This window comes from Trichomycterus rosablanca, chromosome 10 (assembly GCF_030014385.1).
Source record: "Trichomycterus rosablanca isolate fTriRos1 chromosome 10, fTriRos1.hap1, whole genome shotgun sequence".
NCBI lineage: Eukaryota > Metazoa > Chordata > Actinopteri > Siluriformes > Trichomycteridae > Trichomycterus > Trichomycterus rosablanca.
The window spans coordinates 25497489-25548046 of record NC_085997.1 but is presented as its reverse complement, the minus strand read 5'-3'; the positions used below and the strand labels follow the sequence as shown (position 1 = coordinate 25548046).

Genomic DNA, 50558 nt, shown 5'->3' with positions numbered 1-50558 from the left:
TCTGAAACACAACAGCTCTACTCTGCTCTGTGTGCATCCTGGATACAAAGAGTTTCCATGCCAATAAATTATCCATGTCATTCATTGTATATTCCCATCCTCATTTTTTCTTACTCTCTTTACTTGCTCAGATTGTGTGTGTGTGTGTGTGTGTGTGTATGTGTATGTGTATGATGGGGGGGGGGGACTCACAGCAGTCATTCAGCTTCCCTTGTCTATAAATGTATCTCTTCAGCTCTTACTAGAGGCCTTTGGTTTAGTGAGTGAAATAGGTTGAGAGATATTATGGTCTATTCATGTAAATGAATGTGTGGATGTGTCAATGAGGCTATTTTCAGCTCCTGAAGAAAAGAAAAACATTAGACCATGATTCCCTAAATAATTACCCTCGTCATGCTACATTGCCTGGCAGTGCCACCATGGACACTGACAAAGCAGTGAATAGTGCTGGAAGAATGAGGGGGGTAGACCTCTCGCATTTTAAAAATACAACAGAAACCTGGATAAGATTCTGCTTTTTTATTTGTGTCAAACTAAATTTGTGTGTGCGTTTCCTTTTTCTTTCCAAAAATGTGCACAAGGTGGATTGGCTACACTTTATTGCCCTTATAAGTAAGTTAGTAAAAGGATAAGAGTGTAAAAATGGACCTCCTGCAACTCTGAACAGGATAAAGCAGTGGTAAATGAAAATGAAATTTTATACACCAGTAAGCAATGTGGTGGTGTCCGTATATTTTTGGCCATATAAAGTAAATTATAGTAGGAAGTAACGAACTGGTGTTTGTTTATTCCTTTTAGATTACTGGTTATTTTTGTACTTATTATTGTATTTTTTTTATTTCTCATAAGTAATGAATCACAAGTAATGAATCATACTTTGTAGATAGTTCTTGTATCCTCTGAAAACATTAGTGTGTGTGGGTGTGGATGGTAAGTTAAAGTAAAAACACCTCAAGATTTTATCAAACACAGTTGAAGACTGGTTTAGGTTTCCTAGAATTAAGATTTTTTTAGTTCTGCTTTGGTGAGCTGTGAGATAATGTTATGTACCCACAAGCTGGATCAACACCATCATAGACTGTAGCCCAGCTATTTTAAAGTGTAGTAAGAAAGGTTAATGTATTCTTTTTTTACTAGCTACTTTATTCTGGGCAGGGCTGCAGTGCGTCCTGGGAAAAACTGCAAAACTGAGAAAACACCCTGGACAGGGGCCAAGGCATTGCAGAGCAACACATACTAACCCATCCACTTACTCCTTCACACCACAGAGCAGTTTGGAGCAAGCAGCCAATTCTTTTTTTTCCTTTTTTTGAAACAAAACACAAGGGATCCAAGGAATAAACAGTATTCATATTCAGTTCCAATAATGTTTTAATAAGGGTGTATACAGTGTATCACAAAAGTGAGTACACCCCTCACATTTCTGCAGATATTTAAGTATATATTTTCATGGGACAACACTGACAAAATGACACTTTGACACAATGAAAAGTAGTCTGTGTGCAGCTTATATAACAGTGTAAATTTATTCTTCCCTCAAAATAACTCAATATACAGCCATTAATGTCTAAACCACCGGCAACAAAAGTGAGTACACCCCTAAGAGACTACACCCCTAAATGTCCAAATTGAGCACTGCTTGTCATTTTCCCTCCAAAATGTCATGTGATTTGTTAGTGTTACTAGGTCTCAGGTGTGCATAGGGAGCAGGTGTGTTTAATTTAGTAGTACAGCTCTCACACTCTCTCATACTGGTCACTGAAAGTTCCAACATGGCACCTCATGGCAAAGAACTCTCTGAGGATCTTAAAAGACGAATTGTTGCGCTACATGAAGATGGCCAAGGCTACAAGAAGATTGCCAACACCCTGAAACTGAGCTGCAGCACAGTGGCCAAGATCATTCAGCGTTTTAAAAGAGCAGGGTCCACTCAGAACAGACCTCGCGTTGGTCGTCCAAAGAAGCTGAGTGCACGTGCTCAGCGTCACATCCAACTGCTGTCTTTGAAAGATAGGCGCAGGAGTGCTGTCAGCATTGCTGCAGAGATTGAAAAGGTGGGGGGTCAGCCTGTCAGTGCTCAGACCATACGCCGCACACTACATCAAATTGGTCTGCATGGCTGTCACCCCAGAAGGAAGCCTCTTCTGAAGTCTCTACACAAGAAAGCCCGCAAACAGATAAGTGTGTCATGCCTACAGTCAAGCATGGTGGTGGGAATGCCATGGTCTGGGGCTGCATGAGTGCAGCAGGTGTTGGGGAGTTACATTTCATTGAGGGACACATGAACTCCAATATGTACTGTGAAATACTGAAGCAGAGCATGATCCCCTTCCTCCGGAAACTGGGTCGCAGGGCAGTGTTCCAGCATGATAATGACCCCAAACACACCTCTAAGACGACCACTGCTTTATTGAAGAGGCTGAGGGTAAAGGTGATGGACTGGCCAAGCATGTCTCCAGACCTAAACCCAATAGAACATCTTTGGGGCATCCTCAAGCGGAAGGTGGAGGAGCGCAAAGTCTCGAATATCCGCCAGCTCCTTGATGTCGTCATGGAGGAGTGGAAAAGCATTCCAGTGGCAACCTGTGAAGCTCTGGTAAACTCCATGCCCAGGAGAGTTAAGGCAGTTCTGGGAAATAATGGTGGCCACACAAAATATTGACACTTCAGGGTGTACTCACTTTTGTTGCCGGTGGTTTAGACATTAATGGCTGTATATTGAGTTATTTTGAGGGAAGAATAAATTTACACTGTTATATAAGCTGCACACAGACTACTTTTCATTGTGTCAAAGTGTCATTTTGTCAGTGTTGTCCCATGAAAATATATACTTAAATATCTGCAGAAATGTGAGGGGTGTACTCACTTTTGTGATACACTGTATATAGTTACAGGTATAGTTTGTGGCAGAACACTTTTTGAATACTATATGTTTAAAATATGTTTTAACAATATAAAACAAAAGTGCATGTTGCATGTAATTACTTATTCACCGTTTATTTTTTTCCTATTTACAATAATATTCATGCATGTTGGAGCTCATCTCTCTTATACTTAACTAAACTAAACCTTTTACCAAACCCACTAATGATGGATTGGTGATGTTGTTACTGGCTAAAATAATGTCAAAAAATTGAGCAGACAGAAATTTCACAGTGTTGTTTTTTAAAGCGCTCAAGATAGGGTTGCCAGATGCACAGGTTTCCTTCTAAACCTGGCTACTTTAGAAATACTGCGACTGATGATAGTTTATGTTGTATTTATTAGATTACATTACAGAATTTTACAGGTATTTTACAGAAACTGCGAAAAACAGAGAGAGTACTTAGTTTTTAGACAGATTTTAAAAAGGTTTTTGCCCAATCTTACCACTATTCTCCTCAGAATTATTATATTATTTACTGGTTATATAAAATATATTGATACACTGTATGTATGCAGACATCTGACTATGAGCTTGATGCGCATCCCACATGCCATTTTAAAACCATAGGTAATAATATGAAGTTGGCTCTACCATTGCAGCCATAACAGCCTCCACTCTTCTGGGAAAGCCTTACACAAGATTTTGTGGAAAATTGTGCATGTTCAGTCAAAATAACCTTTATAAGGTCTGGCACAGATGTTGGATGCCAGGCTTGCAATCGATGTTTATTTGCATCCCAGTATGGTTACGTGCAGTCCACTGTTCCTCCACATCAAACTCATTAAACCATATCATAATCAACCTCACTTTGTGCACATAGGCACAGTCATGTTGTTACAGAAAAGAGCCGTCCCCAAACTTTTGCCACAAAGTTGGAAGCATATGATTTATCCCATGTGATTTTTACACCTGTAAACAATGGGTGTGTTTGGTAATTAGTAGAAAAGTCTGCAAATATTGATCCCTAACTTCATAAATGTACATTATGACATAATCTCAAAATTACCATTACATCACGTGATTATTCTGTGTTTCCCTGTTTCTGGGTGGAGATGGAGAAAACCTTGGGAGTTTGATCATCCCCTGAACAGCAGCAACTGTAATTCAATCCTCTACCCTCCCCCTACCCTCTTAGGACCTAGTGAGCTGTCACACACACCTGCCAGCCACTCTGGGTTTTGCCTCTGTTCCCTGTCTCACTCCTACAGTATTCAGAAATCTGTGCATTTTTCTCCTCCTGTCTCAGTTACACACTGAGAAATAAAAAATATATATATACATTTTACTGACTGCTTTTGAAAAAATATTAAACCATGGAGCTTTTGGTTTGGTCATATAATCGTGTTGCTTTTTTATATCTTAATATTTTATATCTTAATATTTTATATATTTATATATAAGTGGGCAGTTTGAGTCCAGATTGTGTTACCTCATTAGGCAGGAAAAGTAATTGCTTCACTGGTTTGTCTCTCCCTCCTTTATGAAGTCTGATAGGTGGAGACATGTGGAATGTAGGGTTTGGCAGAGCCAGAGGCAGCTGTAAAATCTGTAAAATCTAAGGGTGGTTCAGTTCACACAGCAGCTGCAGAACAGCTGCATAATTCCCAGTGCAAAGATATTGTAAATAAAAAGGTTACACAGAAACCTAGAACCTAACATGTAGAACTGGCATATAGCCTATCATGTTCCTTTGGCTTTCACCCCACTTTTTGGCTCCTAGGGTCCTGGGTTTGATCCTATCACTAGAACACTATGGAGTTTTGCATGTTCCCCTTATGTGCACAGTCATAAAATACATAAAAGAAGCTGCTCAGGTGGTGCAGTGGTAAAGTACGCTAGCGCACCAGAGTTGGGGTTTCGAATACATCGTAGCATGAACAACGATTGACTGTTGTTCAGGGTTAGAGAGTAAGAAAGTCGGATCATAGGTCCTCATAAATGGTGCAACTGCGGCCCCTGCTGGCTGACTGATGGCGTCTGCACAGGGCTGAGGAATAATGCTGATGGGGGTGTGGCCCTCCATACACAATGCCCGTCAAGTGTATGAACTCGACTCGTGCAGGTGAAAAAATCTGTACTGACTGAACATGCCGGAGGGGACGTATGTCAGTTGAGAGGCTTCCTCAGTCAGCGGTGAAGGGTCGAATCAGTATAGAGGACTAAAAAAAACTTAAAAGAGCCTTCTACAAATGATAGCAACAAAGTGAAATATATAATTTAATATACTGTAATTTTATTACATCTGTTATCACTAGGTGTGGCTGAAATACCTGAATTCAACAGTAAGATGAGGTGTCCACATACTTCTGATTATACTCTGAAGAATATAACATATTACATTAAAGAAGTTTGTGCAGATGTTGGGATTATCCTTTGAGAGAGTTTGCTGGCTGTGTGATACAGAAGACAGCAGGCAGAGCTCAGTGTGGGTGTTGGGCCTTTTGTGTCTGGTTGAGGTACATAATTATGTCTCCTCCACTGCACCCCTCTGACAGGCAGCATCCTAATGGCAGTCAATAATGGAGGTGTGAGTGCCTAAAGTAAAGCCAGGATACGCATCAATTAATGTAATGCAAATTGTATTTGCCGTCAGTTGCAACAATAAAGAAAGTCATTGATCATTCACCATGATTCAATACATTTAAGATCAGGACTTAAAATGAGTCCTGTCTCTGATGATGTACATACTACAGCAATATAAAAACTCACCAAATAATTTTTGAAGAAGATAATTAATCTAATTCTGGCATATATACATATTCCCCATGGTATTGAGTTTGTATAATATGAGTAATCAGAGATAAAAGCGAGAGTTACTTTTTCTGTATATAAATAGAGGTTTGCTAAAAAAAAAATTGAATGGCTTCTTTTTTTTTTTTTTGAATTCTCAAAAGCACAGCCAGGTGCAGCTGAGTTTCCATGGTTACAAAGTGTAAATGATGCGTATCGAAGTATAAATGTGTACTATACATACATATTCAGTATTAATGCAAATCCCATTTTAAATTCAAATTGTAGCTCACTGATTGTATATAAAGCATGACTTTCACATTTAAACCAATTGAACTATTTAACATTTGGCAATGTAATTAAAATGACGAATTTTATTTACAGGTATTTATATAGACATAAATTAGCTTATGAACATCTAAATACTACACTACAGGTACCCCACTGAGAGTTACAATGAAATAACTAATATGTGGATGAAAATGTAAAAGATTATCTCTACGTATACAAGATTTATATAAATGTTGTTTTATATATTATATATCAATATCTATCTATCTATCTATATATCTATCTATCTATATATATATATATATATATATATATATATATATATATACAGTGTATCACAAAAGTGAGTACACCCCTCACATTTCTGCAGATATTTAAGTATATCTTTTCATGGGACAACACTGACAAAAGGACACTTTGACACAATGAAAAGTAGTCTGTGTGCAGCTTATATAACAGTGTAAATTTGTTCTTCCCTCAAAATAACTCAATATACAGCCATTAATGTCTAAACCACCGGCAACAAAAGTGAGTACACCCCTTAGTGAAAGTTCCTGAAGTGTCAATATTTTGTGTGGCCACCATTATTTCCCAGAACTGCTTTAACTCTCCTGGGCATGGAGTTTACCAGAGCTTCACAGGTTGCCACTGGAATGCTTTTCCACTCCTCCATGACGACATCACGGAGCTGGCGGATATTCGAGACTTTGCGCTCCTCCACCTTCCGCTTGAGGATGCCCCAAAGATGTTCTATTGGGTTTAGGTCTGGAGACATGCTTGGCCAGTCCATCACCTTTACCCTCAGCCTCTTCAATAAAGCAGTGGTCGTCTTAGAGGTGTGTTTGGGGTCATTATCATGCTGAAACACTGCCCTGCGACCCAGTTTCCGGAGGGAGGGGATCATGCTCTGCTTCAGTATTTCACAGTACATATTGGAGTTCATGTGTCCCTCAATGAAATGTAACTCCCCAACACCTGCTGCACTCATGCAGCCCCAGACCATGGCATTCCCACCACCATGCTTGACTGTAGGCATGACACACTTATCTTTGTACTCCTGACCTGATTGCCGCCACACATGCTTGAGACCATCTGAACCAAACAAATTAATCTTGGTCTCATCAGACCATAGGACATGGTTCCAGTAATCCATGTCCTTTGTTGACATGTCTTCAGCAAACTGTTTGCGGGCTTTCTTGTGTAGAGACTTCAGAAGAGGCTTCCTTCTGGGGTGACAGCCATGCAGACCAATTTGATGTAGTGTGCGGCGTATGGTCTGAGCACTGACAGGCTGACCCCCCACCTTTTCAATCTCTGCAGCAATGCTGACAGCACTCCTGCGCTTATCTTTCAAAGACAGCAGTTGGATGTGACGCTGAGCACGTGCACTCAGCTTCTTTGGACGACCAACGCGAGGTCTGTTCTGAGTGGACCCTGCTCTTTTAAAACGCTGGATGATCTTGGCCACTGTGCTGCAGCTCAGTTTCAGGGTGTTGGCAATCTTCTTGTAGACTTGGCCATCTTCATGTAGCGCAACAATTCGTCTTTTAAGATCCTCAGAGAGTTCTTTGCCATGAGGTGCCATGTTGGAACTTTCAGTGACCAGTATGAGAGAGTGTGAGAGCTGTACTACTAAATTGAACACACCTGCTCCCTATGCACACCTGAGACCTAGTAACACTAACAAATCACATGACATTTTGGAGGGAAAATGACAAGCAGTGCTCAATTTGGACATTTAGGGGTGTAGTCTCTTAGGGGTGTACTCACTTTTGTTGCCGGTGGTTTAGACATTAATGGCTGTATTTTGAGTTATTTTGAGGGAAGAATAAATTTACACTGTTATATAAGCTGCACACAGACTACTTTTCATTGTGTCAAAGTGTCATTTTGTCAGTGTTGTCCCATGAAAAGATATACTTAAATATCTGCAGAAATGTGAGGGGTGTACTCACTTTTGTGATACACTGTATATATATTATATATTTTATAAAACAATAAGAATAGGCATTGTGTTTATATCAAACAATGCAATATAGACATTTTTAAAATGATATTTTAAAAACAATGTTACTTTACAGATAGTAATTCTATGCTTTATGCGAATCCCATAGAGCAAAAATGTCTTGTATATACAAATGTAATAGAATTTTAATTAAAAAAATTACAATATTTTGAAATATTACAAATGCACTTTGAACGCAGTTATGAAATACATAAAATTGTCCATTTGATATTAAAAACTTGTGAACTGATTAACCTTGAGTAATGAGTAACTACCGTTACTGTCATGAATGTAACCAAAGTGTGTAAAACATGACTTTAAAACCCTAATAAATAAATAAATTATTAAAAGGAGTTTGGGTATTCTGCTTTTTAAATTGGCACCTACCATGCATTAAAACTCAGTGTAATTACTTAAAGCTTCATTACTTTAATTTTGAAAATCGAAGTAATCATTCAATTTTGTAGAGCATGCCTGGGGCCAAAAAAGGTGCTAGCAATCCCAAATGAAAGGAATGAAGACCTTGCAGTTGTTACACTGATTACAATAGGGTCTTTTGTTCTATAAGCAGAATATAAAGAAGACCAGTATTCTGTTAAGACTTTTCATTCTGATGTATATGGATGGCAGATTAAGAAAAAAAGAGAAAAAAAATGTGGGCAGTAGTAGTTCAGTGGTTAAGGTGCTGGACTAGTAATCCAAAAGTTCCCAGTTGAAGCTCCACTGCTGCCAAGTTGCCACTGTTGGGCCCCTAAGCAAAACCCTTAGCCCTCAATTGCTCAAACTGTATTCAGTCATAATTGCAAGTCGCTTTGGATAAAAGCCTCTGCTAAATGCTACAGATGTAAATGTAAAAAGACTGAATATAAGAGCTCTGGATATGGGCATGCTTACTAGTGAAGCTGCAGAGAGATGTAGGACGGTCTATTTAATTACCTATCTCAGAGAGAATGACACTGAAAGGATTTATTTAGGCTTAATAAAGCCACAGCGTCTCATGCAAAGAGTACATGTGTCAGCTTAAGAGTGTCACTCAAAAAGCTCAGGTGTGTGGGTGGGATGAGCACACTGGATAGGTTTGTTTACATTTAAGCATGCAATTTAGATACATTTGTAGCCCCATTACCAGAATGTAGCATATAATGGGCCTGGTTTGGGCTTTAAAAAAAACAGCCTTATTCACTTACATTTAACTGAAATACCTGATATTTATAGTCTGTTCGGGTGGTTATAATGTTTAGACTTTGTGTTAAAAACAAAAATGCACCTGCTTTTCCCCAATTAAGTACATGTGAGTTTTATGACTACAAACTCATTTCCAAAACAGTTTGCACTCACCTGCACTTTTTTTAACTGTAATACATGATGAAGATTTACAATTGAGCTAAACAAACCCCACAACCCTATGTACAGGGATTTAAATACATCAATTAGGATAAAACACAGGGGACATGCACCAATGCATGTTTACTTTATAGAGGTTTTCAATGGTAGTTCTGGAAAAAAAAAAATGAATACAAACAGAGACCAACTTCATCACCTAATGCTGATTTTATACACCTATAAGCAATAGTGTGTGTGTGTGTGTGTGTGTGTACCATAGTTAGTGTTAAACAAGAGTACATTAGAAGCAGATACAGTGTAGGTAAGAGGTGTTGCAGTATATAGTAAAGCACCTGAGTTTTCAGCGCCATCTGTTTCAGAGCTTAATGGGGGATGGTAATGCAAGCAGAGAGAAACATACGACCTCTGGGAGAGCAACATAGAACAAAGTAAACCATGAATAAAAACAATATAAAATGTGCAAGAACAAAATTTATATTTAATAGATACAAAATGAGCTCACACAATATTACCAGGCTTTTTCATTTTAGTCCCTTTAGTTACACATACAACAGCAATCAATTCAGATATAACATGGAAACATTTGACATTTTTTATAGATAATTCAGATACTTAGATTTCATAAAAATGAAATGCACTATGTAAATGTGGCTGTATAGTTGTAATGTTTTATCATACTTTTTGAAAAATAATTATAGTAATTGTATTTATTTATTAGTATTTTAATGTCATGTTTTACACACTTTGGTTACATTCATGACAGAATCGATAGATACTCGTTACACAAAATTCATCAGTTCACAAGTTTAATGTCAAACACAATCATGGACAATTTTGTATCTCCAATTTACCTCACTTGCATGTTTTTGGACTGTGGGGAGAAACTGGAGCTCCCGGAGGAAACCCACGCAGACAGAGAGATGCAAACATCTCCACACAGAAAGGACCCGGACTGCTCCACCTGGGTTAGATCCTTTCTTGCTGTGAGGCGACAGTGCTACCCACTGAGCCACCGTGCCACCTAGTAGTTATAAATAACCTAGTAAGTTTTTGCAAAACACACTACAATAAAGCATTCTACAGTTTCCATAATTGTTACAAAAAGAACAATACAGTAAAAAAAAACTACATAAAAGATGTAGTGACAAAAATGGTCATCTTGGTCATCAAATCAAGCTACTATAAAGCAATAACTGTAAATAAATCTGTCACAGTATCAGATTTGGACAAGTACAGCAAAATCACAGGTGACTTCTGCTTTTCAAAAATATACTATATAATAATGTTGCTCTAAAGTGTCAAACATGATTTAAGGTGTGAAATGTAAGTATTTTATATAACACATTGATAAATACATTATCAACAAATTGTAAGCCATAATAAGACAAGTATTTAGGTAAAATTTATTCTGGAAGCTGAGAGTATAAAATGACCCTGGTGTCTTTGTGTGTATTTTCTTTCAACACAGCAGATGTTGAGGGATAAGCAAATGAAAAATATATATTCTGTTTCAGAGAGATTTCTTTCATCCTTTTAAGCTTTTCAATGCTGTACATAAGTATATTTTATACATTCAAAGTACACACTGGTCTTCCCAAAGGAAATGCATCAGGAATAAGCAGGTCTACTTCCTTTTTGCATTCACACTCTTACACACCCAGTTCATGCCATCCTGTAACACAAAGGAATCATTTTATTAATACAGGGTGTGGTTTTATCATTGAGCATAACCTGTACTAGTTTGCATAAACACAACCTAATGGTACTTTTGAACAAATTCAGTAACTTGCGAGTTTTTCCGTTTGGGGCCGTTTTAAGCGTCCAATAGAAAAACAACTTCGGAAAAACATGTTGCAGCATCCTCATAATTACCTGGACCCCCTCTCCAGTGAGAGCTGAACAGGCCTGGATCTGCCATACTCTATCCCGAATGGTGTGCAAGTTTAGTCCTTCAGCAATTTCAGAAGCAGGTGCTGCAGTGAGTAGGTCCTGTTTATTAGCAAAGATAAGGACTGGAACACCACTAAGCTTCTCCTCATCTAGTAACTCGGCCAGCTCCTATGAACAGAAGCTCAAAATATAACTTATGTAAAAAAATTACATTATATATACACAACATAAAAGCTAGCAGTGGCATTAGCAATACCTGGCCTGTTTCTTCAAATCGTTTGCGATCTGCACTATCAATTACATAGATCTGAAAAACAAAGAAACAAAAACTATATAATTTCAAAAGACAACTTAAAAGGTGAACTGCATTTATAGATAATAATGTATTTACTGATGACTGTAAAACGTACTAGAAGATCTGTATTTTCAAAATAGTTCCTCCAGTAGGGTCTGATCTTTCTTTGCCCACCAATATCCCAGACATTCAGTTTAAATCCCTGAGACTGCACACTCTTGATGTTGAAACCCTAGAACCATTTCATAACAGATTTTATGAATCCTAAAAGAACTGCAATTAAAAAAAAGCAAGAGCACAATAAACTGTGCTTGTATATCATACAGTGGTCATTTATTCTTACTCAGTAGATAAGAGTGGTAAAAAAATTTGAAGGTTAGACTGTAACTGACCTGTGTTGGTGTAATATGGCTGATATCTTCTGAGGCCAGCTGTTTGAGCAGAGTGGTCTTGCCTCCATTGTCCAACCCAAGAAGCAAAATGCGGACTTCCTGGTCAGGGGAACTTTTCAGTTTTCGCAAAATCGATAGCAAACCCTGAAACAAGGACATTATTGAAACTGTTTACATTTATGTCACTTTCTTTTTGAGGTACTGCAGACCTTCTTTTAGCAAGAAGGGAATGTGCAGTAAGTGAATCATTTACATTTATAACATTTAGCAGATGCTCTTAATCGGAGCGACTTACAAAAGTGCTTACTTAATATACATTACCTAGTTTAAGAAACTATAGGTAGAAAACAAAATGTTTTTTCAATAAATGAGATGTTGTTGTTAAGTGCAAGGTAAGTTTTTAGTGTTTAGTCTTGATGCCTATCTTTCTTAAGATCTGAGTTCTTCCTTGAGGGATGAATCAAGATGGGTCAGATTTGTGGCTCTAAGGGTACAGAACAAGGTTTAATAAGTGCACCATATCAAAGTAGGATGGGGCTGGTAAATATTTGGTTTTGTAGTCAAGCATCAATGTTTTAAACCGACCCAGCCAGTAAAGAGAGTACATGGCAGTCTGTGAATTTTAATTATTTCAGCAAATGTTCTTTTGTCAGTAACCGAATTATTGGAACATATACACTTTGTGCAAAAAGCTTTCAAGAATCTAGGTTATTTTATTAGTCTTTTGTTAACTGTCATCCTTTTTGGACAAAATATACAAACAGCAACATGTTTTAATATATATGTAACTTCACTTTTTTGTCATGACCTTCTAGGTCAATGTTAGTGATTATGACTGACTATAGCTGGTAACCCTATACTAAAAGTAAATTTGTCTTATGATATATATAATCCAAAGGGCAGCTAAATATATCAACTGATAAGGAAACTCGTCTGTCATTAATTAGAACCTGCTAGAATATGGTTGACATTTTTTACAGCCAAACAAGCTTTACGTCGCCATGGGATAAGACACCTAGGTTCATGTAAGGCAGAGCAATGTAAGGCTTTTGATTTAAACTGAACATGCTTTTATGCTACTTTTATTAAAATTTGTTGCATACGGGCGCGGTACAGTAGCTCAGTGGGTGGCACTGTCGCCTCACAGCAAGAAGGTCCTGGGTTCGATCCCCAGGTGGGGAGTTTGCATGTTCTCCCTTTGTCTGGATGGGTTTCCTTCCACAGTCCAAAGACATGCAAGTGAGGTGAACTGGAGATACAAAGTTGTCCATGACTGTGTTTGGCATTAAATTTGTTAACTGATAAATCTTGTGTAATGAGTAACTACCGTTTCTGTCATGACTGTAACCAAAGTGTAAAACATGACGTTAAAAAATCCTAATAAATAAATAAATGAATTGTTGCATACGTGTTTTAACAACAAAATTAAATTAAATGTTTTGATGTGTCTATTATTTTTAAAATAATCATATTTAGTCTGATGTTCTTGCCTTATATTCTACTAAGATAAACATGAGTTCAGGCATAAAGCTGATCAACTGCATCCATCCTTCGTTATTCTCTTGTATCCTATGATCTTGCACACATTATGCGATTACTTTATCCCATATTTTTGACATAATACGATATAAAACCGGTAATGTAACACGTAGTAGTAAGAATACAGCTGGATCAGTGAATACAGTGCTCGATCTGGCGTTAGGTAACGGTTAGGTAATTAATCTTAATAGAGATTTAACTAGAAGCGCTGCTCATGCTTATTCGTATTCTTAGATATTGTCAGAGCTACACATGTACAGATGTAAATATTGCTGGATTAAACGGCTGAAGCGGAGTATGATGTGATACTGCGGTGTGTAGAGTGTTTCATGTATATTATGAAAGATACGCTGTATAATAAGGATTTAACTCACCATGTTGTGATTGCTTCTCCTCGAGACGCCACTGCGCTGTTACTATGGGCCGTTGATGACGTAGTACACACAACACACGTAGAGCACAGATGACGGATTTCACTAGCACAGAGAGTCAGGACTCAGGACTCAGGAGTCTCTTGTTTTATTTATTTACAGTGCAACAACTTTTAAACTGGGATTACAATTATTTACATTTTTTACATTTACATTTACGTTTTTACATAACGCTTTATACTAGTCAAGACCACGGGAGTACTAACACCTAATGAAACACTGCCTCAAAGCAGTAACAGATAAGGCCATCACGCAAATTCACTGACTTACACACAGAGGCATTTTAGAGCAAATATACATTTTGTATGTTTTTGGGAGGTGGGAGGTAACCGGAGTTCGAAGGGGAGTTCGAAGGAAGCACAAACAATTTAAACAACTTTTTTAATTATTGCCTTCCTTCTGCATCAGTTTTCTCTTCTTGGACATTTTGGAATTATTTGTAGATATTTCTCAACATCACTTGTTTTGAAAACCGCCTTAGTTAAGCACTGATGTGGAAATACTGTCCTCTAGTGGCGGGATGCGGTCACTTTGCAGGTCACAAAATCGTCATGCATTGTGTGAAATGTAGTTTATGTACGATTTTACAATGGATTTCAAGACAATCGTACGCCTTTTAACCTCTCGCGGGCCACTTAAAATGATGTGGAGGGCCGGATTCGACCAGCTGGCCTTGAGTTTGACACATGTGTTTTAGAAGGCCACTTCAGGATAATACAGGGAGCAGAAGAAAGATGTCCTCACATCATCACTGACACACCTCCATGCTTGACTGTGGTGGTAGTATTCTTCTGGTCTTGAGCTTAACCTTTCTTGTGCCAGACAAAACACTAATCCATATCCAAGCCAACTTTCTACACTGGTGAGCCAGAACATAAGGACCACCCACCTTATATGCTTTTATAAGAGCTCTGACCCACAGAGACTTCACAAGACATCTGAAGGAATCTTGTGATATCTTGTACCAGGATGTTACAAGCAGGTCCTTCAACTTGTGTATATTGTGAGGTGGGTTGTCATACAATGCATTTGTTCTGTGAATAAACAATGCATATGAACCCTTCTGTCTATGTGATCTTGAAAGAAACAGGATTCGTCAGACCAGTTGACCTTCTTCTATTGGTTAGATGTCCAGTTTTGATGCCTGTTTCCATATGCACATTCTAACAAAAAATACCAAGATGTACCTGGTATCACCAGTATCAAAATTATACAAAACTGCCCAAATCTGCTGCATATAACACTTGTACTGTGAATAAATGTCATCATTAGGACATTTAATCTACCCCTGACCATGACCTTTTGTTATAAAATTGCCATACACATTTCTGGGATGTGATCCTAATATTTTGGCTGATCTGTGTAAATACGTATATTGTGAATTTATGCACAAATGTATGTACAAAGTTACAATACGCGTGCATGTAAATTTAAATTTGAAATTTAAATCCAATAAGACAATTAAATAAACACATAAGTAGTTTAATTCTTGTTTCCCCAACAATCTTTCAGTATGTCAACACTATCAATGTAACTCTGGGGCTGCGCATACTTCCATACTCAATAGTACGCGAAATGAGTACGCGAGAGCGGTTAGTATGTCCGAATACATATTATACACAAAGAGGTACGCGAGAAGTACCCGGATGACCTACTTATTGGGCAGCCATGTTTGAGTATGCAAGCGATGCACACTTGCGGTCCGTTAATGTATCCCATAATGCAACTGGAGCTGCGTAGGCGTTCGAAGCGTAATAAGAAACAAGAAAGATAGCGGTCCTCTGTTTACAAGTGTAAGTAAGATAAATAAAATAAAACATTTTAAAGACGAATTAATAACAAAAACACGATAAATATCCAAAGGTTTGGCGAGTGGGGTTTGTAATGAGTCTGTAACCATGGTGATATTACGTCATCACGTCCCACGTCATCACTTGACGTTGGAAAGATGGCGGATGTAGTGCTTAGCAGCGTTGTGTGCATACTGCATACTTCTGTAATAATAATAATAATAATAATACATTTTATTTATATAGCGCTTTTCAAGATACTCAAAGACGCTTTACATAAGACAAATAATCAAAACAAATACGTACATACACCATACAAATCATAGTACAAAATCAAAATAGTACATCAACATCAAGAATAATTAAGATAAAAACAAAGAGAGCAGCATAAGACAGTTCATTAAAAATTAGCTAAATTATGAGAGAGAACAACAAATATAGAACAATTTCTTAAAATTAGACAGAAACAGGACAGATTTACATGCAATCAGGAAACTGAAAACTTTACAAGTTTTAGGATCTAGGACTTCACATTTCTGTCGTGATCTAAGTATAAAAACTATTAAAAAGAATAGCAAAAATAAAAGCATTTATTTTGTGTTGTTACAAGTTAAATGCCACTCTGAATAGATGAGTTTTGAGAAGTGACTTGAATTTGGACAGGTCAGGACAATCTCGTAGGTGTTTGGGGAGAGCATTCCATAAAGATGGAGCAGCTATGGAAAAGGCCCTGTCACCCCAGGTCCGGTGCTTGGTCCTAGAGGGTATGGACAGTAGGTTAGCCTCAGAAGAGCGAAGGCTACGGGAGGGAATGTGCTGATGGAGCAGGTCGGTGAGGTAGGATGGGGCCTGATTATGGAGAGCTTTGTGAGTGAATAGAAGAATTTTGAATTGAATGCGTTGAGCAACGGGAAGCCAATGGAGTTTTTGTAGAACAGGTGTAATATGATCACGGGAGCGAGTATGAGTAAGGAGGCGAGCAGCTGAATTCTGGATATACTGAAGTTTTTTTAGGATTTTGTTAGATGTACCATAAAGGATACTATTGCAATAATCAATTCTGGATGTAATAAAAGCATGAATCAAGGTTTCGGCGGCAGAAAAGGAGAGTGATGGACGTAGACGTGCTATGTTTTTTAGATGAAAGAAAGCAGTTTTGGTGATGTGATTTACATGGCGGTCAAAAGAGAGGTTGCTATCAAAAATTACACCAAGATTTCGGATGTTAGAAGACGGAGACAAAGTGTCATTATCAATGGTAATTTGAAAATTTTTTGTGGTTTTTGCCAGGGTTGTAGGACCTACGATGATCATATCTGATTTTTCACAGTTTAATTTGAGGAAATTAGCTTTCATCCACAATTTCATTTCAGTGATGCAATTTGTACTGGAAGTATGTACTTTTTTACCTGCAGAGTAGTGCATACTTCCTCCAATCTAGTACATACTCTCTAAGTATGCGATTCCGGACGCAGCCCGGGTCTCTAGTCTCCGCCTGCCCGGTTTCCGCCCGGTTCTGTGATTGGTCGGGACGACGCCAAGTGCTTCCGCAAAACTTTAGCAGCGTCACGTGATTAGCTCTAGCACGCACAACCCGGCCACGCTTTATTTCTACACTCACTCACTCATTCATCCAGCCTGCAGTCCCAGACTATCCTGGTTCCTCCTTACTGTAAGTGCGCTTCAATTCTGCATTAGCGGTTAGTATCAGTGAGGTGTCGTTTCATTTGTGTGACATGAAGTGGGAGAAGTGTGTATGCAGAATCAGTACAGTCTTAACTGACACTGTCAACATTAACTTCCAGAAGCGCCGCCACATCTGCGCTCAGCTTTCCTGCTAGTGCTTACAGTGCAACTTTACCTTACTGTTATGTTTACCATTCATGATCCGTACTACTGGTATATTTATTTAAAAACCTATGTGTTTTATATAATCAATATGTATTTTTTGCTTTTTACATATGCATTGCATACCAAATTAAAATGAAACGTGGCAGCTTCAGTATTAAACTTAACTCATACAGCAGTTTTGGTTGATCAGAATTAGATATAAGAAAAATCTACCAATTTCTACATACAAATGCGAGTTAGATCTGACATAGTTCTGACATTATCATACAAGTGCCACTAACGATTTGACTCTCTAGTTGTCTTCATGCCACACTTAAGTTGATTCAATAATGTAAATACACTTTATCAAGAACATTTATCAACATGAACAGACTTTGTTCTATCGTACTTTCATTTCTTATTACTGTTCCACAACTACACAGTAAAAATAGTATATTGATTATTAAATACAGACTTTTTTGTTTTTGTGGTTTTGGATTAAATGTGACCATCTGTGTTTCTTTCTGACCTTAGAAAGAGACCACTGTTTCATATAGTTTGTAATAAAGTCAGAGAAATCATCTGCTGTAGTTCATCAAAATCACTAACACAAAAGTGGAAGTCCATGCCACAACGCTAAATGACATTAAAGAATGTTTTACACAGCTAAATTATTTATTTATCTGTGAAATGGCTGTATACACATGCATGGCATCACTGTCAGTTAATTAAAGTGCTGCAAACCACAAAGCACTTTAGCTTTTTATCCAATCTTTGTTGACAACAGACAATGCTTTAGTGTTGGTTTAGATCTCAAAGAACTGTGTTTCCTCTATTCCTTCTATATTCATTCCACTAACCATCTGTCCATCTTTACCTCAGTGACTGGCCAGCCATTCACACTGTATAGACTCGAACGCATCATCTTTAAATGTTGCCCAAAATAACATCACCACAAGTAAATACCAAAAACAATATTTAGAATTACAGTGGGGCCAAAAAGTATTTAGTCAGCCACTGATTCTCCTACTTAGAAAGATGAGAGAGGTCTGTAATTTTCATCATAGGTACACTTCAACTATGAGAGACAAAATGAGGAAAACAAATCCAGGAAATCACATTGTAGGATTTTTAAAGAATTTATTTGTAAATTATGGTGGAAAATAAGTATTTGGTCAATAACAAAAGTTCAACTCAATACTTTGTAATATAACCTTTGTTGGCAATGACAGAGGTCAAACGTTTCCTGTAAGTCTTCACCAGGTTTGCACACACTGTAGCTGGTATTTTGGCCCATTCCTCCATGCAGATCTCCTCTAGAGCAGTGATGTTTTGGGGCTGTCGCTGGGCAACACGGACTCCACAAATTTTCTATGGGGTTGAGGTCTGGAGACTGGCTAGGCCACTCCAGGACCTTGAAATGCTTTTTACGGAGCCACTCCTTCGTTGCCCGAGCGGTGTGTTTGGGATCTTTGTCATGCTGGAAGACCCAGCCACGTTCCGTCTTCAATGCTCTCACTGATGGAAGGAGGTTTTGGCTTAAAATCTCACGATACATGGCCCCGTTCATTCTTCCCTTAACACGGATCAGTCGTCCTGTCCCCTTTGCAGAAAAACAGCCCCAAAGCATGATGTTTCCACCCCCATGCTTCACAGTAGGTATGGTGTTCTTGGGTTCTTCTTCTTCCTCCAAACACGACGAGTTGAGTTTTTACCAAAAAGTTCCATTTTGGTTTCATCTGACCACATGATATTCTCCCAATCCTCTTCTGGATCATCCATATGCTCTCTGGCAAACTTCAGACGGGCCTGGACATGTACTGGCTTAAGCAGGGGGACACGCCTGACACTGCAGGATTTGAGTCCCTCTCGACGTAGTGTGTTACTGATGGTAGCCTTTGTTACTTTGGTCCCAGCTCTCTGCAGGTCATTCATCAGGTCCCTCCGTGTAGTTCTGGGATTTTTGCTCACCGTTCTCATGATCATTTTGACCCCACGGGATGAGATCTTGCGTGGGGCCCCAGATCGAGGGAGATTATCAATGGTCTTGTATGTCTTCCATTTTCTTACAATTGCTCCCACAGTTGATTTATTCACACCAACCTGCTTGCCTATTGTAGATTCACTCTTCCTAGCCTGGTGCAGGTCTACAATTTTCTTCCTGGTGTCCTTCGACAGCTCTTTGGTCTTGGCCATGGTCGAGTTTGGAGTCTGACTGTTTGAGGCTGTGGACAGGTGTCTTTTATACAGATAACGAGGTCAAACAGGTGCCATTAATACAGGTAACGAGTGGAGGACAGAAGAGCTTCTTAAAGAAGAAGTTACAGGTCTGTAAGGGTCAGAAATCTTGCTTGTTTGTGGGTGACCAAATACTTATTTTCCACCATAATTTACAAATAAATTCTTTAAATATCCTACAATGTGATTTCCTGGATTTTTTTTCTCATTTTGTCTCTCATAGTTGAAGTGTACCTATGATGAAAATTACAGACCTCTCTCATCTTTCTAAGTAGGAGAACCTGCACAATCAGTGGCTGACTAAATACTTTTTGGCCCCACTGTATATCCACATTTCTTACCTTAACTGGACAATGTATGGACTATGTTTGTGCCCAAGTTTGCTTTTTTTAATGATTGTTCCTAGTTCTACCAAACATAATGACGGAGAGGCTTCAGGTGCTGTCAGTTTTCTTTAAGGTTAAACAAACCTGGTAAACTGAAATTCGTGATATGAAGGTAGTTACCCAAGTGTGTGGAAAAAAATTTCTGCTTACTTAAACAATTTACGATTTTGTCAGAACTCCAACTGTATAAAATGTCTGAACATAGGTTATAAATTATCAATACATTTGTATACATTGTTTTACTTATTATTTAACAGGAATTTGTCCAACCACATGGAGCTTTTGCTTATGCCTGTCATGTTTTTTTTCTTGATTTTATACTTTAAATGTGGATAATGTCATAAGAAAATGTCTGTTTGTCTGCTAATCTTTATAATGCACCTAAATTGGTTTTGATTAAACGAGCCCTTGCTAATAAGCATAATGAGTGAGACAAATAAATCAAACAGTACCAGAACTTGGATCTAAGTGTTTCAGGATTCAGATATTGAATTGGTGTACATGCTACTGCTAAATACATTTAAAGTAAGAGCATTTGAAGTAAGAGTAATGCTGACTAACTCTGGTACACCTCCGACACTTGAAAAAAACCGATTCCCATGTTTAAGGAGAATGACACAAAGATAAACACAGTGCTTTGCAAATGTAACTAGTTTAAACTGGTCATACTCTTTCAGTCTGTCTGCATGTGTTATATACACTCTGTTACATAATGCTGATCAAGGTTCAGCTTTGTTCTGCTCATTTGACCAAATAAACCTGTAATTCTAAAGTCACCATTAACTTTTCTTGGATGGCTTATCTTGTCTTTACAGGGTGTTTTTTGTTTCGAATAATTATCACAGAACAGAATTTTAGATTTTTACATTTAGTAACTATTTTGTTTGATAGTTAGAAATAAATGTCTGCCGGTAGTGATCTGGTCTTACTTTTAGCAATTTAGATGGTAAAGAAGAGATGTCTAACTAAAAAGCTGCTTTGTCTTCCATGTAAATATGGCTTAGTCTTAAACACTCTTTAGTAACTATTTTGTTTGATAGTTAGAAATAAATGTCTGCCGGTAGTGATCTGGTCTTACTTTTAGCAATTTAGATGGTAAAGAAGAGATGTCTAACTAAAAAGCTGCTTTGTCTTCCATGTAAATATGGCTTAGTCTTAAACACTCTTAACACTGAGCAGAAAAGTACAAAATAATCAAACTTTTTAACTGTTCAGCCTATTAAAAAAGTTCTAAATAGTAGTACAATGTAACCCATCCAGGCTTGAAAACTGCACTCACACGCATGAGCACAGAGCTCGAAAACATATGGATGTGTATTTTTTAGTTGTGGACAAAATACGCCCTAAAATGAAGTATTAAAGTATCTGGTTATGAAGTTTCATACTTACGTTTCATGCCCTAAAATCAAGTGTTAAAATATCTGCTTATGATGTTTCATACCAAACCATTACATTCTGCTGTTGATGTAAATAAATGTTTCCATCACGTTTGACAAGTTCACAACTTGCGATAAGAAAGTTCACTGACTAGTTCATTAGACTGCATACCGGTTTACATTATGCTTGGTTACTGACAGGGTTAGTAATAGCGGTGTTGACTTCATAGCTGTTTACTTTATAAAACAGAACAGAACAAGGGGATTTGTGTTCATTTACTGTTTACATAGTCTATACATTAACAAGAACAAATATTTTACTGGGCTGTAGTGTTCAGAGGTCAATGGAGTTTATAAAACGGATAGTTCCGGTCCTAAAATCTGATTGGCTGAGCCGCGTTCGAAGCCGTTGTAAAATCCCCGATAAACGCACACCTAGGACCACCTCACATCATTCCATATTAATACGCCACTGAATAGAGAAAGTTAATGTTATTTTCGCCCTCACGTTGCCTAGCAACACTGTTAATCGGATTACCTTGCGTCGCGGAAGAATGCTTTATTGTAAGTTTATACACAATAAATACATTTATGATTAAACATTGTTGTATTTATTATATTTTATGTTGACCGCCGTTTTATAAAAGCAATAAGCCACTCGAGACCGTACGTTACTGTTACGATTTTAGCACGGGGAAAGAAGTTTTAGGCACTCCGCTTCGCGTCGTGCCAAAAACGTCATCCCCGTGCTAAAATCACAGTAACATACGGCCTCTCGTGGCTTATTGCTTTAAAAGCGGTGTGTTCAGTAGTTTTGCTGTACTGTGTTGGTTTAGAGACGGAGGACAGGAGAGCGCAACATGGAGGTTCCGAGTGACTTCGACATTGATGCTCCCCGCTGGGATCAGTCTACGTTCATGGGGCGCCTTAAACACTTCTTTAACATTACAGATTGTCGTACTGCCCTGCTGCCTAACAATAAACTTGATGAAGCAAAAGCCTTAGTGGAAAGTTGCAGGTAAGCACATTTGAGTAATTATGTGTAATTTGTGGCTAGGGGTCCAAGAGCACATAACCGGTGCTCTCTGGGCTGAAGGGATGTAGGCTTGGGAAATACAAATTTAACAGTAATTTGTTCGCTTGTGACACTCTTTGCTTGACTAATAAATTCTCTGGGTCTGTCCTTCAAACATGTTACATCAAATGTGTATTATATGACCATTTCCCTTTCAGTCCAGTAGGTGGCAATGTGCACCAGTAAATAGTCAACAGTAAATAGTCCTTTCCAGTGCAGATTTGATTTTTTTTTTCCTAATTTGATGTCGCGTCAAGCAACTTTTGAATTTCCTCCAAAACCATAAAAAAAAGCTCTTAGTTTACATGAGTGTATAGTGCTGTGAAAAAATATTTGCTTCCTTGTCAATTCTATTTTGCATATTTACCACACTCGTGTTTCAGAACATTAAACTACTGCTAATATTAGACTAAGAAAAATCAAGTTAATTCCAATGAATTCATTGATTAAAGGTTAAACGCTGTTCAGCCCTGTGTGAAAAAGTTTACTCTCCCAGCTACTAAACCAACCAGTAAACCAATTGGCTTCAGTTTTACTTGCCACAGCCAGGCATAATTACTGCCAGACCTGTTGAATCCAAACATCATTTGAATAGGACCTGTCTGGTAATGTGAAACAGGCTAGTAGTTCTTAAAGAGCAGCACATGATGACATGTTCTAAAGACATTCAAATACAGATCAAAAACCCGTCTGGAAAGGGTTATAAAGTCATTGCAAAGGCTCTGGGACTCCAAATAGAGAAAACTTGCAAATCTCACCAAGAATGCATTGATTACTCATCCAGGAGGTCACAAAAGAACCAAGACGAACGTTTAAAGAATTTAGCTTCATGGCAGAGGTACAACAAACAACTGCTAATCAAAAGAACACAAAGGTTTTTTTTGCACTTGCCAAAAAGATCTAGATGACTTCTGGTAGACTCAAAGGATGAACTTTTTGGAAGACATGGGTCCCATTACATGTGGCGTAAAAATAAAGCTACATTCCTCTATACCATCATCATACAGTCATACATGATGTAGTGTAGTAGTGGGATGGTCTGGGGCTGCTTCGCTTCTGCAGATTGTGGACAGCTTAAATATGAATTCTGCTCCATCATGAAATCCTGAAGGAGTTTATACGTTCATTACTTGTGTTTATTTGTGCAGCAGGACAATGATCCACAGCACACAAGCAAGTCCACCTCTGAATGGCGCTGTACATACTTAAATAGATAAAAAAATCATTCATTAATAAATAAAGATTTATAAATAAAGATTAATTAAATTAGTTTGTCAAAATTTTTTTTATTTACCTGTTTTGACATTGCTTGTAAAAACAACTTATCAACATCTACACTGTGTATCACCATTCATTCTCACTTTGGTTTTCCCTCTGCTTATTTATCTGTCTTTCTCTTCTTTCTGTGTCTCTTCAGAGCAGGCTCAATTCCTCCAGGAACCACTAAGGAACAGTTGCTCTATGCCAAAAAGCTTTATGACTCAGCATTTCACCCCGACACTGGTGACAGGATGAACCTAATCGGCAGAATGTCTTTCCAAGTACCAGGGGGCATGGCCATCACTGGCTTCATGCTGCAGTTTTACAGGTCACTGCTTTTGCACAAACAAGACTGAAAACACTTCATATTATTAAGATTTACAATTATTCATAAAGCATGCTGATGGGGAGTATTATTTAGGGGGGTGAGGATGACCATCGCCAGAGCTTTCTTGTTATAACCTAAAATACATATTACACAAAATGGCATGTGAGTAAACTACCAAATCTGTCATATTATTGTCAATATTGTGTATTGTTTTCAATCTTGCTGCTAAGTAGCACAGTCTGCAGAAAGGTTTTGCCACATATCATGTGAAAGGCTTTAACATAGCTGGAGTGGTAGTAAGGTGCCCAGCCTCACAATGAACATGAAGTTATGATGTTACATGAAAAACTGCCTAAAAAAAAAAGTAAAACGCATTTTCTCTGCCATTTTGCTAAGTTATCATTTCTCTACCTGTATTCACATTCTCAACTCCAGAACTGTGCCGGCTGTGGTGTTTTGGCAGTGGGTAAATCAGTCCTTCAATGCGCTGGTAAACTACACTAACCGCAATGCTGCCTCCCCCATCACTACAAAGTAAGACTCTGCACCGTTATGTAGTTTCTGCTTATCATTAAGATGATTTGATGATAATTATAGGAATGTCATAAGAATGGAAGCTGTTTTGATGGGCTGTGTATGTGTTCTCTCATGCTTGTCTCTGCCTCCTCCAGACAGATTGGGGTGGCTTATGCAACTGCAACAAGCACTGCATTGGCAACAGCTGTGGGTCTGAACCTCTATACAAAGGTATTTTTTAATATGTAAATGCACATAAATTATTTATTATATCCTTACTCAGGCTGAGATTTATAAATATTTGACAACTGACAGTTAAAAGAAGATGAAGGCTAGATGTACTAAGCTCTTGGAATTGTTGCACTCCAACGCACATTCCATATAAATTAGACTATTTACATTTAATATACTGGCAAATCTACGCATCATTTACATGTGTAGGTTCTGCTTCAACCCTATCAAAAAATAGTGAACTGCTAGTGAACTAGTGAAATCAGTGAAAATAAACCTAGAAACTCAGTTGCAACACATTTACTAATAAACATACCCTAGAGGATAAATACTAAATTACTTTAGATATGCTGACCTGCGCACTACGTATTGTGTAGAAGCCATTATTTTTATACCCTTTGTAGACCATTTGGGTTTTGGACCACCCTTCTGAACATTTTCATCAACTAAAATGCATTTTTATTATAACAATAATGATTTTAGTCGGAGTAATACTGAAGACAGTCAATATAAATTAAGTATGTTTTAACCAAAAGATTAAAACTGTGATGATAAAACTATAACGGTAATTGTTCTATCTTGTTCCAGAAAGCTCCACCCCTGGTGGCTCGCTGGGTGCCTTTTGCAGCAGTAGCTGCAGCTAACTGTGTAAATATTCCCATGATGAGACAACAGTGAGTCCTACGCTTTTATGTTTTGCTTTATTTTTTTAATTCTACTGTACATTAGTCTCACTTCATTTAATTTTGTCAAATTGATGCAGCATTTTCTATTTATGTGCAGGGAGATTCTGAATGGCATTGCAGTTACGGATGAAAATGGAAATAAACTTGGCCACTCAAAAGTGAGTATCGGTGATTCCTGTAGAGGAAGTTTACTAGTAGGAAGTAAAGCAAAACAAATCTTCTATAGAGCACTGGAGGCAATGAGTATTCTTTTACCTAGTGTCAGTTGTTCTGGCAAACAAGGGCCAATACCGGCACAGTTAAAAGTTTTGATATGCTTGTTAAGGACTTGGGATTTGAATTATGTCTGTAACTGTTAATTTTGTGTCAATTAGTGAGACCCTTTTTTTAAGATCTGTTTTGCCAGTCTACTGCTGGGGACCCCAACGGTGTCCAAGGAGAGGGTGTCTTGACTGACACACACTCCCTCCGATGTGTGTGCAGTTTTACTGATCCCTTCTTATTTACCCACACTTTAGTGAATTTGCGTGTGAGGTCGGCTTCACGCACAGAGAGCCACGCCCCGACCTCTGCGCTCCTCCACTTCTGTGGGTCCTTACACAGCCCCACCCCTCTTTTAATCTGGTCATTTCAGCAGACTGGAGGCCAATTTTGTCTGCTGCAGGTATTAGCCAATTATGCCTGCTAGAGGGCACCCAGTCAACTGGTAGCAGAGTCGAGATTCGAACCTGGAAATCCTAGCGGATTATCCCGCTGTGCCACCTGAGCACCTGGGTGAGACCCTTTTTTGTCCAAAAAAATTTTTTCATTAATTTAGGTCCTTTGTTTTAAGTTTTTCTTTAAGAAGTTTTTAAAGTTTTCATAGAAAGTACAAAAAGCTATCTTAAAATAAAACACACCGATTCAATAAATTATTAATTTTATGTGGACAGTTATAAAGTTTCACTTTGTACTGAGGCCATATCATTGGTACAGTCAAACTAGCCCTGATTATAAGGGCACAAGGACAGCTACAGTCAACATAAAGGGAACAGTAGTCTTTCCATGGTCAGCAGAAAAGTCCAAATCTTCATCTTATGTTAAGAGAAAATTTGTCATGATGGTCAGATGCAAGTTAGGATCTACCAAAACAGACATAAGGCTGCTGGAACATGACTGACAATCACAGTCAAGTAAGCTTAACATCACTGTGGGCTTGGATGCTGCCACCTGGCAAGAGTCAACTGTTCCATGTACTCTGTAATAGGTGCAGCTAAACTCCCTCTATGTGTGTTGGCTTTTTTTGTTTCTAAGCAGGCTTTTCATATCTGTTGTAAAACAAAAAAGAGAGCACTTTTTCATGTTCTTTATGTGCAGAAAGCAGCAGCAAAGGGCATCACGCAGGTTGTCATTTCACGAATCACCATGGCTGCACCAGGCATGAGTAAGTACAGCAGTCTACAGATAAAAAAAGGCTGGTGCTTTTGGCAAATGCCAAACAGTTCCACCCACAATGCTAATTACCTATTTGCTAGCTACAGCTTGTTTTTCTAGCTATAATGTCAAAGCTTTAAAGCTGCAAATCTCAAAATAGCTATAATTTCTGAATCTTTGTATTTGAAGATCATGATTAGTTACAAGGTGCTTGGTTTATAGAGTTATCTTTTTCAGCAAAAATGTCCTGTCTGCTTTCTCTTTCTCCAGTTATCCTTCCTATTATAATGCAGAGACTAGAGAAATACAGATTTATGCAGGTAAGTCTGGCAGTGTTTACACATTATGAAAAGGTGAACTTCTTTTTTTCATAAAGATTTGAACTTTATTCAGACTATTTCATTGTTGATTTAATGTTGTTAATGCAGCAGCTATACATATTTATTCTGACAGAAAATTACATATCTACATGCACCGTTACAAGTAATGATGGTTGGAGTATTGTGAGTGATTTTTATTTATATCATAGTTGTACAAATAGCACCTCTCATGATTTTGGCCACATTGTCAATTATCACCCTTTTAAATTAGTCATCTTGAAGTTACTGGAAAAACGAGTCTTTCATTGCCTTTACTGTTTGATTTACAGCCTGATCTTCATGGTGCCGGCAGCCTGTTCACTGTTCCCACAGCAATGGTAAATGAGAAATCTTGATCTAACCAGTAACAATAAGCTGGGTAATATAACATGTTAATTGATGTTATTTAGATGCAGTGTACGAATGTGTTCAATCTAATATGATCTCAATTTGCTGTGTTCAAGCTCTTTGGCTGTGTCTAAGCTGGAGCCAGAGCTCAGGGAATCCATCATCTCACAGTACGGTGACCACGTGAGATATGTCTACTTCAACAAGGGCTTGTGATGTTAATACCCTAATTCTCTCAGGTTACAGGAACATTGTCTTTCTAGCCAGGACCTGAAAGTGGCTTATACAGATATTTAGGACATCTTGATCTTTTTTCTTTTATTTCTATTGCAACAATAGAGGCCTTGTATTACAATGTATTACAAAGTATCGGGATCTTGTTTTTGTTCTCTTTTAACCCCACAGATAGGCCAGCTAATCAGAAGAATTCTAATTATCTGGCTCCGGTGAGATGTTATCTGGTATTTAATTAAAACTAGATAGTGGGTTTAAATAATACTGATTTCATGTGGATTGGGTTTCCCCTCAAGGTCCAATAGTAAGTACTGACATTTTGAGATTGGATTTTAAGTGTCCAAATATCCATGCGCCTATTACATTGCACTACCACCTCACCAGTACAAGCAGACATGCACCTGTTAGATTAATCTTCAAAATGTGTAATTATTGAGTGACAATTTAAACAATTTAAATCTGATCAAATGAGTTAAAAATAATTTAGTCATCCTTGACTAGTATTAAGTGGATTGTTCCTTAGCTTACCAATCTCTCAGGAATCTTTTATTTGAAGATTAAGCTTTAATGCTCATCCTGGTGCAAAAACGGTTGATTACAAGGTACTTCCAGGCCATTCAGTTGGTATAAGTGTTACAGTAAATGTTTACGGTTAAATATATGAATAAGCATATAGCCATAATAACCAAATAGCATGCCAGAGCCATGAATGGTTACTTATCTTATTAAAAAAAAAGTTTGTGAAAAATGTATGCTCACTTTGTAATGTACAATACATTGTTGTAAATTATAAATGAGCAAATAAATGCAGTTTTACACAAAAGTATAGTACTACTGTCTTTCACATGGTGTTAAGTATAATTTACTTGGTATAAAGTGCTTTTTGGGAATCTGTACTGAGTGAAAATGTTTCTTCAGACTTCAGGGCAAAAGTTGAAAGTGAAAAGGTTATAGAGTATTCAAGTTACACCACTGTAACCTCCCCCAAGAAGCAGATGAACTGGTAACAGGTGAGGGTTTTTTTAATGGAATAAAAGGAGGATCAACCAAATGTTCAGTCTCTGCAAGCAAAGATGGGTCATTGCTCACCACTCTGTGCTAAACTTTGAGAGAGAATTGTCAAATGATAAAAATAAATAATTGCAAAGTGCAGTTTTAATTGCAAAGTGCAGTTGATCATAATTTAGGTCTTTCACTATTTACCAAAATAATATTGTGAAAACATTCAGGGTATCCAAAGAAATCCCAGTTGAGGTAGGGGAAGGCCAAAAACCACTTGAATGTGTGCGCAATTTTCAAACCCTAGACACCGATTTAGAAATCAACATGTGTTTGGGAGTTCTTTGAAAAAAGTGTTGTCACTTAACACGGTCTGCAGCTGCATTAAAAAAATTCAACTTCTTGTTGCACAAAGGGAAAGCTTTTATACAGAAATGCTTCTGTTTGGGCCCAGATGATTTCAGATATACCAAAAGGCTGTAGAAATGTGCTGTGGTCATACATATAAACACATGATTCAGCTGTTTTTAGGGAAAAGGGATGTCAAGTTCTCTGTGACAAAGACCAGTCTCTCGAATTGGCTGGCTGTACATCTACACAGACGATTGTCCATGTCTGGGGAAAGGGGGAGAAGGGAAGCCCTGAGATGGGTTGATGCCTTGATGCCAATTATATTTGTGTATTTTTCCCAGCAGAACCAGGCCTGCCACAATCTGATTGGTGACCTATTCAGGGTATTTCTGCCTTGTGCCTGGTGTTTCCAAGTGGTACCGGGCCTGCAGCAACCCTGACCAGGATAAGGGCGGTTAATGAAAGGGAAATGAAAAAAAACAACAACATACAATTAAGCTGGTCAGTGATTTTTAAAAACCTACATCTGTATCTAGCAATAAAACCACTTTTATCAAACACCCGGCCTTCACTGAATGTCCAACATGGTTACTGAACTTTATATAAAGTCGCTCTGGACACAGGAACTGGAAGTATCTTCAACATTTACCAACATCCACATTAAATATTTAAATAAATTTTTTTATGAAAAATTAATCTTTTGTTCATCTGTTGTTTTATTTGACCAAACTTTATGCTAGCAAGTAGCACATTCTGCTAGCTAGCAAATGCTAGTAGATGTTATGTGGTCAACAAGGTAGCTAATATACATTTTACACATCATTTTTAATAAACTTGGTGCTTTTTCCTGGCAAAAGAAATTCAAAATTTCTCAAATTAAAATAAAAAAATTGGACTGGGAGTTTACTATTATAAATTTGAATTACAAGTTCATCTATTGTATTCTTTCGACAGATAAGTACATCTGAGAATATCGAAAGAGGTAAGTGTATATCTGCTTTTTAAAAATCATATTATGCCACAAAAAGTGTTCGAATCGTTTGGTAACAAAATTATTTAAAAGCTAATGTATTTTAAAGCGTCTGCAATTTCACACTTTCTCCACAAGAGGGAAGTGGCTCATATCTAATGATTTAAACTCTTAGTAATATGTTTTCGTGTGTTGTTGGGAATACTGGTCCAAAAAACTAATATTCATTCATCTTGTCTGCTAGAACGCCTTTATTATAGTTAGAGTCGCGGTGGGCATAAGTGATTCAGGTTAACGCTGAACACAAGGTGGTCAAATACTGTGGTCACCAGGCATCAGTCCATGGAATAGCTAAAGTCTAGTGGAAACAGACAAAACCATTTTTGTTTGTTTGTGGAATCTGGGTGTTTGTGACTGGTAACAACTGGTCCCAGCAATCAACCAGGATGGTGAAAATGAGATGTGTTATTGTGTTGCTGAAGATAAGTTGAACACAATGTGCTTCTCTGGTCTGTTTACTGCCAGTAATAAATCCAACATACAGGTATTAAAGAAACGCTTAACTGAACAGTCTGTACAGCAAAAAAAACCTTTTAAATCTGAATTTTTAATAAACAGGCCTCTCACAGACATCCTAATAATCTTTAACATTTTTATTTGATAATACTGTATATTAGGTAAACATCCACTTTGGAAATTACACATAGCATCAAAAACATGCATAGTCCGGTTCTTATCATACCACTTCTCTCTCATGTGCTATCTTCAACAAAAGACAAAGACTTGGAAAAAAAATAACACTATATAGAATAATGACACAGCAAAAATGTAGACTTGTACACTTGAATGTACACTTAAATTATGCCATTAATATCCCATTACATTTAATACAAAGCCATTACACAGATATAGCATAATGCATAATAAACATTGTCAATGGTATCCAGGAATTAGATTGACTTAAGTATACATAACTGGCCAAGCTTGTTAATGGCAAAATAGAAAAAGGTATAAAGGCAAGGAATTAGTAATAAAAGGGTTAGATTAAAGCACAGATCTTCTATAAAACTGTAGGCTGTTTCTTCAACACTGTTAGTCGTAAAAAATATTATTTAGGTTAAAATAAAATATGGATCAATTTAAGTATTATTAATGCTACTTCTGTTTGGCACACTATTGTTGTTTTAATGTCATACAGCATTAAAAAGAACAAATACACAAATGACAATAATGAAAGTAAAAGAAACCGTGATATCCCCGTTATTAAACATCCTAACCCACCAAAAACTAAATGATTGTATTCTTCCATTCCACAGTTGTACACTCTTCCTTCCCTCCCTCCTTCTCACAATCTGACTGCATTGTGGCAAATGGTTCACCCTGTCAAAATGCCTAGCAACTCACACCTTGTTCTGCCTGTCACATGCTTCAGCAGTGCCCAATAAGAAAACAGCTGCGAAAACATAATTCAGTCTTTCTCTCCAGAATGCTGATAAATGGTGTTTATTGATAAAACAGAAAAAAGAATCCTGCCTTTGTTCTCTGCACTGTTTCCAGTGCAAAATAATTTGTATGCTGTAGAAATGTGTTTGTGTGTTCTTAATAATCAGTCCATCACCATGGCAACAAAAGTCTTGCACAGGCCCATCACTTGTGGTGAGTCCCATGAAAAGTGTGCTAGTGGCACATCAACAACTAAACAATACGCAGAACAGGTGATGCCATACTACAGCAAAAATACCTTAGAAAATTCCTGTCAAACCTCAGCTATCCTAACCTTTACAGCAATGTCACAAACCATTGCAAAATTAGGACAAAAAGCATTAAACAATGTTACGGCAAAATAGGGAAGTCCAAATGGTAGACATTCCCACAAAAGTGCAATAAAAGTTCAATAATAATTGAAAAATATTTAGCGAAAATACTTTAAAGGCAAACGTCTAACATTAAATACAGAACACAAATGCATACATTTTTAGGAAGAACATGGCTTAAAATGGATAAAGGTATGAAAAGACTAGGTTATAACAAGTGCTTAATACATACATGAGCTCACCCCTGTATATAACACAATAAAATACACCAAGTCAGGAAGGAACTAAAATTAAAACTATTAAGCAATGTTGAATTATTTTTAAAAATGTAGCTGTATTATTCATTTTTACCTAACAAGGGCTTAAAGTTCACCCTGATGTACAGATTAAAAGCAAAGAGGATCTAATTTAGTGGAATGAAAAAACCTTTGCACATTTTGGAATTTGGTAAGCAGTTAAACTTCTTTTTTTTTAAACCCATTGATCTGCCTGTTTTAATACTTTTCAAGTTGATCTCAGTCGATGTTTGAACTTTTTGGGAAGTCCTGCCTCACCATTTTTTTGACTTGACCAAAAAAGGAAAAAAAAAGGGCAGTTTTTATAAAGGGTATAACAAAATACAGAATATATGAGAAAACATAAAATGATCTTAGATTCATTGTCTGTAATTTCAGGAACAAAAAATAATGAAGTGCGTTTGGGGCAAAAAATCTCATAAATTATGATTGTCCATCATATAATGGTGATGTACAGAGTGCAAACCTAAGAGGAGTACCTACAACATAAGCAGTTTCACTGACCTAAGTTCTAATATCTAATAAAGACTGTAAACTAATCTATAGGTAAACACTTCAATTTGGTATAGTTTTGTTTTTCTGATCTATGTAGGATTTAATTAAATGGCATTTTAATGAACTTCAGATCAGATTGTTCAGGGACTTGATTATGGGTCCTCATTGTCCAGGAACTCTTTCTTGGGTGGAGCACTTCCGCGATACCAGGCACAAGAACCATCTCCTCTCTTGATGCAGGCATAGTGGTCAGACTGGCGTCCATGGATAAGCTTCTCTGTCACCCAGTCTGTCCACAAGCACTCTTCTAGACTGCCAACCTCGCATGGCAGGGCTGCACAGCGGGTAATCTGATCACAACAAAACAACATTAAACAAATAGTATAAAACAATAACTAGAACAATATACATGTGTGTGAGATCTGGGTAACAAACTATTCTGTTTTTGGCTATTTTAGGTTTAAACTTTAAACCTGGTAATTTTTGTACAATGCTTTTTTTATATATTAAACAATACGTAACTATAAACCCTAGAATTAGACTAATTATGAGGCAAATTCATGTAAAATCTGTAGTCTGAGTTATTTTTGAAGCACACTGTAGAAGAAACAGATTTTTTCCATGTATCAAACGGAGCACCTTGCAGTCGCAGCCCATCTGGTAACGCTGGCTCAGGCTCTTTTTCTGGGTGGCACTCATGGATTCCCAAGGCATGATGAGATCACACAGGGTCACGTGCATTTTCCCATTGCCATCTGCCTTACCTGGAGAAGTGTCAGACAAAACAATATTATATAGCAGACATATCAGTATGCTAAACTATGAATCAAACACCTTAAGATATAATGAGATATAATCAGTATATAAAAAGAAAGCAAACAATCTTGTCAGCATCAAACTGTTGTCTACTTTTCCCCTCACAAGTCTTTGTGGAGCATTGATGACTATTATAATTTTCATTTTCTAAAACTCATTCATCTGCCTGCTTTTATTTATTGATATATCTTACAAAAACAATAGCACAAAATAATAAACTAAACTATGTCCAAGGAGGAATTGGACAGATCAAAAGTAGGGCAGCTATTGTCCAGGTGTACCATCCTCCACCCAAGTATGAGTGTCCTAATCTCCACCTATGTTTAGACCACCACTGGTCTTGTGTGGCCAAACCTTTTCTTTCATGTGATAGTCTGGAAGGGGAAGGGGGGGGTAATAGGTATCCTAATCAACCCAGCAGTATAGTACCTGTCAAGTATTGCTAATGATTTATCAAAACAATCTGCTTATTGATGGGTTCTCATGACTGTATAATCTGCTTGTCTTATTGCTTACAGTGCTTTTACTGTGGTTGTGTGCTTTCTATTATTACTTGCGTTGCTGCCAGACAGGCTTTATGGGTGTGCTGTATGTGTGTCCTGACCACTGACAGAACTATTTTGTAAGAGTGTCACATAACCAAAATAATGTCTTGCTAAGTTTCTGACAGTAGAGCCAATATATACTGCCATATTACCCAACCCTACTGCCAACTATTTTGTGTCCAAAACGCCACCTACAGATAAACTAAATGTTAAAATATCAAGCAAATCATTAGAATTAAAAGCTTAAAAACACTAAAAGCTTCATCTTTGATGGCTCAAAAGATGAATCATAAGCACTCTTCTTTCTGTCCAGTGTGTGAAATGGAATGTGCACTTTGAAATCACAACCTCAGCAGATACTGCATGCTACAAGCCCAGTCTTTCCTCATTATGTTAGACCCCCTCTTTTCTTCAAACTTTGGTTTTAAAAGGCAATTGCTACCTTGTGTGGCCCTCTGCCTCATTTACTCTATAATTTGGGTTATGCTGAATCAATATGAGATTGAGAAACCAGAAGATGTCTGTTTAGATCTTTTCTCTAATGTTTGATCAGCAACTCTTAGTTCACAGATCAGATCAGTCAAGTCTAAATATGGATTTATGGAATAATTCAGGTTTGGGAAAAAAGACACAGCTGAAACTGAAAATTAACTGCCTATTTATATTTGTATTTACCCATCATTCCCTTCTCCCTCCCTTGATGAATCCTTGCTGCTTGCCCTACAACAAGGCCACAGCAAGCAATAACTTTAATCATGCTAGATGCTTGCATTATAATGCTAACTTCATGTCCATACCTGCTTTAAGTCCTTCAAAACATAGTCCACATAGTAGAATGCTCCACCAGGATTTTAAACAACAAAAGCAACACTCAAATCAAGCTCCAACAGAAGAAATCAATCAATTTGCTGCAGTTTTCTTGCTTTTAGTTGTAAATGGTGGAAATGTGAGTAAACAACGATACTATGGTGACACTCGGACCCCCGCCTATCGGCTGCTTGCATCACAACGTTGTTGATTCCAGACCAGCATGGTTATGGGGCCAGAACTACAACAGTTTTACTGGCCAAATACCAGTGATTTTGCAGTGGAAAAGCACTGTTTGGGATTTTAGTACCAGTAACAGCACCATGCCAGTGAAAAAGTGCTACCTGAGTTCCAGCCAAACATTCTCAGAGTTCCATTCTTTTCTCCTACAGTCTCATAATCACTCTTCATTTACCACAGTTAAAGGCATGGTCTGCACTACTAAAATAAAGTTGTTGACCTTTTAACCACCACAACAAATTTGGGCCATCCCACAGTGCTGTGCAGCTACTTAGAACTAATAGCACACTGTGGTTTGTTGATGTTGGTTAAACATCCTGTAATTACATACAAGCCTTTACAAAACAAAAGTTTAGCTTGTGAAAACCACAGATTTCACCTACTGTACCTGAGATAAGGTACTCCTTCTTTCCATTGGTGTCCATGGTGACTCCACATACAGCTGAAGAAGGTGCAGTAAAGATCATGTCAATGTGATGGTCTGGTCCTTTAAACATCTGAAAAATTGTTAAATAATATTAGCTTTTTTTTCTTGCTTATGTGTCAAAACAGTGAATACAAAAACATTTTCCCTCCTGACCTTGATCTGCTTGATGTCATACTGAATCCTTTTGATGGGGTTGCCATAAATATCATTCCCAGAATCCACCTCCCTTCCTCCTACCACCTTTGCTCTGATCACTGTGAATGAAAAAGACAGAAGGAAAATATATTCCAGGGTCAATTACTCATTGCCAAAAAGAACAACCAAATGCAACAATTTTGTCCACATTGTCACTGTAGGTCAAGCATGTAATTATATGACACTTTACTAGTCTTATGACTTAAAGTAGGGGATTTATCACAGTAACTGGTTTCTCTTACTAAACCAGAGTCATGCCTCCATCCTAAATCCAGTTTCCTGCAACAACCAGAATGTGATACAGAAGCCTGTACACGAGAAGCTGACACATGGCAACCACCTTAATTCTCAGTTTTATTTTCACCCTTATGTTTTTTTACAGTGTATTACAGTTTTAGAAAGCCTCAACTTTTTTAATAATACAATACTGTATATTACCGTATCAACTGAGAAACTAAAGCTTTTCAGTCTCATCCTCTTCAACATCAACACAGCTTGTGTTAGAAAACCTAAAAGCCACAATGATTATAGGATTGCACTCGTGCTAAAACAAATAATGATGTAACCTCTATATATACACATCTTGTCACAGCTAGACCAAATGTAATAAATATATATATGCTAACAACTGATTTTAAAACCTTTAAATAGGGTAAGGTGACTCGTTTGAGACGTGGTCAAGCAGCAACAGTCTCTTTTGAAAAATTATGACCAAACTTAACACAACCAAAATACAGAACTAAAATTAGGTTAATGCAGTTAAAAAGGTTGACTGTCCAGCATGCTTTCTTTTTACTATCCATGATGTTTTACTATCCTGATTTTGGTTGGTCCCACCTTTCATGTAGACCAGGGGTGTCAAACTCACGGCCCGCAATCAATTTAACGACTGTACGATTGTTGTGATGGTTCGAGTCGTTACAGAGACGCGCTTATTATAATTTAACGGGACTCCTGCGCCTTTAAGAGACAACCGTGACATCGTAGTCATGGCAACTAACTTTAACCTTCGCTAAGAAGCCATGTGACTTTTACGGCAAAGAGAACGTGAAGTAGCGTAGTCAGTAATGTAAACAATAATAAATAAATACAAATAATTATCTTTCAGTATAATACCAAAGCATCGTCTGTAAGTCGTGGCGTTTATATTCTCAGTTGTTAGTAAATGTTTAGTGAGTATATCACAGCGTTTTAGTTACAAATTTACCATAATTAAATACAATTGTTACCGTTACTATAGCAATTAGTATCTTTACATAAAATTTTAACTCGTTAGCGTTATTTTATGTTTGGTTAAATCTCTTCAGCTGACTACAGCTGTGTGCCTTTACTGTATTAAGTTCTTTATTGTTTTTATTGTTTGTATTTTTACTTCATTTTGATGCACAGTGTATCACACAGCTGGCGAGCAAATAAACCGACTGTATTCTGAAGGGAGCTGTCTGTCTGTCTGTCTGTCTGTCTAGCTGGGAAAGGGGGATAAACTATTAGTGAGGGCAGAATGATTGTCTTAAAAATACACTGTAAAATCCTAAACAAACTGCATCTTTCAAAACGCAGGCTGATTTTGTGACCTGCAAAGTGACACAGCCCGCCAGTAGATGATGTCACACATATTTACACATGATCCTAAAATGTACAAGAAGATAAGTTAGAAAATTAAGCATAAGGAGGAAATTTAATGAAAGTGAAAACAAGTTTGTGCTTCAGGAAGAGAAACCGGTGCGTCTCTTGTGTTATGAGGCTGTGTCTGTGGTAAAGTAGGACAATATAAATGCAGAATTCGGCCTCCAAGAAAAACAACAGACTGCAATCATGGCCCTTTGAGGGCCACCATAATGCAGATGTGGCCCTCTGTGACACCCCTGATCTAGACCATAAATAGCTAGGGCATCACCTGGGGACTTGTGATATACTAATGACAAGCAAAAATGCAGCAAACACCATGTGAAAAAGGACTTGTCTCTAAGGTTGTAGTAAACTGGTTATTAAATAACATGCATTACCCAGAAAAAGAGGTCTAGCATTTAGAAATTTCATATATGAGACATCTAAGCAACATAAGGCAGAAAACAGATTTTCAAAATGACTAAATAGTAGGTGTCAGCATTTCGAAGGCAAAACCACAAAAACTGGAAAATTACATGCTACTTCAAAAGAAACGATGTCAAACATAGATAAGTTGCATCAGAGAGGAACAGTGCTTTCAAGTCAAGGCTTATTGACAGAGATAAACATACGTAGATGTATGCTTTGCAGGATGGTTGCTAAATGCCTCAAAAATACCCTGGAAAAGCACCTTTATGACTGACATAGGCTTTACAAAGGTGGAATTAACAGCAGGGTTTTAATTCAGAAATTTAAATGCAGATCCAAAATAGTGACAAAAGTAATTTTGTCTGATGAGTCAACTTTTATCATGATTTATAAACCTGGACTGACTAAAGTGTATTGAAGTAAAATGACATGTTATTTTGTACTGTGGTGTGCAGTTTGAAACGTAGCTTATTTTGATCACTAATAATATGGGTTTCTGTTCCTTCGTCTAGCTTCTACATATTAAACAGTTTAAATTTCCTTCTCAATACAAAATAATAGTACATATGAAGGGGGAGGGGGGGGTGCCCCACACCCCACACCCCACACCCCACACCCCACATGGTTTACTGCTTTTGATTTTCACTGCTGGGATTTAAAGCAAATCAAAAACTTTTCAAATCAAAAAGAATTTCAGGCCTTAGTAATTACGGCTCATCCAAATGACAGACTTTTACACAGTATCTTGACTATTAATCATGAATCAGCAAAACCAGACCAAGATGTGCAGATGTCTCCAAAGTAATAAGACATCATCTAAACCACTGAACCAGCTTCTGTTAGAATTGTGGTGTCGCCGCCTCCTGAGCCAGCTGCAAAGTCCTGCCATGTGTTTTGGCAGAACAGCTTGTTGTAATAAAGTGACATTTGGGAACAATTTGTGTTGAACTACTGAAGTAAACAATAAGAAAGAAGTAGAAGGGTGTGCAAAGGCGAATGAATATTAAATAGCAGGACAATCAGTTTAACCAACAAAGTACATTGAGAATGGTGATTTAAAAACACAAGCACAGAGGGAGTAAAATAATAAAGTGTAAAGAAAGGGAGAATGACTTCTTGGTGTGAAACAGCTGCTGTTTAAAATTGTAGCTGCTCACCGTGGAAAATATGAGGCCACAATTAATTCACAGTGTGAAAAAGACACCAATATAAATGGTTCACAGCATTTAAGTCCACTTCAAGTTAAAATTGGGTGGCACAGTGGTACAAACACCTGATTGGCTGTGTGTCTGTAGGTAGAGGGACAATGGTTGAAACACGGTTCCTTGTTGGTGGTGCGATTATGACCTCTGTTGACTGTTTTAGGGCCTGCAAAGGGGGGTAGGTGGTTGTGGTGGGCTGCTGATCAGGGATGGCAGTGCATGGCTCTTTGCAGCGATAAAAAAACGTCAGGGGGCTGTGATTGAGTTTGGGGGTGTTGGCAGCAACAAGAAAGATAAACTCCAATTGGACATAACTAGATTGGATAAAAATTGTGGGTAACAAATAAATTTAAAAAATATATACAATGACTAAACAAATTTCTGTACCACAGAGTAGGAAAACAATTCTTTTTACTAGTATTAAGTTTATATTGTTATTATTATTATATTTCAATTAAATGTAATAAATATTTTCAATAAGAGATGCTCAGTGGCAAGTTTGTAAAGAAGCAGTGCCACTCTATCCAAAGAAAGACCTGGGAACATTAAATGCATTTGGCTGCCATCAATAACAATAAACATAGCAGTACATTCAGAAGCATTTACATTTGTTTAAATCACTTTTAATGAAAATACTTCAAAGCATGTACAAACTTTTGGCACTAACTTAATTATTCATGGGCATCAAATACACAATTGAATTTTCTCCATAGTTCAATGAAATGTTAGCTGTGGGAACACACTGTTCTTACTAATCTCAAGTGTTTCACTTATGTCCATTTATTTTTTTCTGGGAGTGTTTGTAAAGTTTTGAATAACAGCTGTGTGTAGCAAAGCAAAAAGACTTTAATGCTTTATGATACTAATTAGCTAGGTATTAATGAACATGCTAGTATTTAGGTTATGCTAGTGCAGTGCACCCTGGAAGGAGGCTGACGTGTGTGTAGAATAGATAGCATGGCATCATCTGATCTTTCCATAAGCTCTTTACTGCATTATACAACTTTTTTTTTTACTATTGAAAATAGCCAAATGTGACAGTTACTCTTTATGAACTGTCAATATGATTTGCATTGTTACTCTTTACTATTTTACATATTCCCATTTTATTATATCTAAGTTTGCACTGATGGCACAAACACCCTCTTTAATGTAGCAAACCTCAAAAGTAAATGTTATTTGCACTGTTTTAGTCTTTTGTGACTAACCCAAATTCTTGCTCTCTAATAATCATGTCTAACCCACAGTGCCTGCTTTTTCAGGAGATTACTTACTGTTTTTTATACATATGCACATATCATAATCAGTGTCAAAGTTTCCATGAAGACACGGCCACCATGAGGACGAGCCAAACTCTGAGGTTCTGTTCCACTGCACAGCTTTCAGCAATCATGACCAATTCTGATCTACTACCACCTTTTCAATAGACACTTTTCTTAACTTAATAAATACTGAAAATGTGTGTAATGTGTGTGCCAGTTCAGCTTTATACTAGTTAATATGCAATTTTTTACAATGACAGCTGGTCAAAATAAAAAAGGATGCAGTGTGGCTGCATGGCATGGAGCATTGTCCTGCTAGAAAACAACAATCCTCCATAGTTTTCTTTTAGGATGAACTTGTACATGATTCAATTTATGCATCAATTATCCATCTTTAAAATTTTACAGCTAGAAGACCTGAAGTTCTGTATCATCCTGCAAGTAAAATGAGAATCCAACTCTGTCCATTCTTGTCATGGTCCATAGGCAATTATTTATTCTGTTCTTCATTAAGTAGATTGAAGTGTCCCTGTGTTGGAATTCAATTCTGATCTACTACCATCTTTTCTATAGGCACTGTTCTTAACTTAATGAATACTGAAAACGTGCAGATGGTGAGTAATGTGTGTGCCAGTTTAGCTCTATGCTAGTTCATATGTAGCTACATTATCCAAAGGTATACCAACATCCAGTGGAGGCTTGCATTTTGCTCCTTAAGTTTACTAAAAACATACAGCATACCCCAGTATGACCAAGTAAATGTACACCAAAGCCTTTCGCAAACTATTCTGCTGAATGTCACTTCCTGCTATTGCGACAAGATTTCTCTTTAATTAAAACAGGAACTACACAGCATTACACCTACTTCACCAAACAATGCAATACACCTCTAGGCAAGCAGTGTATTATTGGCATATGCCAAATCCAGATATATTGGTTAGGTGACTAAATGGGAAAGTGAGAATTATTACTCCAGAGAATGCTATGTTCACTTTTTCAGTGTCCACTGGTGCACTTTACACCATTCGAGTCAAAGTTTACCACAGCACATTGGCAACTTAGGCTTGTCTGCAACTGCTTAGTAACAGTGTTAATCTCCCACCTACAGTTGATTAGGGCAGTTGTATGATTTCAGAAATCTGGGCATCATATTATGATGTACCATTCAAAGTCACTGTGTCACTTTCACAAAGTCACAGTATTTCAGTATTACCCAGTATATTTCCACTGATTGGCTGTGTCCGAAATTGCATACTTCCATACTGAACAGTATGCGAGAGCGGATAATGTGTCCGCCGTCGTGGTATTCATTAAACAGTACACAAAAAGTACCCAGATGACCTACTGCATAGACAGCCATTTTTGAGAATGCAAACAGTGCACACTTGCGGTCCGATAATCTATCCCATAATTCAACTGGTGCTGCAAAGGCGTTCGTAGCGAAGAAGAAAGATAGCGGAAAGTGGAGTAAGACAAAAATGTAAAATGTTATGATTAAGTACAACCTTGAGTTACGTTATCAGTAGCTTTGTGGAGAACGACAGAATTAATTTTGGTTGATTTCAAAACTGGCGGTGACGTCATGCATCATGTGACGTTGGTAAGATCGCGGACGTAGTATGTCTGAGGATGTGTGCATACTGATATGGTTGGGCCTCTCAAGAACGCTCAGAGGCTTGCACCGAAGCCACTCCAGTGTTACAGGTGAACTGTTATTACAGTATGAGTTTGGTGTGAACTGGAGGTGGTTTTCTTCAAGGATGTTGCTGTTTTTTGTTGCATTTATTCTCTAGTCCAGTGTACCTGTACGATGATGCCACCACCATGTCTTACCATATGAATGTAAATAGCAAGGTGATGTGCACTGCCTGTTTTTGACAGACACAGCTCTTGTTTTTCTGCACAGAGTTTAACTATGGTCTCATCAGACCAGTGATTTTTTCACTCATGTTGCCAGAGTGCTTTACACACCATTTAGCAAACTCAAAACAGGCTGTCATAAACCTTTAACTAAACAGTGCATCTGCCATAAAGTCCTGATTTATAAAGTGCTGCAGAAATGGTTGTTCATCCAACAGGTACTCCCATTTCCTTCCATGTGCAAAGAAGGCATAAGAGTTACATCAGGAGGAGGGTAGCCACCAGGCAGGATGAGGAGAGGAGTGCCAAAAGGGAGAATTATGGATGCAGTGAGGGCCGACATGCAGGTGGTTGGTGTGACTGAGGAGGATGTTCAGGACAGGGCAGGATGGAGATGAATGATTCACTGTGGTGATATTAGAATGATCAAATTATTTTGATTTAATATGTATTTAAATTCTAATTAACATTTCTCCCAAACTCCAAATATTGTTATTTAGAGCAATAAAAAAAGGATGCAGTGTGGCTGCATGGCATGGAGCATTGTCCTGCTAAAAACAACAATCATCAATATTTTTTTTTTTAAATAAACTTGTACATGACTTAATTTATGCATCAATCATCCATCTTTAAAATTTTGAGGATGAAAGACCTGAAGTTTGCTGTATCATCCTGCTAGTACAGCGAGAATCAAACTCACTCAGAACTGTCCACTCTTTGCATGGTCCATAGCAATTATTTATTCTGTACCTCATTAAGTAGATTGAAGTGTCCCCCCCCACCCCACCTACAAGCCAATAAAAGAAAAGGCAGGTGAGCATAATACTGTAATCCATGCCCCCACCGCCAAACTGTATAGCAGGTGAACCCATTACAATAGTATTTTGAACTTCAGGTCCATGTCTTACAATAATGACAGTTTATTTTGAATGTAACAAATGCTTTTGATAGATGAAAAGCCCCTTCTGTTTATTATATTGGAAAATACAAAATAGAGAAGCTGTATGACTCACAGTGAGAAAGCAGCCAGTTGGTTTTATTTCCGTTGTCGTTTAGGCTGCTACATAAAAAAGACTATTGGTTAAACACGTTTTTGTGGTTTCAGGGTTAACCATGATGGAAAATGACTAGACAGGACAAAGATGGTTGGAAACTGACCATGACCCAATCTAGAAGCACAAACAACGACAGTGGGCTACTGAGTAGGTAAACAGACACTGAACTGAGAGAAGTTTATGATGTATGTATATGATGTCATCAACTTTCCAGTCTGGACTATTGTAAACAGATAAAATATTTCATTTACATATTCATTCATTGCACAAATTGCAAAAAAAACCCAAGATAGAATAGACTGAATGTAGACATTCATACAATCTGCATGAGAAAAAGCATGTTTTCATTAATGTTAGTCACATAGTCCTGGAAATTCTCTGAAAATCATAAAGCAAATTATTCATCCATTTGTGCAGACCTCAATACTACAACTCAGACACACATTAAAGCAAACTTAATTAAGATTAATTGAATGTGTAATTCACAGTGAAAACTGGAAAAATAGATTACCTGTATCTGCCTGTAATGCCTTACTTTTAAAAGTATTTTTTCCACATAAGCTATTTTACTGCTACTTTTTCCCAATACCAAGCCTATTCTTATTTTACCTTTTTTTCACTCCCAATAACAAGCCTAATCAAAAGCATGAATTAAAAACACTATTTAGGTTTCTGGTCCTGTCTCAGCATGAATTAAAAACACTATTTGGGTTTCTGGTCCGGTCTTTGCAGTTTTAGATCTTTTATAATTAAGATAAGACATTATTAACTACCTGCACCAAAATATGTGGATTCCAAACCATCCACATGTTCTGGTTTTCATTTCTTTCTCTGTACCAGAAACACTGACCACAAGGTAGAAATTTAATCTGAACAGGGTGCAAATTCACTTAGTCAGTTTTTGGATAAGAAGATTCCAGGTTACCAAACCAGTGTCTCATGCAGACACAGGGTCAACTTGTGAAACTCCTGAGTAAGGTGTGAAGTAGGGCACTGGTGTTGACCAGACCAATGGTCAGTGTTCCAATTCATTGCTAAGTTTTTAGATTGTGATGAGGTCAAAGCTCTGTCTTCTACAACAAATTATTTCTCTTTAGAACATGCTTTGTCTATTGTGGTATTGTCATGCTGTAAAAGGAAAGGGACTTTAAACAGTTCTCTAGAATCTTTTTATATTAAGATTTCTCTTTCTTTGTAATCAGAAGCCCATTCAACACTAAAACAGCCCCAGGTCCATTATTCCATCTTCTCCAAACTGCACAGTTGGCACAATGCATTTGGCAAGAAGAGCTTTCGAACAAATATCAACCTAGAGGTACAACAGTACATCCTGTTCTCACTAGAAAACAGCCCAGATCTCAGCAGTAGTGGGCTATACACAGGTAAAATATAACACCTTGCACCGCTCATTCCTGTCCAAAATCATGAACTAGTCGGCGCAGACCCTTTAGTTAACCTTTCTCGAACAGATGGAAAAAACCCTTTTTCATGATCCAAAAAGTTTTGGTTTTTAGCCAGTTTGCTGAGGCAAGGTTGGTGAAGCAGCAAGGGAAAAAGGACCATTCTCACTATTTGAAAAATGCCTTGCATATTTCTGAAACCTTCTTGGCTTTTATAGCCTTTCCACTTATGCACATCCAGAACTGTCAGCCAGATGTCAGACAACTGCAGATGATTCCACTTCCTTTCTGAAACAGGGGTGGGGTTCTAATCAAACTTCACCCAACGAGTCCTATAAAAACAGCATCAGAGAGAGTCTGGCTCTCTGAAATTCCCTAATGTTATTTTACCAGCTCACTGCAAAGCTTGGATCCTGTTCCAGCTGCCGGTAGTATTAAGCTTAGTGTATCTGGACATTCCATCCCAATGAATTAATCATGAATGTGGTGGGAAAGCCCCAGCAGGACATAAATACATTCCTGCCATTTTTAGGGCTTTGTGTAGCAGCTCCACCTTTAAATGCTGAGAATGGTTTTTAACTTGCATGTGAGAAAGATAGAAAAGATGTTAGTTCTGAGCTTTCCCTTTCAGGATGTGAGATTCCTCCTTTTCCTCTCTGTCTTTGACTTTACTGTTTTTATACACATATTTACAGCAACTTTAGAAAATTTAATACCTTTTTCTATTATTTAGTAATAAAATTGAATCAAGTCTTTTTCCAAGTTATAGTGATAAACACATTATATCTATTAAGACATGAAAGTGTAGAAATAACCCTTGTGTGTAGTTAGTGGTTTCCTTCTGTAACTGCTTAACAGACTTGAACAATGGTGAAAGGCTTTTTAGACTATTTTGTTTCTTGTATGAACATTTCTTCAGACCACAGCATGTAACAGCATCAAAATGAAGTTAAGGCATGAACAAGACTGGTTCTTTTGACTAGATCCTTGATTTACTAATGTATTAAGCCAGATTCTGGTTATCATTAACATGTATTACTAGTGAGAGCAGCAGTATCAACATTCCTTTATTTATAGGCAATTTGTCTGGCTTTGATGGCTTGATAAAGATGCAGATGTTTAAAATTCTTTTTTTTATTTTCCCACTAAGCCAGCTAAAATTAGTTTTATAAAGTCATAAGAAAAACAAAGAACACTAGATTATAACTGAACAACACATTATGATTAAACTAACAACTAAGCTTTAGCAAATAACTGCAAGCTGTCATGAAGAAATGCTGCTTCACTTACTGCCCATCTATGAGGGAACTGTTAACAATAACATGTATATAACGCAGCAGCCACTGACTAACTGATATCTCGGAACTAGACAGTGAATCAGTGTAAGTAAACAGACCAGCAGCATGGTGTAAATGTGTCACTGTTTGGGTGCTGGTTTTAGACTGTTATTCAACATTATATGTTCAGCTAATATGTTCATGGAATTCAGCATTTTCAAACCCAAACTACTATTTATGTATTAATCAAATGTAGGGCAAGAAAATAGCCATATTAACCATGTGCCACTATGTTGAGTAACAAAAACAATTGTCATATATCATCCTTAATTTCTATTTTGTATACTCATATTGTTATAAGAGCATGGAGCATTAAACAAAAAGCACAAAGATAATTGAGTAAGCAGACAGAATATTTAGTCTTCTTCCTGATCAGCCCTCAAAATCATCTGGCCTCATGTGTGCAACAGGGTTAGATATTAACTGGAAAATTATGGAAGAGTAACTGAAATACAAATATATACACGCCATTCAGGTATAATAGGTTTTCACTGTGACCCTATACACATATGCCAATGTAAATTTATTTCTTTATCAATATCACCTTCTATCTGAGGCAGGCTACAACCAATGAACGAACAGAAAGCTTATGAATTAACTGTATCTACTGTACATCATGAGCTTTATGGATTAAGTTTTAATATGAACAGGAGTACACACTAATAAGGCTGTATATATACACATACATACATGCATACATATATAGCAAAGCCAGGTTACAGTTTGTTGTGGGGATGCTTTGCTGCAGGAGTGACTGGTGCACAAAATAGATGATATTATGTGGAAGGAAAATAACACGGACATATTGAAGCAACATCTCAAGACATCAGCCAGAAAGTTGAAGCTTGGGCACAAATGGGTCTTCCAAATGGACAATGATTCAAAGCATACTCCCAAGGTTTTGGCAAAATGGTTTAAGGACAACAGTGAAGGAAATGTGGTGGCTATCACAAAGCCCTCATCTCAATCAAACAAGCAAAGAGGCCTACAAACATGACTCAGTTACACAATGTCTGTCAGGAGGAATGAGCCAATATCCTAGAAACGTACTGTGAGTAGTGTGTGCTAAACATTTGACTTAAGTTTAACAATTTAAAGGCAATGCTACCAAATACTAACCACGCGTATGTAGTTCTGAGCCACTGGGAATGTGATGAAATAAATAAAAGCTGAAATAAATATATTTTAGTATTATTCTGACAATTCACATTCTTAAAATATAGTAGCAATCCTAACTGACCTAAGAGAGGGAATGTGTGGTAGGATTAAATGTCAGAAATTGTAGAAAATGAATATGGCTAAAGTGTATGCTTATAACTTTTGACTTTACCAGTCTAGTGTCCAAAGAAAGTTATGTTTATAGGCTTAAATCATCAATGTCATGCAAAAGTAGGACTTTAATTAGTTTTACAGTCTGATAAAATATACATAATATTACATAAAATACATAAATAGGACTTATTAATATGCAATTACAACAATTAACGTCACAACTAGCTTCATTGTAGACATTGTAGAAAATGTAGTAATTACATACTTTAATTCAATCCTCCAGTGTAATAATACAAAGCAATGTCTTTGGTATTAGTACATTTCATGTCAAGGATATTCATGCAGAGGTAAATTACCAGAGTCAGTCATGTTTACATGTTTAATAACAGTAGCTAGTGATGTCAGGAGTCAGTATGGCTCTTCTCGTTGTCCACTTTGTATATTCTGTGTATATTGAGTATAATACTCACCGATGTCGGAATTGCAGAAAGCCTGTTGAGGATGGACGGGGGAGCAGCTGCATGCTTCTGCTATCTCCTCCACTCGATACACAATCAGAAGCAACACAGTGGCTATGAAAGCATTAATGCACGCCATCTCTGCGTTTATTCTGACTTTATTCAGCTGCAGGAAAACACACACGCAGCAGATAAACACGGAGCGCCTAACTCACCCGCAGCGCCTGATTCACTCAATAACAACAACAACAGCAAAAAGTAGAGCGTCTGATGCGGTCCCACTGCGCCACGCAATTTTACAACAAGTATAAAATAAACAGAGCAAAGAAAATACAACACGACTCAACACTTTACTGTACTAAAGTCTCTCCTATATCCCTGTCTGCACTGCTGTTATTAGTGTGTGCGGCACAAGCTCATGCTTTTAGTCTCTCTGTGCTCCTCCTCCTCTCCCCACACAATGACCAGAGGTGGGCGCTTCCAACACACACTGCCACTCAGACTAATAAACTGTCACTAATAACCAGGGGAAAAATGTCTTATGAATATTAACAATTGGGAAGCTTAAGAAACTACCATGCAGGGACAGTGGCATCCTAGTGGGTAGAGCTTTGGGCTATCAACTGAAAGGTTGAGAGTTCGAATCCCAACTCTGCCATGCAGCCACTGTTGGGCCCTTGAGCAAGGCCCTTAATCCTCTCTACTCTAGGGGCGCAGTGCGATGGCTGACCCTGCGCTCTGTCCCCAGCTTCCAAACAAGCTGGAACACGCAAAGAAATGTTTTTTGTTGCACTGTAGGACTGTACATGTATGTAGGACAAACAAAGGCATTCTATTCTATTCTATGTTAGACGTTATGACGTCATTATTCACACTTGCTCGGACATTCATAAACATTTGCTCCTCTGCTTAAACCTAGGGCACTTTTGAGTGGTCAATCCATCCTTGTATGTTTCTGGGAGGTGAAAGGAAACCTAAGTAGGTGGGGAAAAAAACTAAACATGAAAAAAACAGAAGATTGAACCCTGAAGCTGTGTGGCACCCACATCACCTGCTATGCCAACATTGACCCTGTTTAAACAAAAGATAATAATCCACATCCTCACTACAGAACCATTGTCTCTTAACTCTTTCATTAAATGGGCCAAAAATGTGTTTTACTGTCCACATACTGCTTAACACTGAGGTTGTACTCCACTGGACACCTCTTGTAATGAATGAGTTTAGGTTTTTAGCTGCACCCTTTGCTAAAAGCTGCAAGGAATCAAACGCAAAGCTAAGCAGTCTATGTAAACAAAGAGTGACAGCAAAATGGATCATACTGATGCCCAATAGGGTGGCACGGTGGCTCTGCTGCCTCACAGCAAGAAGGCCTTGGGTTTGATTGGTGGTGGTTTGATTGGTCCCAGGTGGATCGGTCTGGTTATTTTCTCTGTGGAGTTTGCATGTTCTGCCATGTTTCCTCCCACAGTGCAAAAACATGCTCTCAGGTTAACAGTAGATACTAAAATTACCCTAGATGTGAATGTATGTGTCAGTGTGTGCATGTGTGTTTGCCCTGTGACTGCCTGACTTGTCCAGGCTGTTTCCTACCTTTTGCCCGGTGAATTAGACCCACCGCGACCATGAATACCCAGGCAGGGCATCTACACAGACATTATTGGTTATGTTTGAGGGAGGTGAATGCAGAGAAACACAGAATTACTGAATAATGAAGCTTTTATATTAGTCAACAAATCATTACACTTTACTATGTGTTATAACTGTTGGGTTAATAAAGCTTAATCAGCAACAGAATTCTAATATAAATGACTGACAGCAGAGTATAATTATTATAATTAACATAAACTCCTGGTAGTTTTACTATCCCAGAGTGCCAATAAAATGAAATGCAATAATTATTTTTGAAACAAGGCAACTTTCTGTTTGCACATTATTTCACCCTTGAAATGACTCTGCTTAGGATCTGTTTCCTACTAAAATAAATACGCAACAGCACACAGGAGACATGGGATTGGTAATATTATCAACTATCACATCTATGTGGAATGTGCCCTCTCAGTCATAAACCTACTGAAATTCATTTTATTGTATCCTTCCCCACTCAGAGGAATGGTAAAAAAGCTCCCTCTGCTCCTGAGCCTGCCAGTGAGTCTGGCAAAAATCCACAGTGTGGGGTTGTGTGAGAGACGAATGAGGGAGGGAGAGAGAGAAAGAAAGAACTTAATGCATGTGCTGGAAAATCTCATAGCGTGGCTCAATTTGATTATTATTTCATTAGGCTACAGACATCATCTCTCTTGCTGGTGCTCACATTATAAAGGTCTGGACGTTTAATGCTGAGAAAGTGTTAATAGTTAAAGGTTCATTGCTGCATTCACTTAATGTTAAATCTGGCTGTAAGACGTTTGTCATATTTGCTTCATGTCCAGTTGGGTTTTCTCAGGTACTCTGTTTTCATGCCTGTGTAAGTGAGTAAGTAAATGGTTAAATGTGTTAATGCCATTTTCATTTACAATTTTCAGCATTTAGCAGAAGCTTTTAATCAAAGTGACTTAAAGAACTGTGACAGTATATTGTCTAAGCAATCGAGGGTTTAGGGACTTGCTCAAGGGCCCAACAGTGGCACCCTGGCAGTGGTGGGGCTTGAACCAGCGACCTAGTTCAGTACCTTAACCACTAGGCTACAACTGCCCTATGAAATGAATTTGTTCCCTGTCCATGGTGTAGTCCTGTGCCCAGGTGTCTCTGGGGTAACTGTAACTGAGTTCACTTACCGTAACCCTTTTCAGAACAATGTAGTTATT

General features: G+C 37.7%; 3 protein-coding genes across 5 annotated transcripts; 1 reads left to right on the top strand and 2 right to left on the bottom strand.

Moving 5' to 3' along the window:
- Positions 1-9579: 9579 nt before the first annotated feature.
- On the bottom strand, positions 9580-13867 carry arl3b (ADP ribosylation factor like GTPase 3b). Its single transcript, XM_063003726.1, has 6 exons — positions 13787-13867; positions 11874-12017; positions 11597-11713; positions 11443-11493; positions 11169-11354; positions 9580-10968 (listed from the first exon to the last, which is right to left on the bottom strand). Exons 1-6 carry the CDS (start codon positions 13787-13789, stop codon positions 10921-10923), a joined length of 549 nt encoding a protein of 182 aa, XP_062859796.1. The 5' UTR covers positions 13790-13867; the 3' UTR covers positions 9580-10920.
- A 2907-nt stretch (positions 13868-16774) lies between these two features.
- Positions 16775-28742, top strand: sfxn2 (sideroflexin 2). 3 transcript variants are annotated; one of them, XM_063003008.1, is made up of 12 exons: positions 16775-16891; positions 22302-22481; positions 23956-24126; positions 24562-24660; positions 24798-24873; positions 25462-25547; positions 25657-25717; positions 26916-26982; positions 27243-27292; positions 27426-27475; positions 27622-27669; positions 27796-28742. In XM_063003008.1, exons 2-12 carry the CDS (start codon positions 22324-22326, stop codon positions 27893-27895), a joined length of 966 nt encoding a protein of 321 aa, XP_062859078.1. In that variant the 5' UTR covers positions 16775-16891; positions 22302-22323; the 3' UTR covers positions 27896-28742. The 3 variants fall into 3 exon arrangements, with proteins under 3 accessions (XP_062859078.1, XP_062859077.1, XP_062859079.1); XM_063003007.1 differs by lacking the exon at positions 16775-16891 and adding an exon at positions 17225-17305 and having other exon boundaries at positions 22300-22481; XM_063003009.1 differs by lacking the exon at positions 16775-16891 and adding an exon at positions 21838-22027.
- Positions 28743-30871: 2129 nt separating this feature from the next.
- On the bottom strand, positions 30872-48164 carry timp2a (TIMP metallopeptidase inhibitor 2a). The gene is made up of 5 exons (XM_063003006.1): positions 47764-48164; positions 35827-35927; positions 35635-35743; positions 33478-33602; positions 30872-33188 (listed from the first exon to the last, which is right to left on the bottom strand). Exons 1-5 carry the CDS (start codon positions 47888-47890, stop codon positions 32991-32993), a joined length of 660 nt encoding a protein of 219 aa, XP_062859076.1. The 5' UTR covers positions 47891-48164; the 3' UTR covers positions 30872-32990.
- Between the last annotated feature and the right edge of the window lie 2394 nt (positions 48165-50558).

Bases quoted from the DNA above. Each gene is read 5' to 3' on its own strand.
- arl3b (XM_063003726.1), bottom strand. The intron at 11,494-11,596 runs GTACGTTTTACA...TTTGTTTTTCAG, and splicing joins TTGAAAATACAGATCTTCTA to ATCTATGTAATTGATAGTGC. The intron at 10,969-11,168 runs GTAATTATGAGG...TTTGTGTTACAG, and splicing joins TCACTGGAGAGGGGGTCCAG to GATGGCATGAACTGGGTGTG.
- sfxn2 (XM_063003008.1), top strand. From the start codon at position 22,324: ATGGAGGTTCCGAGTGACTTCGACATTGATGCTCCCCGCTGGGATCAG. The intron at 24,661-24,797 runs GTAAGACTCTGC...TGCCTCCTCCAG, and splicing joins GCCTCCCCCATCACTACAAA to ACAGATTGGGGTGGCTTATG. The intron at 26,983-27,242 runs GTAAGTACAGCA...CTCTTTCTCCAG, and splicing joins CATGGCTGCACCAGGCATGA to TTATCCTTCCTATTATAATG.
- timp2a (XM_063003006.1), bottom strand. From the start codon at position 47,890: ATGGCGTGCATTAATGCTTTCATAGCCACTGTGTTGCTTCTGATTGTG. The intron at 35,928-47,763 runs GTGAGTATTATA...TTTCATTCACAG, and splicing joins TTTCTGCAATTCCGACATCG to TGATCAGAGCAAAGGTGGTA. The intron at 33,603-35,634 runs GTACAGTAGGTG...ACACTTCTCCAG, and splicing joins GAAGGAGTACCTTATCTCAG to GTAAGGCAGATGGCAATGGG.